At 41.1% G+C, this 72,089-nt stretch overlaps 2 protein-coding genes across 2 annotated transcripts; one reads left to right on the top strand and one right to left on the bottom strand.

Moving 5' to 3' along the window:
• Window positions 1-32,097: 32,097 nt before the first annotated feature.
• Window positions 32,098-51,420, top strand: gpr173 (G protein-coupled receptor 173). The gene is made up of 2 exons (XM_023298557.3): window positions 32,098-33,049; window positions 42,922-51,420. Exon 2 carries the CDS (start codon window positions 43,120-43,122, stop codon window positions 44,302-44,304), a length of 1,185 nt encoding a protein of 394 aa, XP_023154325.1. The 5' UTR covers window positions 32,098-33,049; window positions 42,922-43,119; the 3' UTR covers window positions 44,305-51,420.
• A 7,547-nt stretch (window positions 51,421-58,967) lies between these two features.
• On the bottom strand, window positions 58,968-71,145 carry LOC111588288 (histone-lysine N-methyltransferase SUV39H1). Its single transcript, XM_023298575.3, has 6 exons — window positions 71,002-71,145; window positions 69,966-70,111; window positions 67,722-68,381; window positions 63,286-63,432; window positions 62,773-62,902; window positions 58,968-60,862 (listed from the first exon to the last, which is right to left on the bottom strand). Exons 1-6 carry the CDS (start codon window positions 71,018-71,020, stop codon window positions 60,729-60,731), a joined length of 1,236 nt encoding a protein of 411 aa, XP_023154343.1. The 5' UTR covers window positions 71,021-71,145; the 3' UTR covers window positions 58,968-60,728.
• Between the last annotated feature and the right edge of the window lie 944 nt (window positions 71,146-72,089).

The following is a 72,089-nucleotide window of genomic DNA, read 5'->3' as shown; positions in this document are numbered from 1 at the left end:
GCTTAGTCCAAAAATTCTACGAACCAAATAACACATTTATCTACAAACTACGGGTCTGTACCCTCCGTGAATCACCACTACAACGACTACGACTATGTGCTAGAATTAACAAAAAACCTACTGCAAAGTACTCATTAACAGAACCAACTACAAAGAACTCAAAACGGAGCCTGCTCGGACCGGTGCTACAGCTGGCAAGTGAGAAGCAGGGGGCTGAGGCTCGAAGGCGGCCCGGATGTGCCTCTGCTGCGGAGACGACTGGTGAGGGCCAAGCCGGAGCTGGGCGAAGGATGGCTGAGGTGAAGGTAGAAGATGAACCAGGTGAGTCCACATCCAGGGGGGTCGGGTGATCTCCACCGGAAGGCAGTCCTGACTAGGAGCAGAGCAGAGCAAATTACTTGGCGTACTAAGGTAACGGTAAAATGAAGAACTGAGTCAGTACTGACGAGCAGCTTTTACGATCCGGCGTCGACAGAAGAGTGGAGCCCGGTTAAGTAGTGAGGGGGGAAGTGGCTGATCGGCTCCGCACATCTGCTCCCACTTCCGCTGATTACCCAGAAGGAGCTCTTCCACACCTGTCGCCGCCTCCTCCACAACAAGCATTCCTAAAAAGGAAACACACACACAAGGGGAGGAGGGGCACTAGCCAGGGCCTGCAGAGACAGGCCTGACAGAGAGGCATTGTTGTTGCATTAGGAGTGTTGTAATTTCATTTTGTTTTCTCATTATGTCCATCACACTATCATTTTGTGATTCAACATTTTTATCAAAGGCATTTTCATGTTGTATCAGATTGGTCACAGGGTCTTCAGGAGCCATTAAGTAACGCTGGAGCATGTAAGGGGGACCTGGAGGCAGTTACATGCCAGGTAAAATGGTGGTTTTAGACTTCACAGCAGGCTGTACATTTTCAGTGGCATTGTATTCTTGTTCAACGGGCTGTGATGGAATAAACTCTGTGGCATTAATGTTTAGTTTTTGTTTTAAATGAGCCTTGTCATAGTATGAGTTCATCCCGTCTAAAACCCTTGACTTTGATTTACTACCAACACTGCTTCGTGATTTTATAACACTTAGTTTTGCCATTTCTTCAGCAATCTCATTCTCCAGTAAAAGGTTTTCTTTCCTTTTGCACAACTTTAACGCTTCTTCTTCCCATGCAATTTGTTCTTTCCTTTTTCTTAAGTTTAATTCATCTTCTTCCAATGCATGCCTTTCCTTTAATGCCTTTTGTTTTGCTGTTAAAATTGCAATATTTGTTTCAGTTTTTAAGCAAGCAGATGAGCGTGAGGCTGAAGAAGACGAATGACGTGAGCGTGATTTCTTGCTTGCATTTGAGATGCTGTCACAAGGCTGAAGTTCTTCTTGGGGGTCATGTACAGTGGGTACGGGTGCTGCAGTATCACCAGCAGACACATCATTGTCCTTTTCAACAGGAGCTTGCTCTTCATGGTTGCTTTTATCCGCTAATTGTTCAGAAATATTTGTTTTCAGTTGTGCTTCATTTGAATTTTGTTGTAGATTTTCAGGTATCCATTTTTTCACTTGTTCCTTGAATGCATCACTGTAACCCATAATGCTGGAAAACCACTCTTTTTGTTTCTCCTTTTCTTCATCAGGAAGTAGTGGCATTAATTCTTTGTGCAGTTCAGTAACCCTTTTACACAGTGTAATCAATTCATCCAGTTGTGAGGGGATATCAGGTGCATTTTCTTTTGATTTCATGTGCGCCTTCATTTGCGGGATAAGCGCCTTTATTTTATTCACAGCACTTTTGCGCTCATGTTGGAGCCGCTCAATCCTATTTTCCAAAGCTTTGGCCGTCAGTTTTATTTCTCTTTTTTCAGCTTCCATGTTTGAACATTCAACAGCAATGTTTATTTGACTCATTTCGTTCAGATTTTGTTTTGTGCAGAGCAACACAATCAGATTTCATCAAATGCGCATTCAGAATCCATTCATTGACATTGCGTTTGTAATTCATCCAAAATATTCATTAAAATTCATCCATAGACATTGCATTTAAATTCATTGATGGAGAAGGTTCAATCCAAACAGTTCAACAACTAGTAGGCCTTGAGACAACACCAGCCGCCACGTATTCATGCCTAAAAGTCCCGACGTCACAATCAAAGAATGCGCGTATCAACTGCGCCACCATCAATGCGCTATTACAACCAGCGTAGCCATCCATTCAATACATCGCCCTCTTTCAACTCAATGGATCGCAATCGGAGCGAATTCCTTCATCCACATACATAGAGAGGTTTAGGCCTACCTGTTCCCAGGTGAATGGACAGCGTGGTGTATGTTGCACTTAGCTGGAGCTCCTTTGTTCTCAGGCTAGTTGCCGCGTGGTGACTCGTCGCTTTTGGTGCTTGTGAACAGCGTGGTGATTTTCATTCAGTGCCTTTTTTGTTGACAAAAATGTAGCGGCTTCCCCTTACCAAACCTTGTAGCCGCTGAGAGTGTGAGGTCGGGTCCTGGGTTCGTACATTGGAGACGCGCAAGGAGTTTTATAGGTACAAATACGCTCAGATCCGAAGATACATTTTGGTGCATTTATTGCAGGACAAAACGACAGGGCTATCAGAGCGCAGCAGTATGAGCAACATGACAAGAAAAAACATATAACTGAACTGTAAAAATGGAATATGGAAGAATGAAATGCTGTCAACAAAAAATACGGCTATGCCCGACCCTGACTCTCCATCTGTGCCATAGGTGAGCGCGTGCCTTTACGCACAGCCTTTCTCACGTGTACACGCCCACTCCAGGTGAAACACCGCCTCTGCAGCACACACACACTTAGACAGTGCACCTATACCTCAATCCGTCTCTTACACTGCGTTTGGACGAACTCTGTAGTGGATCTGGAAACTCCGTATAAAGTCTCTTTCAGTCCAAAAAGTGTCCTTCATCAGCAGGGGGAGCAGAAAAGTCCCAAAATCCAATCTTGGTTGTGCTGTTGTCCTCAGTGGCAGAAACTGAAGTGGCAGAAATCATGTGGTTAACTTATATAGTTTCTCTTGTAGATCTTTATTAGTCTGCTTTTATTAATCTGCTTATGACCTTTTGTTAGCGACCTCTGGTAATGGTAGTGGTTGCTTCCGGGATCTCAAAACTAGGCACAACTTGACAGGTCTTTTCCAGCCATGAAGAAGATACACAGGATGTATTGAGTAATGACAGCGCACAAGAAAGTTTGGTGAACAGTGAAGGAAGAGGAGACGACATTAAGCTTGTTGGGCGGAACATTTTCTTATAACAATCTTCCCGATGGCAGCTTGGATAAAAGTGTAGTTGTGTGCAAATTGTGCAACAAAGAATTTACTGATCACCTTAATGCAAAACATGTTGCTGCTAGCACCAGAGTTAACGTTAGCTATGACAGCCCTGTTACCGTCAAACAATGTACCCATCCCATAATAGACCACTTTACAAGACACTGAAAGTGCTTGAGTTTACAAAAAGTCTTAAAATGTTGAATGTAATCGCTATAATTGCACTTTGAGTTTGCAATAATCTGTGAATGTAGTAGACAGATGAAAAAAGCACAGATAAATATGAATGAAACAAACATTTTTGTTATTTAAGATGTCTATTCATCGATAGCCACCACTACATTATTTGCATTCATAATCAAGAATATCATCACGTGTGATATGTCAAATTTGAGGCAAGAAATGGACATGTATACAACAAACAGTGACAATAAAATCAACAACAACAACTACAATAAATAGAAATGTGGAAAAATACAACTGGTTTCCCCATTCTATAATCAATCAACATTCCAGAATCCATCAACATTCTAGAATCCATCAACATTCTAGTATCCATCAACATTCTGGAATCCTTGGCTGATGACAACGTTCTGAAATCGATCAACATTCTAGAATCCATCAACTTTCAAGAATACATTAAAATTCTAGAATCCTCAACATTCTAGAATCCATCAACATTCTAGAACCATTCAACATTCTAGAATCCATCAACATTCTAGAATCCATGAACATTCTACAATCAAACAACATTTCAGAATCCACAACATTCTAGAATCCATCAACATTCCGGAATCCATCAACATTCTAGAATGCATCAACATTCTAGAATGCAACAACATTCCAGACCCCATCAAAATTCCAGAATCCATCAACATTCTAGACTCCATCAACATTCCAGAATCCGTCAACATTCTAGAATCCATCAAAATTTCAGAACCCATCAACATTCTAGAATCCATCGACATTCCAGAATCCATCAACATTCCAGAATCCATCAACATTCCAGAATCCCTCAACATTCTAGAATCGATCAACATCCTAGAATTCATCAACATTCGAGAATCGACGAACATTCTACAATCAAACAACATTCCAGAATCCATTCATATTCTAGAATCCATCAACATTCCGGAATCCATCAACATTCTAGAATACATCAACATTGTAGAATGCATCAACATTCTGGGATTCTAGGCTGCAGGCAAGGTTGCACAAGCCATCAACATTCCAGAATCCATCAACATTCCAGACCCCATCAAAATTGTAGAATGGATCAACATCCTAGAATCCATCAACATTCCAGAATCCATCAACATTCTGCAATCAAACAACATTCCAGAATCCATCAACATTCTAGACTCCATCAACATTTCAGAATCCGTCAACATTCTAGAATCCATAAAAATTTCAAAATCCTTCAACATTCTAGAATCCATCAACATTCTGGTATCCTTGGCTGATGACACCGTTCCGGAATCGATCAACATTCTAGAATCCATCAAGATTCCAGAATCCATTAACAGTCTAGAATCCATCAACATTCCAGAATCCATTAACAGTCTAGAATCCATCAACATTCCAGAATACATCAACATTCTGGGATTCTACATTATGGAAGAAAACAGCAGAACAGGAGTGAGTGAGTTGGGATTGCCGGCTTTGCTTCTGCTCTCTGCATGGCTGGTGTGGGGGTCCGGGGGGGGGCTTCATTGTGGGTGAGCAGGCTGCAAGGGAGAGCCCGGTAAAGTTGGGCCTGGCCTGGCCCATGATGTTGTTCAGCCAGCTTTAGAATGCAGCCTTTTGGACTGCTGAGCGGGTTCCGTCCCTTTGTTGTACGGGTTCTGTCCCATTGTTGTGCGGGTTCCGTCCCATTGTTTAAATAAAAACACCGGCCTAGAGAAAGTGGCTGCTCCACACAGGTGCACTTTTGCCGTACAAAAGCTGCGCTGTTGTATGGCAAAAGTGCAGCTGTTGCACTGTTGCCATGAATAAACAAACAAACAAACAAGCAAACAAACAAATAAACAAACAAACAAACACATGAATAAATGAATGAATTAATAAATGAATGACATGCAAACTTTTTCTAGCTATTTCCAATTGTTTCTAACAGGATAAAATCAAACAGAGGAAGGGGTCCTCTGGCCTCCAGCCTGGCTCCATAGGAAAACGTTGGGGTACCAGGGGCACGAAGGGGCTTTGCAGAGGTATAGCAGGGACACGAGGAGTGAGTGAGTTGGGATTGCCGGCTCTGCTTCTGCTCTCTGCATGGCTGGTGTGGGGGGTCCGGGGGGGGGCTTAATTGTGGGTGAGCAGGCTGCAAGGGAGAGCCCGGTATAGCTGGGCCTGGCCTGGCCCATGATGTTGTTCAGCCAGCTTTAGAATGCAGCCTTTTGGACTGCTGAGCGGGTTCCGTCCCATTGTTGAGCGGGTTCCGACCCATTGTTGAGCGGGTTCCGTCACATTGTTGAGCGGGTTCCGTCCCATTGTTGTGCGGGTTCCGTCCCATTGTTGTGCAGGTTCCGTCCCATTGTTTAAATAAAAACACCGGTCTAGAGAAAGCGGCTGCTCCACACAGGTGCACTTTTGCCGTACAAAAGCTGCGCTGTTGTACGGCAAAAGTGCAGCTGTTGTACTGTTGCCATGAATAAACAAACAAACAAACTAACTAACAAACAAACAAACAAACACATGAATAAATGAATGAATTAATAAATCAATGACATGCAAACTTTTTCTAGCTATTTCCAATTGTTTCTAACAGGATAAAATCAAACAGAGGAAGGGGTCCTCTGGCCTCCAGCCTGGCTCCATAGGAAAACGTTGGGGTACCAGGGGCACGAAGGGCTTTGCAGAGGTAAAGCAGGGACACGAGGGGTGAGTGAGTTGGGATTGCCGGCTCTGCTTCTGCATGGCTGGTGTGGGGGGTCTGGGGGGGCTTAATTGTGGGTGAGCAGGCTGCAAGGGAGAGCCCGGTAAAGCTGGGCCTGGCCTGGCCCATGATGTTGTTCAGCCAGCTTTAGAATGCAGCCTTTTGGACTGCTGAGCGGGTTCCGTCCCATTGTTGTGCGGGTTCCGTCCCATTGTTGAGCGGGTTCCGTCCCATTGTTGAGCGGGTTCCGTCCCATTGTTGAGCGGGTTCCGTCCCATTGTTGTACGGGTTCCGTCCCATTGTTGTGCAGGTTCCGTCCCATTGTTGTACGGGTTCCGTCCCATTGTTGTACGGGTTCCGTCCCATTGTTGTGCAGGTTCCGTCCCATTGTTTAAATAAAAACACCGGCCTAGAGAAAGTGGCTGCTCCACACAGGTGCACTTTTGCCGTACAAAAGCTGTGCTGTTGTACGGCAAAAGTGCAGCTGTTGCACTGTTGCCATGAATAAACAAACAAACAAACACATGAATACATGAATGAATTAATAAATGAATGACACGCAAACTATTTCTAGCTATTTCCAATTGTTTCTAACAGGATAAAATCAAACAGAGGAAGGGGTCCTCTGGCCTCTAGCCAGGCAGCTGTGCAGCTGTTGTACGACAACATCCAACAACATCCTGGGCCAGGCCAGGCCCGGCTTTACCGGGCTCTCCCTTGCAGCCTGCTCAACCACAATAAAGCCCCCCCGCCCCCACCCCCCGCCCCAGGGCCCCCAGCCCACTCACCCTCTACCCCACTCCCCGGACCCCCCACACCAGCCATGCAGAGAGCAGAAGCGGAGCCGGCAATCCCAACATTCTGGGGTTCTTGGCTGAAGACAACATTCCGAAATCCATCACCATTTTAGAATCCATCAACATTCCAGAATCCATCAACATTGGAGAATCAAACAACATTCCAATTCAATTCAATTCAATTTTATTTATATAGCGCCAATTACAGTCAAATTGTCTCGAGATGCTTTACAGAACCCACATGCCTGACCCCCAGAGAAAGCCAAAAGGCAACAGTGGCAAGGAAAACACCCTTTTAACAGGGAAAAAAACCTCGAGCAGAACCCGGCTCTAATGTGGGGGGACCCATCTGCCTTCTGGCCGGGCGGGTTGAGAGGGACAGAAGAGGTAGAAAGGTAGAGATAGAGGGATAGAGGTAGAGGGGAAGAGGTAGAGGGGTAGAGATAGAGGTGTAGAGGTAGAGATAGAGAGGTGGGGGGTGGGACACAAGGACCATAAAACACAGCCACACATCTGAAGCATCCAGCATCCAGCTCTGGGACCAGGGACACTCGGAGAAAGGACACAGAAAGAAACAGAGTGAATGTAATGCAATAGTGGTATATATAGTAAACACATAGGTAGTTAGAGAAGGGCTCAGTGAATCAAGAGAGGTTCCCCAGCAGCCTAGGCCTATAGCAGCATAACTAGGGGCAGACTAAAGGGACGTCAAGAGGGGAAGTCAGTTTTGCAAATGAAAACACCAGCTCACCCCGTCAGGGTCCCCCAGTCAGCCCTAACTATAAGCTTTGTCAAAAAGGAAGGTTTTAAGCCTGGTCTTAAAAATAGAGAGGGTGTCCGCCTCCCGAACCCAAACTGGGAGCTGGTTCCACAGGAGAGGCGCCTGATAACTGAAGGCTCTGCCTCCCATTCTACTTTTAGAGATTCTAGGAACAACAAGTAAGCCTGCAGTCTGAGAGCGAAGAGTTCTGCTAGGATAATATGGTACTATCAGGTCTTTAAGATATGATGGAGATTGGTTGTTAAGAGCTTTATATGTCAGAAGAAGGATTTTGAATTCTATTCTAGATTTAACAGGAAGCCAATGAAGAGAAACCAATATAGGAGAAATATGATCTCTCTTGCTAACTCCCGTCAGTGCTCTGGCTGCAGCATTTTGGATCAGCTGTAGATGTTTCAGAGAGCTATTGGGACAACCTGATAATAAGGAATTACAGTAGTCAAGCCTAGAAGTAACAAATGCATGGACTAGTTTTTCTGCATCACTCTGAGACAGGATGTTCCTGATTTTCACAATATTTCTCAGGTGGAAAATGGAAGTCCTACAGATTTGTTTTATGTGCGAGTTAAAGGACATGTTCTGGTCAAAGATAACACCGAGGTTCCTCACAGTAGTACTGGAGGCCAATGTAATGCCATGCAGAGTAACTATATGCTTTGAAAGCAATTCTCTAAGATGTTTGGGGCCAAATACAATGACTTCAGTCTTGTCTGAATTTAGTAGTAAGAAATTATAGGTCATCCAGGTCTTTATGTCCTTAAGACAATCTTGCAGTCTAGCTAGCTGATTAGTTTCATTTGGCTTCATAGATATATACAATTGAGTGTCATCAGCATAACAATGGAAATTAATACAGTGCTTCCTAATAATATTGCCTAAGGGAAGCATGTATAATGTGAACAGTATTGGTCCTAAGACAGAACCCTGAGGAACTCCATGATTAACCCTAGTATGCTCAGAAGAGTCATTGCTGACATGCACAAACTGGAACCTGTCTGATAAGTAGGATTTAAACCAGTCCAGTGCTGTCCCTTTAATGCCAATAGAATGTTCTAGTCGCTGTAATAAAAGTTTGTGGTCGATTGTATCGAATGCTGCACTAAGGTCCAATAAAATAAGTATAGAGACCAGTCCATTATCTGACGCTATGAGAAGGTCATTAGTAACTTTCACCAGAGCTGTTTCTGTGCTATGATGCACTCTGAAGCCCGACTGAAACTCTTCAAACAAGCTATTCCTTTGTAAATGTTCACATAATTGATTTGCAACTGTTCTTTCCAGAATTTTGGAGAGAAATGGGAGGTTGGAAATTGGTCTATAGTTGGCTAAAACATCTGGATCCAGAGTTGGCTTTTTAAGTAAAGGTTTGATTACAGCAACCTTAAAAGCCTGTGGTACACAGCCTGTTACTAGAGAGAGATTAATCAGATCTAACATTGAGGAATTAATTAAAGGTAAAGCCTCCTTGAACAGTCTAGTTGGGATAGGATCTAAAAGACATGTCGATGGTTTGGATGTAGAAACTATTGAAATTAGTTCAGAGAGATGTATGGGAGTGAAAAATTCTAAATATCCACTGGTCTTACAGCCAATTCTAAAGTATCTGTACTCGATGATACATCTGTGACATTTGCAGGAAGGGCCAGATTAATTTTTTCTCTAATCGTAATAATTTTATTTTTAAAGAAGCTCATGAAGTTGTTACTGCTCAAAGCTAAAGGAATACAAGGTTGAACAGAGCTCTGACTCTTTGTCAGCCTGGCTACAGTGCTGAAGAGAAACCTGGGGTTGTTACTGTTTTCCTCTATTAAAGATGAATAATATGTTGTCCTGGCATTACGAAGAGCTTTTTTATAAATTACTAGACTATTTTTCCAAGCTACATAAACTTCCTCTAAATTAGTGGAGTACCACTTCCTTTCCAGCTTTCGGGACGCCTGCTTTAAAGTCCGCAGCTGGGAATTATACCAAGGAGCAGGTCCTCTCTGAGATAGAACTTTCTTTTTTACAGGTGCAACACTATCAAGTGTTGTACGCAGTGAGGCTGCAGCATGATTAACAATACAATCCACTTCTGTGGGGGTAAAATTATAAAATTTCCCTTCCATTATATCAGTAAGTGGTGCTGGACTAAATAGAGAGGGTATTATTTCCTTAAATTTAGTCACCGAATTGTGAGACAGACATCTACTGTAATGATATTTATTCTTAACTCCTATACAATCTATTGCTGTAAATTGAAATGTTATCATAAAATGGTCAGAAAGAAGAGGGTTCCGGGGAAATACTGTTAACTGTTTGATTTCTATGCCATAAGTCAGAACGAGGTCAAGGGTATGATTAAAACTATGAGTTGGTTTATTTACATGTTGAGAAAACCCAATTGAGTCTAATATTGAATTAAAAGCAGTCGTAAGGCTGTCACTGTCCACGTCAACATGAATGTTGAAGTCACCCACAATAATCACTTTATCTAAGCACCAAATCAGATAAAAAGTCTGAGAAGTGAGATAAAAACTCAGAGTAAGGAGCAGGAGGATGATATACAACAACAAATAAAACTGGTTTCTGAGCTTTTAAATCTGGATGAGAGAGACTGAGAGTAAGATTTTCAAATGAACTGTAACTAGGTTTCGGTCTCTGGTTCATTTTTAAGCTAGAGAGGTAAATTGCTGCCACTCCTCCTCCTCGGCCTGTGATTCGAGGAACATGACAGTTAGTATGACTAGTAGGAGTGGATTCATTTATAGGGGCTTTCGACCAAAGAGCACCAGGTGCTAGGTTGGTTCAAAGTTGAGAGCCAGTGCTTTTTTGGTTCAAATCTCGTGCCGCCCCAGAACGGGTTTGTGTTTCCATTCAGAAGGAGCAAAGTTGGAGCTGCGTCATTGCGCCACCACAAAACGTGCGTACATACTGCATACGTAGCCGTTCAACAGCGTTCACGCTGTACGGAAACCCACACAACAACAATGGAGGACTTCATTGGAGTGGTGTACAAGGCTTTGCTAGTGTGTCTCGCCATCGCTGAACAGCAAAACCTTCGGTTAGGGGTTACCCATCGGCGTCGCCGTTCCAATGCCCGGCGATCACGTTTGAGAAGAAAGGTAATTATCAAAGACGTTTGGATACTTAACAGTAAACATGCTAGCGTTAGCTTAGCTACTTAGCTTCGACTACGCTTGCATTGATTACTTAGCGGTTAAACACGCGCAATAAGTTGATGATCATATCTATGTTTATTTTTTTAGATGTTTTTAGATGTCACCCCGCCCTCTGCCCGTGACGTGCTCGGCTCTCAACTCTGGCCACCTCTGGCCCAGCAACGAGTTGGTGCCCGAAACGGCCCCAGTTTTTGGAGCCCGGAACCGCAGCTCCGGTGGTCGAAACACAAAAAACCGGCGCCAAGTCGGGCGCCGGCTCCAACTCCGAACGGGCTCCACCCCGGTCGAAAAGAGGGTTTAGACTAACATATTCTTCCTGCTGCAACCAGGTTTCAGTCAAACAGAACAAATCAATCTGGTTATCAGTTATCAAATCATTTACGAACAGAGATTTAGACAAGAGAGATCTAATATTTAACAGACCACATTTAATTGTGTGCCGGGACAGCGGGCTTGAGCTTAGGACTACATTTCCTATGAACTGTCACCCAGCTACCCTGACTTCCTGGCTGCTCGGGAGCTGCTAGGGTACGGCTAGCAGAAGCTACACTAGCAGAAGCTACACTAGCAGCTATGCTATTGCGGTCCGCACCGGCTAAGGGGGCCTGGCTAACAGCTAGCGGGGTGTTTTCCATGGTGCGGAGCCGCGCTTCCAATTCAGAGAGCCTCGCCTCCAAAGCTACAAAGAGACTGCCTTTATTACAGGTATCGTTATCACTAAAGGAGGCAGAGGAGTAACTAAACGTGACACACTGAGCAGGAAAGAGAAGGAGAGGAAGAGGGAGAAGCCATGCTAACTGCTAAGTGCTAGGCTAGCGGACAGAGATTACAGATTAACTTAGAATTAAGTACTGAGAGGGTGCGTGAAGAAAACGAGTGTATGTTACGATTCAAATATTACCGCTACACAGATTTAATGAATATCAAATTAGATGGAGTGGATAAGAAAACAACACAGCGCTACAACAGGAAGTGACGCATTACGCTCACCGTAACGTCAGACGTCAGCAGGGAAATCCAGCAGCTGAATCTAGAATCCATCAACATTATAGAATCAAAAAACAGTCTGGAATCCATCGACATTCTGGGATTCTTGGTTGAAGACAACGTTCCAGAATCCATCGACATTCCAGAATCAATCAACATTCCAGAATTCATCAACATTCTAGAATCCATCAACATTCTAGAATCAATCAACATTCCAGAATTCAACATTCTAGACTACATCAACATTCCAGAATCCATCAATATTCTAGAATCCATCAACATTCTAGATTCTGCAAATATTCTAAAATCCATCAATATTCTTGAATCTGTCAATATTCTAAAATCCACCAATATTGTAGAATCTTCCACAATTTTAGAATCTTGGCCTCAGACAACATTCAAGAATCAATCAGCATTCTAGAATGTTCCAAAATTCTTGAATTCGTGAACATTTTAGAACATAACAACATTCTGGAATCCATCAACATTCTGGGATTCTTGGCTGAAGATGACATTCCAGAATCCATCAACTTTTGAGAATGCATCAATTATCTAGAATCCATCAACAACATTCTAGAATCAAACAGCAATCTAGAATCAAGGAACATTCTTGAATCCATCAACTTTCTGGGGTTCTTGGCTGAAGACAACATTCCAGAATACGTCACTGTTTTACAATCCATCAACATTCTAGAATCCATAAACATTCTAGAATTTTCCATTTTTCTAGAATCCATCAGCTTTCCAGAAGCCATCAACATTCTAGAATCCATCAACATTCCAGAATCCATCAAGATGATACAATCCATTAACATTCCAGAATCCGTCAGTATTCTAGAGTCAAACATTCCAGAATCCATCAACATTCTAGAATCAAACAACATTCTCGAATCAAGGAACATTCTTGAATCCATCAACATTCTGGGGTTCTTGGCTGAAGAGAACATTCCAGAATCCATCACCATTTTACAATCCATCAACATTCTAGAATCCGTCAACATTCTAGAATCCAACATTCTAGAATCCACCAATATTCCAGAATCAAACAACATTCTAGAATCCATCAACGGTTTAGAATCCATCAACATTCTTGAATTCATCAACATTTTTGAATCAAACAACATTCTTGAATCCTTCAACATTCTGGGATTCTGGGCTGAAGACAAGGTTCCAGAATCCATCAACATTCTAGAATCAAACAACATCCCAGAATCCATCAACATTCTAGAATCAAACATCATTCTCGAATTAAGGAACATTCTTGAATCCATCAACAATCTGGGATTCTTGGCTGATGGCAATGTTCCAGAATCCTGCAACATTCTAGAATCAAGCAACATTCTAGAATCCAACAACATTCTACAACCCATCAACATTCTGGGGTTCTTGGCTGAAGACAACATTCCAGAACCCATCAACATTCCAGAATCCATCAGCATTGGAGAATCAAACAACATTCCAGAATCTATCAACATTATCGAATCAAACAACAGTCTGGAATCCATCAACATTCTGGGATTCTTGGTTGAAGACAACATTCGAGAATACATTGACATTTCAGAATCCATCAACATTCCAGAATTCATCAACATTCTAGAATCCATCACCATTCTAGAATCAATCAACATTCCAGAATTCATCAACATTCTAGAATCCATCAACATTCTAGAATCAATCAACATTCCAGAATTCATCAACATTCTAGAATCCATCAACATTCTAGACTCAATCAACATTCCAGAATTCATAAACATTGTAGAATCCATCAACATTCTAGAAGCTTCCAATACTTTAGAATCCATCAATAATGTAGAATCTTCTTTAAATTTAGATACTTTGCCCTTCGACAACATTCTAGAATCAAACAACACTCTACAATCAAGGAACATTCTTGAATCCATCAACATTCTGGGGTTCTTGGCTGAAGACAACATTCCAGAATCCATCCACCGTTTTACAATCCATCAACATTCTAGAATCCGTCAACATTCTAGAATCCAACATTGCAGAATCCATCAACATTCCAGAATCAAACAACATTCTAGAATCCATCAACGGTCTAGAATCCATCAACATTCCAGAATTCATCAACATTCTAGAATCCATCAACAATCTAGAATCCATCAACCTTCTAGAATCTATCAACATTCCAGAATTGATCAACATTCTAGAATCCATCAACATTCCAGAATCCATCAACATTCAAGAATCCATCAACATTCTAGAATCCATCAACATTCTAGATTCTGCCATATTCTAAAATCCATCAATATTCCTTGAATCTGTCAATAATCTAACATCCATCAATATTGTAGAATCTTTCACAATTTTAGAATCTATCAACGTTCTAGAATCCATCAACATTCTAGAATCAAACAACATTCTAGAATCCATCAACATTCTAGAATCCATCAACATTCCAGAATCCAACAACATCCTACAATCCATTAACATTCTGGGATCATTGGCTAAAGACAACACTCCAGAAACCATCAACATTCTAGAATGAAACAATATTCCAGAATCCATCAATATTCCAGAATCCATCAACATCTCAGAATCCATCAACATTCTAGAATCAAACAACATTCTAGAATCCATCAACATTCCAGAATCCATCAACTTTCCAGAATCCATCAATATCCTACAGTACATTAACATTCTGGGATTCTTGACTGAAGACAACGTTCCAGAATCCATCAACATTCTACAATCTAATAATTTTCTAGAATCCATCAACCCTTTGACAACATATCAGTCCACTGATCTATGACAGCATTGTAGAATATTGATCACTGACAATATTCCAGGAATTTGAGCTATGACGTCATTCTCGAATCTTGACCTCTGACATCATTCTAGAATCTTGATCGATGACATCATTCTAGAATTTTGAGCTTTTCCTTCTTCTTCTTTCTTCTCACCACCAAAGAAAGAAGTGGTGGTGCTGTCATCAGCAGCACATTTATAGCCTCTGAACACATTCCCCATTAGTAATCAATGCTTTCAAGAAATGTTTCATTTGTCTGAAACTGTTAAAACTCAAGATGTGTTGTGGATGATGTGGCATCTGCACAAGAAAGTTTTAGTTTTTTTGAGATCGATCAGTAGCACACACAATCTCAGTTTCTGTATGTGTGTGTGTCCTATGAAAACATTCCAGGATACTGGCCTATGGCATCATTATAGAATCTTGTCTTATGACAACATTCCAATATAATTACCTATGACATCATTCTAGAATCTTGACCGGTGTCAATAATCAGGAACTTTGAGCTATGACATCATAGCATCATTCTAGAATCTTGACAGTGGAACATTCTCCTGCTCAGGAGGATGCCTGAAAGAAGATGCCAGTCTTTCTGAGGGAGAATCTTTATGGCGGTGCAAACCCTGGTGCAACATTATTGTCCCATCTGTAACCAACATGACAGCTAGTGACTGCAGAGATCTAAAATGAATTCAAAATTTCAGTCTTTTCCACCAATGACGTCATTCAATATTCTAGAATGACATCATTCTAGAATATTGAGCTATGACATCATTGTAGAATCATCACCTATGACAATAATCCGGGACTTTGAGCTATAGCATCATTCTAGAATCTTGACAGTGGAACATTCTCCTGCTCAGGAGGATGCCTGAAAGAAGATGCCAGTCTTTCTGAGGGAGAATCTGTACGGCGGCGCAAACCCTGGTGCAACATTATTGTCCCATCTGTAACCAACATGACAGCTAGTGACTGCAGAGATCTAAAATGAATTCAAAATTTCAGTCTTTTCCATCAATGACGTCATTCAATATTCTAGAATGACATCATTCTAGAATATTGAGCTATGACATCATTGTAGAATCGTCACCTATGACAATAATCCGGGACTTTGAGCTATAGCATTATTCTAGAATCTTGACGAATCACATCATTCTAGAATACTGAGCTATGACATTGATGAAGAAATAACCCACATATTGCTACTACTGTCATGTTACCCCTTCATTCCATTTCCCATGGTTATCTACAATTCTTACATCCTGTGTTACCGTCTGCAACACCCCTGTCTTACCTTTGGTTATCACATCTTTGCCATTTGCAAGTGTTTTCCAGACTCTTTGATCCAATTAGCTTTTTGTTCTGTTGTCTTCCCTTCGGTTATTGATTAGCAACTATGCGTAAATTAACCACTGTCTACATTGGTATTTACTTATAACCCCCTCCCAACCCTTTTGATCTATCCTCTGAGATGTTCCCTTTGTCTTACCCTTTGTATTTGCATACAGCCCCTCCCTACCCTTTGATCCAACCTCTGACATTCCTATAAAACGTGTGCCCTGAAAATGCTCTGGGACAACTTACCTTTGCAGACCCATACCCTGTGTCGGTAAATCCATCGTATTCCCGGAAATACTAATAAAACACACCATTACAGCAAACTTTGAAGGACCAAGAGTGAAATTTCTTCAACAATATGGTGCCGTGACCCAGATGGCAATATACTTCGGAAGAGACTTTTCCCAGACCAAGGACACACCAGTGGCTCATCATTCCAAATTGTATTGAGGTAAGGGATCCTTTTGAAAACCCAATTATTGTCACTGTGTTGTTGGAGGTTTGTGGAACTGTAGTCCCAAAGAAGTTGATGCCATCCATATTTTGAAGTAAGTTTGCTGTAAGTGGTTGTGAACATGGGGAGGTTAAACATTTGTTAGATTCTTTGTTTGTTTGTATTTTTGTTTTTGTGTTTTTAAGGAAAAGAGAAGAATAGACCTTAAATAGAAGAATAAGAGTAGGCCAGTGCAAGACCAGGTAGAAGTAGGGATATGATTCGCTCTCCCGGGGATGACTCGCTCTCCCAGTACTTAGAATTACTGTCATTCTTGTGAGGATCTGACTCGCTCTCCTTACATCAAAGGGAATAGCTTGTATATTCTAAGTAGTATGTTGATTGAAGGAAGTAGGAAAGTGACTGAAGGGCAAAAGTAAGTGTGCATTGAAGGTTTCTTTGGAAGGATTCTGTGTTTAGAGGGAACGTGGTAGTGAGTTTAGCAGAGGGGTAGAAAAAGTGTTTACTGGTCCTGTGATAAATATGGACAAGAATTATGGTTTTGTTGACTTATGTTGAATTGATAAATAGGATTGTGGCCCAAAGAGTTAAAGGAATAGAGAGTGGCCAAAGATAAAATACGAGGGCCTGTGAATTAAAAGAGTAAGCTAGTGTAGGACCCGGTGAGAAGTAGGGATTTGATTTGCTCTCCCAGGGATGACTCGCTCTCCCAATACTAGAAGCTACATGTTTGTTCTTTGACTAGCTCTCCTCACACCAAGGAATGACTTATACCTTCTGAGTTGAATGGTGACTGAAGGAACTGTGTAAGTGAATTAAGATTTTAGGAAGGTTTTCTTTTATAGAGTAAATATGGGAAGTTATTTTAGCAGAGAGGCAGCAAATGGATTTACTGATCCTATGAAATACATGCATGATAAGCATGGTGCTGAGAGCACAAAATTTGTTGAAGAGTGGGTCAGACTGACTATAGGAGATGGTCCACTAAAATTTCCCCGGAATGGGACTTTTGATCGAACCAGATTAGAAAATTTGAGAGAGAGATTGTGTTGCCAAAGAGGTAGCAACAAACATTTCAACAGCCTCAGGTTGTGGAGAGATGAAAGTAGACGCCGTAATGCAGAGTCCCAAATAGCTTCACTTTTGGACCAAAATAAAAAGCTATTGAATCAACTGAAACAACAAGAAAAAACAACGCAGACTAAAAATCAAACAGATGATGAGTTAAGCAAATCCTCCAATAACATTAAAGAAAACAAAAAGTCAAATCACAAATCTCTATCCTGTACAAGAAATTAAGGAATCCAGTGATGACAGTACCGATGATGATTGGGCTGAATACCCCAGGTCTAGCTGTTAAACAAATGGGGAAGGGTGGACTGTTGCAAAACGAAAGAAAAAATCTAACAAAATTAGCCCCATTGATTACAATAGGAGGTGATCTTGTTTACAAGCCTTGGAGCCGAAGAGAACTCAAGGCAATAGTGGGAGACTTTCCAAAAGATGTTAGAAAGAACAAACAAAAGTGGCTGGAAGAATGGGATTCAGTGTGTACAATATATAGACCCCACATGCCTGATATAATGCAATTGCTAAAACTTACTCTGCCTTCTGACATAAAAGAGAAAGTAATGGCTTTGTATGAAATTCCATGTAACCCAGCAAAATTTGCAAATATCCCACCTGAGAGAGCACTGACAGTTTACAACATCATAGCCCTAGCAATTCAAAAAGAAGCAGTACAACAAGCTGATTTCATTCCACTCACAAAACTTAAACCAGACATGAAAATCCTTGTGAGTTTTATGGGAAATGATGACAACAGCTAAAGAGAGCTGTGGCCTGTCACAAAGTCAGATTGATGGGTTACTCCCAGGGTACTTGCAACACATGTTTGTGAATGGTCTTCTACCAAAGATAAAAGGACAAGTGCAATTAACTGTTGGGTGGTCAGGAAAACAAATGGCTGAATTGGTTGAAATAGCTCGACACCATTGGGATAACACTGAACAAAAGGAACATAGAATGCAGGAATCGCTAATGTTTGCCCAAGTGTCTTACTACACAGGTGGAGCATCAAAGGAAGGAAACTTTGGCAGAGGAGGCTTCAAGAGAGGGAAGTGGGGCCAAAGCCGTGGACCAGGAGGTCACTCACCACGGACAAAGCTGCATTCCACCCTCCTCTTCACACAGAAAACTGGGAAACTGCTTTTATTGTGGTGAGCCAAATCATTGGGTAAGAGATTACCCATATGCATCATCACAACAAAAATTAACCCTGCCTACCACACCTCCATTAAGCAGGCATGTGGGAGGCCAACAACCCCCACAGCCCAACCCATAGAGCTGTCAGGACAGTGACCAAATTGAAATAAGTATGATTCAAGCTCCACTAGTTAGATTGGCAAAAACAAATGAAGAACCTCACTTAATCGTGGATGTAAATGGTAAACCAGCTAAATTTCTGGTAGACACTGGTGCTTCGCTTTCAACTTTAAATGCAAATTCTATCAATTTGAAAACATCAAAGAAAAAAGTCAGGGCTGTTGGGGTTGGAGGCATTCCCATGCATTCACCTGTTTCTGAACCTGCTTTAGTATGCATAGGTCCTTTCACTGAGAGCGTGTCAAATTTCATAACCTCACACTCTTTTCTACTATCAGACACCACACCTGCAAATCTATTAGGAAGAGACTTGTTGTGTAAGCTAAATTGTACCATTTATTATACCCCAGGAGGCATTTTCTTAGAGACCAACCAGGATAACACACCAGCTGTACTTAATGCTCTGATAGATTTAAATCAAGTCACAGATATAGAGCAAGGGGAATTGCATGACAGAATAGTAGCCAGTGTTCCTTCCTCAGTGTGGGCCTCCTCCTCTAACGATGTTGGCCTGATCAGAGCGGCCGAGCCAGTACAAATACTGTTAAAACCTGATGCTCACTTGCCAATGATTGCACAATATCCTCTCTCACATGAAAAGAGAGAAGGCATTCGACCTGTAATCAAGTCATTGCTAGACCAGGGAATAATAGTGCCATGTAACAGTTCATGCAACACTCCTATGCTTCCTGTTAAAAAGCCAGGAAAGCTGGAGTATAGATTTGTGCAAGATTTAAGAGCTATCAATAAAATAGTACTCCCCCGATTCCCTTTAGTTCCTAATCCTACCACCATCCTGTCTACAATACCAGTCAATTCAAGCAACTATACTGTAATTGACCTTTGCAGTGCATTCTTCTCTATTCCAATACATAAAGACAGTCAATATCTATTCGCATTCACTTATGAGGGTCAACAACATACATTTACAAGACTACCCCAGGGGTACATGAATCTCCTACAATTTTCTCAAGGACCCTTAGTCATGATCTGAAAGATGTCTCATTTCCAGGAGGATCCATTTTGATACAATATGTAGATGATCAACTTTTGGCCTCTCCCTCTGCCTCTGCTTGTGAGACTGACACTGTGGTCCTACTTAAGGCCTTAGCCAACAAGGGTCACAAGGCCTCACTAAAGAAAGCTCAGTTATGTAAAACTACTGTCCAATAGTTGGGGCACATGCTAAAAGTTTCTTCAAGAGTCCTTACTCCTTCTAGAGTAAAAGCTATTTCAGAAATGCCTGAGCCTACAAGTGTGTCACAAATGAAGACATTCTTAGGAATGACAGGTTATTGTAGACAGTGGATTATGGATTATGCATCTCTCATAGCACCACTCCAGGACATATCAAAACCCTCATGTACTCATCCCCTCACCTGGTCACAACAGGCCAACGAATCCTTTGAAAAGCTAAAACAAGCATTGTTATCAGCACCAGCATTAGGGCTCCCAGATTATAACCAACCTTTCACCCTTTTTGTTCATGAAAAGTGTGGATTTGCACAAACTGTTCTCACCCAACGTCATAACTCTTCTTACAGACCAGTTGCTTACTTTTCTTCCAGATTAGATCCAGTAGAAAAAGAATATCCACCATGCCTGAAGGCCGTTGCTGCAGCTGCGCTTGCAGTCAACAAATCTGCTGATATAGTTTTAGGGTCTCCGCTCACAGTTAGGATGCCACATGATGCACTCACTTTGATAACTTAAGAGGCACACCGACATGTAACAGGGAACAGAGGCAAAGTTTGTACTAACACTCACTGCCCCACATAACACTCAAAAGATGCTCTATCTGCAATCCTCCTACACTACTATCTACTGAAGATGATGGTGATCCTCATAACTGTATGGATGTTATTGCATGCACATCCAAACCACGTCCAGACCTTTCAGAAAGTCCTCTTGCTAACTCAGATCTTGTTCTCTACACTGATGGATCAGCTTACAGGGAAAATGGAATGCCGGGTATTCAATTTGTGATAACTTTTCAATTATTGAAAGCGCAGCCCTGCCTTCCTCCAGCTCCACCCAAGTAGCTGAGCTATACGCTGATGAGAGCCTGTAAGTTGTCAGAAGGTAAAATTGTCACTATTTACACTGACTCCAGATATGCTTTTGGGTGTGTGCATGGTTTTGGAATCTTATCGGCAAACAGAGGATTCATTACATCTTCTGGGTCACCTGTTAAACATGGTAAATTAATTGGTGAACTGTTAAATGCATGTCAGTGTCCTACATCCATTGCTGTGGTTAAATATGAAGCACACACAAAATCAGATGATCCTGTCTCAAGAGGCAATGCTTTGGCTGACCATGCAGCCAAAGCGGCTGCAAAATTTGGTAATCCTGTCTGAGTAAAGCTCTGTCCCTCCATATCTGTTAATGACCTTGTCTCTCTTAATGACATTGCTCTCCTACAAGAGAGTGCTGATGCAGAGGAGCACAGGTTGTGGCATTCTCATGGATGTAAAAATGTAAATAATCTGTGGGTCCACATTGACAGCCGTGTTGTGGCTCCCACCTCCTTGTATACCCATGGCTAACACGCATATCACATGGATTTTCACATGTAAGCAAAGAAGGGATGTGTGAGATAGTACTGAAAGACTGGTATGCTCCAGGATTTACTTCATATGCACAGAAGTACTGCACACAATGTCTGATTTGTCAACAGCACAATCCTGGAAAAACAGTACAAACAACATTGTCAACACATCCCCCTGCACAGGGACCTTTTGAAGCTCTGCAAATAGACTTCATTCATATGCCAAAATGTGATGGGTATGAAAATATTCTTGTATGTATGGACATGTTTTCAAACTGGCCAGAAGCCTGGCCATGCAGAAATGCTGACGCTACCTCTGTTGTAAAATGCCTACTGAAAGACATCATCCCAAGATTTGGCATTCCACAGACCATTAATTCAGACAGAGGTACCCACTTCACTGGTCAAATAACAACTCAACTTTGTAAATCCCTAGGAATTAAACAAAGACGACACTGCCCATACCACCCTCAATCTGCAAGACTTGTAGAAAGACAAAATCGTATTCTGAAAAACAAACTGGCTAAGCTATGTGCAGAAACAGGCCTAAGATGGACAGCAGTCCTACCTTTAGCTTTAATATCAATGAGATCGACTCTAATCAGAAAACACAAACTCACACCTCATGAGATTATTACGGGTAGACCAACGAAAATACCTAGTAATTCCGTACCGTGTATGAAAAAGATGGACGTCCATGCCATGGATGAATCAACATCATTATAGAATCTTGTCCTATGACAACATTCTCAAATCTTGACCTATGACAATAGTCCAGAACTTTGAGCTATGACAGCATTCTACAATATGGAGCTATGACATCATTATAGAATCTTCACCTATGACAATAATCCGGAACTTTGAGCTATGACATCATTCTAGAATCTTGACGAATGATATCATTTTTGAATATTGAGCTATGACATCATTATAGAATCTTGTCCTATGACAACATTCTCGAATCTTGACCTATGACAATAGTCCAGAACTTTGAGCTATGACACCATTCTACAATATTGAGATATGACTGCATTGTAGAATCTTGACCTCTGACAACATATTAGAGCACGGACCTATGACAGCATTGTAGAATCTTGATCACTGACAACATTTTAGAATCTTGACCTATGACAACATTCCAGAAGTTTGAGGTATGACATCATTCCAGAATATTGAGCTAGGGCATCATACAATCTTGTCCTATGACAACATTCCAGGACAATGACCTATGACATCATTCTAGAATCTTGACCAATTACATCATTCTAGAATATTGAGCTATCTAGCATCTAGGCTTATAACAACATTCCAGGATAATGCCATATTTTATATAATACACTATATTGCCATTAGTATTTGCTCGCCCATCCATATAATCAGAATCACGTGTTCCAATCGCTTCTATGGCCACAGGTATATAAAATCAAGCACCTAGGCTGCAGACTGCTTTTACAAACATTTGTGAAAGAATGGGTCGCTGTCTGGAGCTCAGTGAATTCCAGCGTGGAACTGTGATAGGATGCCACCTGTGCAACAAATCCAGTCGTGACATTTCCTCACTCCTAAATATTCCACAGTCAACTGTCAGCTGTATTATAAGAAAGTGGAAGTGTGTGGGAATGACAGCAACTCAGCCACCAAGTGGTAGGCCACGTAAACTGACGGAGCGGGGTCAGCGGATGCTGAGGCGCATAGTGCCAAGAGGTCACCAACTTTGTGCAGAGTCAATCCCTACAGACCTTCAAACTTCATGTGGCTTTCAGATTAGCTCAAGAACAATGCTTCAGCAGAGAGCTTCATGGAATGGGTTTCCATGGCCGAGCAGCTGCATTCAAGCCATACATCACCAAGTGCAATGCAAAACGTTGGATGCAATGGTGTAAAGCAGCCACCACTGGACTCTACAGCATTGGAGACGCGTTCTCTGGAGTGACAAATCGCGCTTCTTCATCTGGCAATCTGATGGATGAGTCTGGGTTTGGTGGTTGCCAGGAGAACCATACTTGTCGGACTGCATTGTGCCAAGTGTAAAGATTGGTGGAGGGGGAATTATGGTGTGGGGTTGTTTTTCTGTAGCTGGGCTTGGCCCCTTAGTTCCAGTGAAAGGAATTCTGAATGCTTTAGCATACCAAGACATTTTGGACAATTCCATGCTCCCAACTTTGTGGGAACAGTTTGGAGCTGGTCCCTTCCTCTTCCAACATGACTGTGCACCAGTGCACAAAGCAAGGTCCATAAAGACATGGATGACAGAGTCTGGTGTGGATGAACTTGACTGGCCTACACAGAGTCCTGACCTCAACCCGACAGAACACCTTTGGGATGAATTAGAGTGGAGACTGAGAGCCAGGCCTTCTGGTCCAAAATCAGTGTGTGACCTCACAAATGTGCTTCTGGAAGAATGGTCAAAAATTCCCATAAACACACTCCTAAACCTTGTGGACAGCCTTCCCAGAAGAGTTGAAGCTATTAGAGCTGCAAAGGGTGGATCGACGTCATATTGAACCCTATGGATTAGGAATGGGATGTCACTTACGTTCATCTGCGAGTCAAGGCAGGTGAGCGAATACTTTTGGCAATATAGTGTATATATATATTACTCCGGGTAAACACACCGGACTGCAGCTCAAAATGCACCACATGTTGCACGCTGGTCCGGTTGCGGTGCATTTTGAGCAATCCAGTGTGTTTACCCAGAGCAGGCCACAGCTCATTTGCATAAAATAGACATGACTTCTACTTTAGGCAAATATGAGGTGGCGTGCGGAGAGCTGATGCATCACAAAATTTTTGTCAAACGTCTAAACTAGCCATCAGTGAACTAAAACGAGGACAGATTCAGCTACTGCACAGCTTATTTCTCACCTCAAATGCTTTCAGAAGCACTTTTGCTGAATTGTTTTCGAAATAAAAGAGAAAGTTTGCGGCCAAGCCGCTATGTTCGACGCATCTGCCGAACTGTTAAGCTGAAAGTGCTGTTACGTGACCACGTAGTGGCCTGCTGAAGCTCAACCAATGTCATGTGACAATATTGTGGCCTGCTGGTGACAGTCTACCATGCATGCGATTTTCAGATGCGGCCCGTTTACAGACAAGAAAAATGCATCCAGTGGACATGTACCTTTACTCTCTGCTGAGTTGTCACTGTTGTCTTTATCTACACACAAAGCCATTACAGGTGAGGTTATTCTGTATTGTAGTAAATTTAGATGAGTGACTTTGTTACAGTTTCTGTGAGGCTCAGGCATAGGAAAGAGATGAGCAAATGAAAAAGTTTTATTTACAAAGTAAATAGGCACAAGAACTGCAAAATTGAACCGGAAGACTACAATTGGAAGCAGGACCAGGATACAGGTGTCAACAGGTATAGATAACTTAATAGTGCCTCTAGAGACTGGCGGACTATACAAAGAGATTTCTACAGAGCAAGATAACTAACCCACTGCAGGTAAAACCTTGGCAGGTAAGTGAAACTGTTAGGGGGGAGGTCAAAAAACCCAAATGCAGACACAGAAATGGCAAGACAGGAGGAACATTAGGAAGGGCTTTATTTAAACAGAACAAAAGTCAACACAAAAATGGAAACTGGGAAGTGGGAAAACCAATTCCAAACTCATTACAAAAATTCTCAAATAACAAATGAGAGGAAAAACCTACAAACTAACCTAGAATTAACTAAACTACCAGAAGGGGTACTCACGGCGATTGGGAACTAATATGAAGAGGGGAAGACAGGCTTAGGGAATCCAAGGGCAGATAGAGATGAGACAGGAATAAACACACTCTAATAAATAAAACACTGGGTCAACAAAAAAAAAAAAAAGTATGTTAACATTTTCCACTAGAATTTTTAAGTTGAGCCAATTGCTGGCAGAATTATATTAATTCAAAGCAATGTTTTGAGTATGTTGAATTACCTTTTAGTCCAAACAAAAATGCATTTCTGAGTAACACGAACTTAATAATTGTCAACGTGAATGAAAGTATTTAAGTTGATCCAACATAATTTTTAAGTAAGGTGAAGAAGCTTTTTGGCCACAATAAAACATTTCTAAGTAACATGAACTTCATAATGGTCAACATGAATGCAAGTTTTTAAGTTGATCCAACATAATTTTTAAGTAAGGTGAAGAAGCTTATTTTAGTTTCAAATGCGGGACAATTCGGTATTTTAAGGGACGGCTGGTAACCCAGAATTAGACTGTGATTCAGATAAGAAGAAATAATAAATACAACTCCCCAACACACAACCTATTTGTGTGCCGGTTTGTTAGTCACATGCCGAAATTAACCTATTACTCCCGCATTGAAGCCTACAGAAATCAGTACAGGCATCACCTATAGCTAACTTTACCTCGGCACACAGACTGCCCTACCAACACTGCACGCATTTAAAAGTAAGGACTTACAGATTTCGATATTCAGTTACAGTAGGCTATCATCAACAGAATCCTGAGCGAATGCAAATATGCATAATTAAGCATAAAATTACTTACCGTTCACCAAAATGCTTCAATGAGCTTCGGCTGTGCTTCGGCTGCTCACCATGTGCTCACTCTGGCCTTAAACATGGCCGCATGCGGGAAAGAGAAACTGTGGGCCGTTTGCATGTCATCAAATTGTATTTTACATTAGCAGAACTTAAAATCAAATTGTTTCATGATAAACTGAAATTTTTAAACTCTGATAAGGTGATGGTAGTGTATTGAATCAAAAGGCATTATTTCTATGTCATCCAAGCTCAATAAAATAACATTTACAAGTAAAAAGTCTAACTGTATTACAGAACTTGATTTTTTATTTCACAACAATATATTTATTTAAGTTATGACCAAAGATCCACAGAATTACTTTTTAGAGTGCAGGCTGGAGACAGAAGCAGGGCTGGCAAGAATCTGAGAGAAGATCACAGTCCATGTGGAGGAAAAACAGAGTCCAAAAGTGGGGAAGCAGAGTCTCAGTGAGGATGTGAGTCTATGATCCAGCAGGGAGTTAGTGAAGGAACGAGGTTTATATAGCTGGAGGTGAGGTAGTGAGCAGGTGAGTTGAGTTAGCCCATTACTGCAGCTGACACTCATTGCAATAATCAGCAGGTAGAGTGTAGGCAGGTGAAGCAGGGAGAGCAAGGGGGCGAGTGAACAGGGAGACAGAGACAGGAGGGAAAGATGACAGACAGAGGGAGCCAAAGAGAGACAGGTCAAAACAGAAACAGATGAGGAACTAAAGGAGAAAAAAGGAAAAAGAGGGAAAGGAGGAAGAAGGGCAGAGGCTGAAGCAGGGATCATAACAGAAACTATACACACCAAGAAATTCGGAATACTAAATACAGATGATTAACCCACTGCAGGTAACACCTAGGCAGGAAAGTGAAACAAAACACACTAGTAAAATCAGAGTACAAAATATGGATAACTGCAACTGGAACAACTAGATCTATACTGTGCCATGCACAACAAAAGAGTGGCTACACTCACTGGGATACTCAGATATACTACCTGCACAATACAAGGACAATAATACTAACCTGAAACTAGAAGGCAGAGTTTTACAGACTAAGCTGGCATGCCAAACAACAGACAAAAGAGTGATAACACTCACAGGAGACACTCGAGCTATACTAACTTACAGAATACTATGGAACAAGAACTGATGCTAGTCTGGAATGCACGGACTGAGACTTAACTGACAGAACAGGATTAGGGGAGACAGGAGAGCTGGGGGGAAACGTCGAGGGTAGCGTGGCTGGAGAAGGCTTGGTGTGTGGCTGGTGGTCGGAGGCTGTGACGGCAAGCGTGAGGAAGAGGGGAGTCGTCAGAGGTGGTGGAGGAGAGAGGTAGATGAACCAGGTGAGTGTCCGGAGGGGGTAACTGGGCTGTGGGATGATGATGGCAGCTGGCGAGTTGTGAAGACCAGGAAGCCAGGTGGGTCTGGAAAATAAGACTGGATTGTGCACAAGTGGGTGGCAGTCCAGACTAGGGAGAAACAGAAATACAGGTTACAGGGATTCTTCAAGAAACGGTGGCTGGATAGAATGAGTCGAAGACTGACTAGTATCATTCACGGTCCGGCGTAGGGTGATGAGTGGCGTCTGATTATATTGTAGCAAGGGAGAATCCTGGTTGGCTCCGATCCACCTTCTTGTGCTTCTGCCGATGATGATTGCTGATAGTCATCACCTGCCACCGCAGCCTCTGTGTAAAGATAAGTCCTTTATTTCTCCCCACGCCAGGGGAAATTCACATTGTTACAGCAGCTTATGTAGCAATAGACGTAGTAATAGAAATAAAATAATAATAGAACAGTAGTAATAATATTTATAATATGTACAGGGATGAGAAATGAGGATGAAATAGTACAGTATTGACACACTGTAAGACAATGCAGTATAAAGTGGCTTAAAAAATAAGTTTAAAAAGTGCAAAGATGTAGCAGTGCAATAATGTCTGTGCAAATTTTATGGTTTGGGGTGGTAATGATATGAGCCGTTTATGTTAACATCAGCCAGTGATGCTGATGTTGTAAAGTCTTATAGCAGATGGGATGAAGGACCTGTGATAGCGCTCTTTCTTGCAGGGTGGATGTCTCAGTCTGCTGCTGAAGGAGCTGCTTAAAGACCCCACAGTGTCATGCAGTGGGTGAGAGGGATTGTCCATGATGGATGTGAGCTTTGACAACATCCTCCTCTCACCCACCTCCTCTGTGGAGTCCAGGGAACAGTCCAGGACAGAACCGGCCCTCCTGACCAGTCTGTTTAGTCTCTTTCTGTCCCTTTCAGTGCTCCCTGCTCCCCAGCAGACCACTGCATAGAAAATAGCAGACGCTACCACAGAGTCATAAAATGTCCTGAGCAGAGTCCTGCACACTCCAAAGGACCTCAGTCTCCTCAGCAGGTGGAGACGACTTTGGTCCTTCTCGTACAGGATCTCTGTGTTGTGTGACCAGTCCAGTTTATTGTTGAGGTGAACACCCAGGTATTTGTATGTGTTCACCATCTCAATGTCCAAATCCTGGATGTTCACCGGTGCAGTCTGAGGTGTCATCCTCCTGCTGAAGTCGACGATCATCTCCTTCGTCTTACCGGCGTTGAGCTGCAGATGGTTTCGCTCACACCAGTCCACAAAGTCAGAGATGACCGTCCTGTACTCCCGCTCGTCCCCTTCAGATACGCACCCAACAATGGCTGTATCATCGGAGAACTTCTGGAGGTGACAGCTCCCAGAGTTGTAGTGGAAGTCTGATGTGTACAGGGTGAAGAGAAAGGGGGAGAGCACTGTCCCCTGTGGACCTCCATGCTGACTACCACATCAGACACACAGTCCTGAAGCCTCACATACTGTGGTCTGTTGGTGAGGTAGTCGATGGTCCAAGCAGCCAGGTGACAGTCTACTCCTGCTCCTTCAAGCTTCACCCTAAGCAGAGAAGGCTGGATTGTGTTGAAAGCACTGGAAAAGTCAAAGAACATGACCCTCACAGTGCTGCCGGGGTTCTCCAGGTGAGTCAGCGATCTGTGCAGCAGGGAGACCACTGCATCGTCCACTCCCATGTTCGGCTGGTAGGCGAACTGCAGTGGATCCAGATGCTGGCTCACCTGAGGACGGAGGTTCCTGAGGACGATCCTCTCCATGGTCTTCATCAGGTGAGAAGTGAGGGCCACAGGTCTGAAGCACACCTAAAAAGGAAAACAGAAAGGTGGGGAGAAGGAGGCGGCAATTAAGAATAATATTGAAAACTTTACACTGATGCCCTAAGATAGGGATTTTTATGTTTTTCTTTTGTTTCTAAAATGTATTTAATTGCTATAGTTTGTAATACATTGTTACATTTGAATAAATGTTCTGTTTCCATTAAAAAAATTAACTTAGTCCTTTGTTTTAGAAATTTTAGTTCTAGGTGTATTTTTAAATGTTGAGCAGAGTTGTATCATATTTAGATGTCAGTATTCAGTTGTTTAAATTAATTACGCCGCCTGCTACATATTTTGGTCATGCAATTCAGTATCCGTACATAACGTATGCATGCATAATACATGCCTGTGCTCACTACAAGATAATTTTATATTTAATTTGTTGGAAGATCTCTATTAAATGGCCAGATTCTATGTTGCCATTATTTCCAAATACACAAATTGAGGAATGAACAGCCTTGGTGGAGTATTGCGCTCTCTGACTGTTTTTCTTATAACTCCTTTGAAGGTGTGTGTTTTTGAATTTGTATGTGGATCTGTGACGAAAATGAGTAAGTTTGCTGTAGTTTTACCTGTTTTGTAAATAAAACACTTGACATTACACTGTCATATTAGCAAGGTCCCAATTGAAAAGTAGTGGAGACTGAATTTTCATTGAGGAGAGATGCTGATGACTACCAGATTAAAACATCACACTATGAGGTTAGAGCAGGTTTTGCTTTATTGTTTTTTTTTTTACTAAATAATACAGACCAGGGGTAAATCAGTGAGCCTGTATGTGACTGCACACAGAGTACAGCCCTAGCAGACAGGAACATTTCCTGAAGATTCATGTTTCCTGGGTATGCTCCATAGCAGCTATAGGGTCAATATATAATTGAGGGGCTTTTAAAGTCCATGGGATATATCTTGCATATATTTTTATTAAAAGTAAAAAAAAAAAAAAAAGTTTTTTATGTTCATTGCTATCATGTCTTTACAAATTCCATAATTATGTATTATGGAAACAATCACTTAATAATAAAAAATGACTGGATATCACTAAAATGTGAATTAAATAACCGTCCAAATTTAATAACAGCCACCTTCTAATTAGCTAAACAATAATAAAATGAACTTATTCAAAAAATGTTTTGTGTTCTTTTTATTAAGTTGAGATAATCATGACAGATATTTCTGTTTTGTATATATCAAATTTTATATCTAACATAACAAATTGTATCTGTGGCCAAGAAATCACTTTCAACTAAGTTACCCATTACAAAAACACCTCTCAAGGAAATGTGCTAATTTCAGATCACCATGACCTGCTCCACATGATGTAATTTCCTCCTGACGAAAAGACTGGCATGACTCCGAGGCTTTCTTAGTCATTTAATATAAAATATATTATTTAATATAAAATTGAGTCAAATGTGGATTTATCACACGTCAACCGGTTTATTACAATATCTTTATGAATAACTTTAATTTCAATTTTACTCAATTGTATCTCTAATATTTTAGAAGAATCTTTCTCTAAAAATACCATGTGGTGTTTGGTTATAGGCAGCCATGTGGATTTTAGGCCTGTAAACAGCAAAAATGCCAACTACACTATATTGCCAAAAGTATTTGCTCACCCATCCAAATAATCAGAATCAGGTGTTCCAATCACTTCCATGGCCACAGGTGTATAAAATCAAGCACCTAGGCGTGCAGACTGCTTTTACAAACATTTGTGAAAGAATGGGTCGCTCTCTGGAGCTCAGTGAATTCCAGCGTGGAACTGTGATAGGATGCCACCTGTGCAACAAATCCAGTCGTGACATTTCCTCGCTCCTAAATATTCCACAGTCAACTGTCAGCTGTATTATAAGAAAGTGGAAGTGTGTGGGAACGACAGCAACTCAGCCACCAAGTGGTAGGCCACATAAACTGATGGAGTGGGGTCAGTGGATGCTGAGGCGCATAGTGCGAAGAGGTGGCCAACTTTCTGCAGAGTCAATCGCTACAGACCTTTAAACTTCATGTGGCCTTCAGATTAGCTCAAGAACAGTGCTTCAGCAGAGAGCTTCATGGAATGGGTTTCCATGGTCGAGCAGCTGCATCCAAGCCATACATCACCAAGTGCAATGCAAAGCGTTGGATGCAGTGGTGTAAAGCACGCTGCCACTGAACTCTAGAGCAGTGGAGACGTGTTCTCTGGAGTGACGAATGGCGCTTCTCCATCTGGCAATCTGATGGACCAGTCTGGGTTTGGCAGTTGCCAGGAGAACCATACTTGTCCGACTGCATTGTGCCAAGTGTAAAGGTTGGTGGAGGGGGGATTATGGTGTGGGCTTGTTTTTCAGGAGCTGGGCTTGGCCCCTTAGTTCCAGTGAAAGGAACTCTGAATGCTTCAGCATACCAAGACATTTTGGACAATTCCATGCTCCCAGCTTTGTGGGAACAGTTTGGAGCTGGCCCCTTCCTCTTCCAACATGACTGTGCACCAGTGCACAAAGCAAGGTCCATAAAGACATGGATGACAGAGTCTGGTGTGGATGAACTTCACTGGCCTACACAGAGTCCTGACCTCAACCCGATAGAACACCTTTGGGATGAATTAGAGTGGAGACTGAGAGCCAGGCCTTCTGGTCCAACATCAGTGTGTGACCTCACAAATGTGCTTGTGGAAGAATGGTCAAAAATTCCCATAAACAGACTCCTAAACCTTGAGGACAGCCTTCCTAAAAGAGTTGAAGCTGTTATAGCTGCAAAGGGTGGACTGACATCATATTGAACCCTATGGATTAGGAATGGGATGTCACTTAGGCTCATATGCAAGTCAAGGCAGATGAGTGAATACTTTTGGCAATATACTGTATGTTACTAAAAAATCCTGTAGCTAATTATATATTGACCCTATATATTTATAAAATGGAGCAAATCACGGACAAGTTCAAATAAAACAATGCAGAAGGTGTGATTCTCATTGTCTTTGCAGACCTGGGGGTGGAAGGGGGGTTCTGTTCTGCCCATGTAACTCAGAAAAGCTTCGGCCGCCCCTGGCCATGCTACGGAATGGGATTAAAAATCAGTGCCGACACCAGCTGGAGTTAGCTGTTCCAGCGACTGGATTTTGCGCTTCTTCCCAGCCTCTCTGCTCTGAATACTGCGCTGCCATCTGAGCGTCGGAGCAGACATCTCGTTAAGGATATTTCCATCCGCTCGGTTCCGCCACAGATCCCCGGTTGGTGATACCTGCTGGCTGCGGGACAGAATGAGAACCGGCCTCAGTGTCCTCCCGCAGCCCCAACCTGCCTCCCTCAGGCTTTCTGGCCTCTGCACGTTAACAGGCTAACCCTTTTCTGAGCACAAGCCTTTGGATTCTGTCGACATGACACAGTATTTGATGAAGAACACACACGAGGTTTCCTTCAGCTTAACTGGAACAATGCGAAAGGAAGTGCGGCGGCGGATCGAGCAGGTTTCCGACAACAACGAGCAGGAGCCGCTTCATAGGGCGTCTGCTGGTGTCTGTCAGCTCCGTCCACAGAGGGCTTTACTGATGCTTTTATAGGATTCTGTTGCCTCCGATTTAGAAGACGAGACGAGAGTCACGAGTTGACACCAGATGCACCAGTAAAGCCTGCGTGAATGTTGATGAAGCCACATCCTGTGGTGACAGTGGGACTGGGGATTTACTGGCGACCGGCGCCGCTCCTGTGGAAAGCACGGAGACATGACGTGCACAAGAAAAAAGAGGAAACGCAGCTTTGACTTCTTTAAAGCCCCTGTCTTTTAACGGAAAGCTGCAGCAGCCTTCGCCTAACGGTTGTTCCAAAGATTTCAGTCTTTGTTGTCTGTGCACCGTGAGCTGCTGCTGTTCTTATTTACTAATTGTTTCCAGCATTCGTTGTGAGGGAACAGTCGGGTTGATCGCTGGAGCCCGTATTTCATGTAGACTGCAACAGACGTCCAGTCTGCCACAGTCTGGAGGACAAGCAGCTCACAGCAGGTAAGAAGCACAACATGACTACCATTTTGTATTGACTACAGGTCACTGGTCTGCAAAATGTGATTGTGATTGCTTCTGCATACCATTTATCAGAGACCCTGCTGGCGTCTCTCGAGCAGACTCCTGTAGGCCCAGACTATTGCAGCCCACTGAGACCGGTGCCTTTTGTGTGCCTCAGCCTCTATCTACACAGTGATCATCTAATGAGGGTCGCATAATGCTGAGCAACCTCTAATGTTTGATGCATGCCTCACAGCAGCATACACTGGAGAGTGTGATGCTGTGTTGTGTAGATGATAAATAATACAGGACTCAGACCATCTGTAAGGCCTAGCTCAGCACTGGGGCAGCTAGGTGATTTAATATCACTTGGTGTATGTGCCCCCAAGAGAACATAGTGCCTCCTACTGAAGGGATATAAGCTATGTGGTGTAAGGGCTTAAGCCGTCTACACTCCTTAAAGCTGGACTGCAGCAGCTGGTGGCTCCCCTGTCCTTAGCAGACCTGTAGGCTCCATATGAGGAGGCCTGATGCTGGACCTGCTGTCAGAATCCAACTCTGTCTACATCTCATCCAGTGAGCTTTGTCGCCTCCTCCCATCGACATCAAGCCAGAGGTATTGGGCTGCTGTTGCTACCCAGTTCTTGACAGTGACTCTGCCCTCCGCCGCCAACCAACTTCCAGCTTCACAAAGCCCCTCCTTCCAAGACACACAGCCTCCCTTATTTTCCCAAAGCTCTCAGGCTGTGGAGCGATGAGGGATGCAACTCCAAAAATGACAGGGGAAAAAAAAAGTTGATGAAAGCATTTAATTTAATCCGTTTTATCGTTTAAAGCTAAATATATCACCTGTTCAATACACTTTGTATTCCATTCATCATTCAGTGTTCACGCTTGTACTTTAAAGGAGCAACAAATGGTCTCTTCGAAGGAAATTTCCAAAGGCTGTCCTTCTGTTAAAGAACAGCAGATATGACAGGTTACTGATCTTGGACTGTACCAGCATGTGCCAGCCTAAAGATTCATTCAGTTATTCATTCTGGCGTTCTTTAACACATGTTTCTATCTTCAAAACGCAGCACCACCATACCCGTCATTTGCTTTCATCTGTGTCTACCTGTAAGCAGGAGCATTTCAGCCCCTCCTGTCACATTAAAGGGTTGTTTCACCTAATGATATAGCTTCTGTGTGAGGCCGTATTTCTTCAAAGTCGTGCTTTGAGCTAAAAGCCTACCATCCGTATGCTAGCATGCTCACAACAGCAATGCCAGCATGTTGATGGTTTGTAGGTAATGTTCACTGCGTTTGACATCTTAGTTTAATGTGTTAGCTATATTTGTTAATAACCCCCAAACGCAATCTGCATACAGTGTGTTCTGTGACAGAAAACACATGTTTTTGAGAGACCCTGATGCTCATTTTGTATATGTCATGTTTATTGATTATCAAATTGTTGTTTCAAGTATACTCTCATCTTTGCCTCTTCTTAGTGCGTAGAGCTCCCAGTACTGTCATCACAGGTACGGTGACCAGGAACAGCAATTCTTGTCACACCTAAATATTAAGTTGGTCCATAAAAAGGTGATATATTTTCTTTATCCATTGTGATTCCAAACAGGTTACAGAACATAACACAAGAGAAAGGACTGTAGACTTGAGGACTAAAGCTGTGTTCACCTAAAGGGTGACTGGCAGTCCTCACATACCTTGATTGTAGGTTTTTGTTGGGGTTCAGCATCTGATTACCCACAGTTGAAATCAGTACCACAACAGATAGTAGTATTCCATCGCTTATATTCATATCAGTAAATGTTCTTTTGCACAAACTAATACAAATTTGATGTCCAGTAACCTTTATTTCCACTTGTCTCATTACTTAAAATATGTAAGCATGTAATTTCTAGATTTGTTTCCAAACACATTATACATGTCCGAAAATAATTGCAAAACACGTGAACAGACTCGACTATGTAGTACTGAATTGTGCATTCATGCCAAGAAGGTATTTTTTAAAATCATATTTGGGTTTATGGCTTAAAGATACACTGGAGCCACACTTGGCAAGAAGGTGAATGTTGTGGAGGGGCCGAGTCAGAACCCAGACCTCAACCCAATTGAGAATTTGTGGCTGGGCTTAAAATGGGCTGTTCACTCATGATTCCCATGCAGCCTTGATGGTGCTTGAGTAGTTTTTAAAGGAAAAATGTGGAAAAACTGCAGTGTCCAGATGTGCAAGGTTTTCTGAGGCTTATCCACACAGGATTGATGCTGTACAGTAACTGTGGCTAAAGGTGTTCCTACTAAATACTGACTTAAACGGGGTGAGTACTTAAGTAATCACCCATGTTACATTGTATATTTTCAATTTTTGACATTGCTCTGTACAAATGTGTTCTCAGTTTGATTTAAAAAAGAGCCTTTTTTCATTAATTCGTGTCAAAAAGTCAAATTATATTTAACATGATTCAACATATAAAAGTAATAAAAGGGGAAAACTTCTAAAGGAAGTGAATACTTATTATGGACACTGCCAGCCAGCTATACTAATACATCTCTGCTGAATGCTAGAATTGTCAAAACAGCTCTGTCTCCTTATTTAAATGTTCTAAAAATGATGAGGTGAAGAACTACACTGATGGCAGCATCTGCCTCTGCAGTGACCATTTCACAACGAGGAGTTGAACAAACTTGTGTCCAAGACAACTGGGATTCTCAGATACTCTGTTAGCGGTAAATGAGCCCAGAAAGATGATTCCCCCCTCCGACCTTCATCGTTCATTCCCCCGATGTCTGGTTCCATCATCCTCAGTGCATGCCCACTATTGAGCCTTGTGTGCTTCATTTGTTGTAGTAGATAACTTAGTCCAGCACCACGTTTTGGATTTTCATCTAACCTGTTTGGTCCAATGAAAACAAACTTAGGTCTTAACAATTAGTGAATGCTGACAGTAATTGTCTTCACTGTTTCTCAGTAGAAAACATTTCTAATTTTTTTCAGCATTTTGAAACATAATTTTATATACTTTGCCTTTTTTTTCGTGAATTCAAATTTGTCTGGATGGTTAATATGTTTTCTCATGGTGTGACAAACTAAGTACTTAGCAAACAATAGGAGACAACTGCTATGCAGTCATTGTGTTTACACAGTTTCATTTACTGCCAAAAAGAGTGAGTTTTACAAGGATAAGCCCATTCTGACTAATGGAACTGCCACAGGAGGTGTGTAAGAACCTGTGGGCTTTTTATTTACTTGTTCACAAGTTGTAGACAGCTCTGTAACCACCTGACATACAGAGAAGCTGCATTCGTTACCTTAAACAGCATTAAGCACATCTAGCAAACTTATGTACAAGTTAGTAACACGACATTGCTCTCCAGAATTATGCACAGCGTTTAAGCTGTATACACACCCAACGGCAGTATTTATGACAATCTCAATTAATCTCATCACTTAAAGCCAAAGAGCAGCAACGCTTAAAAAGTTTATGACAACTATATCACCTTGATTCTGACAACATGATGTATAATCCTGTCATATTGTGTTTAAATGAGATGGGACCACCGCAGGTGAGTCAAGTGATAGCCATTTTTCTTTCTTTCTGAACAGCCAACACAACAGTAAGATCTGTGTAATCCACCTTAAATTTCCTGAAGCACAAATCTAGGCAAATACTTCATTTCTCTCAGCTTTGATGCTACAGTCACCAAGACAGTAAGGCCAGTGTTATACTTTGCACGAGTACGAATATGCAAAAGTGTATCAGTCCAAAAAGAAAGCCAAACATTTCAGACATGCACTCCTTTCTGTTCATCTGACAGCATCTGAGCAGGCTGACTTCATGTCTTAATGAACACTTTGGTCACTTTTCCATAAAAAATGCAATGACAGTTGCACTAGGTTGAATTCAGTAGCATTTATATATGATATTGAACACAATTTGACAAAAGTCTGAGTTTCTTGCACTCACATTATGGATATATTCAAGATTACATATTAACATTGGATGTTGTAACCCACAGTAGGTAAAAAGTAAGTGACACTGAAAACTCACCTGGAACACACCATGTCATGTTGTAGAGGAAAAACTCTGACCTCATGCTTTATAGGTCTTTGATGTACTGTCCAATCTGACATGTATGTTAAGGGGGAAGTGAAGCATTCAATTAAGTCAGCATAATTCACTACATGTATTTCTACTCTGATCAGAAGGTACATAATAAACATGAAAAATGTTGGCATATAAAAGGAAAAAGCAGTTTCTTTTCTGTCTACTCTCCAAAGAGCGCTGCCATTTGGTGTATGACGGTCAGTGATGTCACGGTGTTTGTTAGCGCCGCCGGTTTAGAGACATGATAGTAAAAGACAGACAGTGAAAGACAGATCGTGGACAATAGAGACAGTGACAGATAGAAACAGATGAGCCACAGATTATCACAAGACAAAACGGAGGCCACTAATGCATTGCTCGTGAAAGTAAAAATACATTTTAAAGGGCAAAAGCCATGAAACAGTCCACTTTCATATACTGCTACTCAAATGTAGATCAGTACTGATGCACTACAAGTTAACTGAAGAGAAAGAAAAATTCCTTCAATGGGACCTGACTCCAGGGTTTGTAGTGAACACTTTCTGAGGGAGATTACATTGAGGAGAAGGTAATGGAGTCCAGCAAGCTAATTCTTCACCAGACCAACAGACTAAAGCTGCCATTAAAAAAACAAACAAAAAACCCCATGAAAAATCGTAACGTCAGACAGCAAATTAAAGTTACCGTTGCACAGTTTCCACGTCGTAGTGGGTCAAATGTGCCCACCAGTGGGGTTTACAGTGGTCTCACCTGATCTGTCAACTTCATCTTACTTCTTTTTAACAGGAATATGTTCAACGCAGTTCAGAAATGCTTCACTGTGCTGACTTGAGTTTAGTATACAATGTGGAAACCGTGCAATGGTAACTTTAATTTACTGCTTGGTGTTCTGGTTTTTTTTTTGTTGTTTTTTTTTTTTTAAATGGGAAAAGCGAGCTGAAAGGCTTTTTGCACACATTGCAAAGGGAATAAACATGAGCAAAATAATGGAATTGGAAACACCTGAGCATTATCTAAAGTTGGACTCTTGATTCATTGCTTTGGAAAGCGTAAAGTCTTGGTATGAAATATTTTTTAGAGGTTTACATCAGCTCTGAGCTCTGACGGAGGAATCATGTGTAGTTTGTGGTATGAAATTAATTTAGAATACTTTGATGGTGAGTGTTTAGAATGATGGGCTTGCAGCTAGAACATCCCCGGCTCACGTTCCAACCTGCCCAGGATCTTTCTGCATGGAGTTTGCACGTTCTCCCTGTGCATGTGTGGGTTTTCTCTGCAGCTTCCTCCCACAGTCCAAAACATGCTCAGGTTAACTGTTAACTCTAAATTGTCTGTAGGTGTGAACACGAGTGTGATTATTTATCTGTGTATGTCGCCCTGCGATAGACTAGTGACCTGTCCAGGGGGTTCCCTGCCTTCACCTTAAAGCTTGTTTCATGCTTGCTGCATCCGTGAGGCTCGTGTGGCTCCGTGTGGACAAATTACATAATTTTAGTAGCCATGCCCCCTCGAGCGGCCCTTCTCACGCGGAAAATTTCCGCGTCGTGCACCTCCACATTTTTCTAATCATGTGGACGAGACACGCGGAAAAACATGGCAGAGGACCAGGACCTACTTGTAGCTGAGATCCAGAAATATAGGCACTTATATGATTCATCACACAGAGATCACCGTGACAACCAGGTTATGAACAATTCATGGTGTGAAATTAAAACTAACTGCTGAAATACTGTCACCTTAGGGCTTCCTCTGGGGGTCAGGCATATGGGTTCTGTAAAGCGTCTTGAGACAATTTGACTGTAATTGCTGCTGTATAAATAAAATTGAATTGAATTGAAAATGCAACTATTCAGTAAAATGCCATGTTGTAAGTGGTGTAAACAATGGCAAACTTCTTCTACTCTAGTTTAGTACTAGAGTAGACTAGGTAGACGTGTGTTTGCAATACACTGCCCCCTGCAGTTTGGGAGCAGACGCTGCACAGAGTATAAAGCTACACACGTTCGCGGCTCATTCGTGCGGAAAGCATAACCCAGCCTTAAGTCAGCTGGGATAGGCTCCAGCCAAACGTGACATTAATGAGAATTAAGTGGTGTATAGATAGTGAATGGATGGATGTCTAGAATAATTGTAGTTCTTTTTTTTTTTTTTTTATGACAATCGTGCCCAACTGCAGGACTGCTTTGAGATAACAAATTGGTCTGTGTTTGAACATACAACAGCAGTTTTGGATTACATAAAGTTCTGCACAGACATCACTACTGTGGACAGATGCATCTGGGTTTATCCTAACAGAAAGCCCTGGATGACAAAAGAGGTGCAGTGCCTGCTGAGGAAGAGGAACACCGTCTTCAGATCTGGTGACAGGGAGCTGTACAGCACTGCCAGAACCAACTTGAGGAGAGGAATTAGAGATGAAAAAGCTGCTTTTAAGAGGAAGGTAGAGGATTGTTTCAAGATCAACAACTCCAGACAAGTGTCATGAGGGGTCCAGCCTATAACAAACTACAGATCCAGCAGCCTGTTAGCTGAAGATGGTGGCGTCTAGCTGGCGGAGCAACTGAACCACCTCTTTGCTTGCATTGAGGTGCCATCACTAGAGATGGCCTCAACAAATCCACTAGCCTTTGGCAGCAACACTCCCACAGTGGAGGAGTACCAGCTGAGGTGCACGATTGGCGCTGTGAACCCAAGGAAAGCTGTGGGTCCTGATGGTGTCTCTGGACAGGTGCTGAAGACCTGTGCAGCTCAGCTGGCTGGAGTGTTCACCCAGATTTTTAACAAGTCCCCGAGTCACACCCCTGTTGCCTGAAGTCCTCCGTTATTCTCCCACTCCCCAAGAAAAAACTCCATTAGCAGCTTAACGATTACCTTCCAGCGGCACTGACACCCATCATCATGAAGTGCTTTGAGAAATTTGTCCGGAACAAGTTCACCTCCAGCCTTCACCCTGGTTTTGACCCTCACCAGTTCACCTACAGGGCTATCAGGTCCACGGAGAACGCCATAGCCACAGCTCTGCACACTGCTCTGTCCCACTTGGGACAACAGGGGAGCTATGCATGGCTTGTCTTTGTGCACTTTGGTTCAGCATTTAATACAATCCTCCCCAACACACTGGTGTTAAAACTGTGTGACCTGGGATCATCTGACTCTGTCTGCCACTGGATCAGGGACTTCTTGAGTGATCGGTCCCAGAGGGTGAGAGCAGGATCCCATGTCTCCCCAGCCATCAGCCTCAGCACCGGCTCCCCTGAGCTCTGTGTGCTGAGCCCCCTACTCTATACCCTCTACACGCATGACTGCACCTCCACCACACCTCAGCAACAGCATCAGAAAGTTTTCTGATGATGGGGCTCATCATAGGTGGGGACGAGTCTGTATGCTAGGATGAGGTGGAGCAGCTGTCAGTGTGGTGCACAGACAATAACTTCATCCCAAACACCACTATGCCGATGAAGATCGTCCTAGATTTCAGGAGGAGGACTACAGATATTCAGTCCATGTACAGTGGTGGGGACTGTGTGTAGAGAGTCTCCAACTTCCAGTTCCTGGGCATGCACATTGAGGAAGACAACACCAACACTAGAGCCATCATCAAAAAGGCACAGCAGAGACTCTTGTTTTCTGAGAACTCTCAGGAACAACAACCTCTCTCAGAATCTGCTTGTGTCCTTTTTTCGATGCTCAATCGAGAGCATTCTAATGTACTGTATCCGTGCGTGGTTTTCCAGCTCCACTGCTACAGATAGGAAGAGTTGTCACCACGGCCCAGAGGGTCACCGGCTGCCTCCTCCCATACCTTGAGGAACTCTACAGCTCCCACTGCCTCAGGAAGGCACAGTCGATTCTCAGGGATCCAACCCATCCTGGTCATTCACACTTTGAACTGTTACCCTTTGGCAGACGTTTCAGGACATTAAAGGCCAGAACAAACAGACTAAAAAATATTTTTTATGCAAGAGCCATAATTGCTCTAAACAATATCAAATATTAACACAAAATATGTGCAATAACAATTATACATGTGCAATAATTTGATGATGTGAAATGACTGATGGTTGTTTATGTGTGGATGAAATGTATTTTTTTGGGCTATTTTTCTCAGTTGCACTCCAGGGCACTTTAGGCACTTTGTTCTTTTAATTATATTTCTTTTGTATTTTATTCTAGTGTTTAAATTCTTTACCCCAGGCTTTTAACTGTTTTACAACACCTACAATAGGACTTTTAGCTTTGTTGTACATGTACAATGACAATAAAGACATTCTATTCTATTTTGGCTGCTATATTGTATAGCCAAGCTCCCATTGGGTAACCCCAATCCTGTAAAGATGCAATGGAAATCTGTAGGTGAGAGGAAATCAGGTGTTCAGAGTGAAACATGTTCAGTAAGAGACATTCACAGAGGTGTTGTGTTGAACTTTATTGCTGCCGGTGATGATGTTCTTATCAAACAGCTCTGTGTCTGTGACAGATGTCAGTGAATATAGGTCTTAACTACTTAACAGGTGTTAACTACAAACCCTGGATTCTGATCCCATTGGAGGGCTTTTTCTGTTCAGTTAGCTTGCAGTGCATCAGTATTGATCTACGTTTGAGTAGCAGTTTATGAAAGTGGACTGTTTCATGGCTTTAGCCCTATAAAATTCTTTTTTGTGTTACTGTCTCTATTGTCCACAATCTGTCTTTCACTGTATGTCTTTTACTATCTTGTCTCTAAACCGGCAGAGCTAACGAACACCGTGACATCACCGACTGTCCTGCTCCAAGATGGCAGCGCCCTTTGGAGAGGAGACAGAAAAGAAACTTCTTTTTCTATTTTTACACTGAAATGTTTTGTGTTTGTCATGTACCTTCTGAGTGGAAATACATGTAGTGAATTATCCTAACTTGGCTGAGTGCTTCACTTCCCCTTTAAGCATGACGCACATACTGTGGTCTCACAGTCATGGGCATGTTGAATGAAGAATGACAGAATGTCCTCACTTTAACAGACTGAAGATACAGCAATATTAGGCATCCCATGTCCAAAAAAGGGCTATATTGTCAAACTCCTGCATTATTGTAAAACGAGTATGGAGAGCACAGGAATGCTTCATCAACTGGAATAGTAAAATAGTCTTGCAGGCTTGCTCTGGATTTGGGACACCATTATCGGGGACCTGAGACCATATGCCAGGACTGAATTGCGATTTATGTTTTATGGGATCTTCTCACTGCACCGACCAGATATTTGCTTTTAAATATGTTGGCTTAAAAAGAAACCTGCATTGCAAGATCCAGTGCAGTCACACCACTCAAAAATTCTTTGGCATAGCTATGCTGACCAATCACAGTGATTGTTGCCTACACATTATCTCTAGTGGCTTTGATGCAGGGGGTTAGGACATACCTTCACTAGCACCAGAGTTAGAGGTTCAGTCCTGAACTGTGTAAATTTTAAAGTGTATCTCAGACACTGAACTTTAAATTGCTCCCAGTTGCCTTGTAGCTCACTACCACTTTCAATAAAAAAAAAAAAAAAAATGTACATACATTTTCAGTGATTACTATCAGCCTGGAATTTGACATTCTCTGGAGCCAGATTTCCTTTTCCCTTAAGGTTTCCTTATTCGAGAAAAAGAAGCCAAATCAATAAACGGCAAGAATACTTCAGTGTGACTGTCTGTTTCCGTGTTTGCTAGTGTGTTTGAGCTGATGTAGTAGTACGTCACTGACTGAAATGATTCTTCAAAGACATAATCAGACACCTAATTCCTTATCTTTTCTGAATGCTTTCAGGCTCCCAGCGAGGATTACTAGGCGAAACGAAAAAGTGCACCTACAAAAGAGCCTTGCTCGAAATGGGGCAATGTGGATTGGAGTGTCCCTGTTCCTTGTGAACTGCAGAAAAGAAGCAACCACGAGGACGAAGGAACAGCTAGCAGACGGGGGAGGCGGTGGAGGAGTGGTGGCTTTGGTGTTTGAAGAAAAGGTAGTATGGGTGGGGGGGCATTCGGAATGGCGAATGGAAATGAGACTAGTGAAGGGCCTTCAGGGCCCATGGCAGCACTGGTGGCTACTGCAGGAGGTATGGTTGCAGAGAGTTCTTCCTCAGCTGTCTCTACCTATATTAAACTGGTGCTTCTGGGGCTGATCATCTGTATCAGCCTAGTTGGCAACCTGGTGGTGTCTCTGCTTGTGCTGCGGGACCGGACTCTACACAAGGCACCTTACTACTTCTTACTGGACCTGTGCCTGGCAGACACCATTCGCTCAGCAATCTGCTTCCCCTTTGTCCTGGTGTCTATAAAGAATGGTTCAGCATGGACCTACAGTGTGCTGAGCTGCAAAGTGGTAGCTTTTATGGCAGTGCTCTTCTGCTTTCATGCAGCTTTCATGCTTTTCTGTATCAGCGTAACACGCTACATGGCCATTGCACACCACCGCTTTTACTCAAAGCGCATGACATTCTGGACATGTGTGGCAGTGGTGTGCATGGTGTGGACACTGTCTGTGGCGATGGCTTTCCCTCCTGTTTTTGATGTGGGAACCTACAAATTCATTCGTGAGGAGGACCAGTGCATTTTTGAACATCGCTACTTCAAGGCTAATGATACACTTGGCTTCATGCTAATGCTGGCTGTGCTAATTCTAGCCACACATGTTGTCTACATGAAGTTACTCCTCTTTGAGTATAAGCATCGCAAGATGAAGCCAGTCCAGATGGTGCCAGCTATCAGTCAGAACTGGACCTTCCATGGGCCAGGGGCTACAGGCCAAGCAGCAGCCAACTGGATTGCAGGCTTTGGTAGGGGCCCAATGCCGCCCACTCTGCTGGGAATCCGGCAGAACTTGCACAACCAGAACCGACGCCTGTTGGCTATGGAGGAGTTCAAAGCGGAGAAGCAGCTTGGCAGGATGTTCTACGTGATCACACTGCTGTTCCTGGTGCTCTGGTCTCCCTACATAGTGGCTTGCTATTGGAGGGTGTTCGTCAAGGCTTGCACAATACCACACCGGTACCTCTCCACCACTGTGTGGATGAGTTTTGCCCAAGCTGGAGTCAACCCTATTGTCTGTTTCTTCCTTAACAAAGACTTGAAGAAAGGGCTCCTTTCCCACCTACCAGCCTGCTGTAGGACTAAACCTCATCTGCCGCGAGAGCCTTATTGTGTCATGTAACCAGAGATGATGACCTGAAGATGAAGAAAAACGAGCGAGCAACCAACAGATGTATATTGTGTTTGCTTGAGTTATTGTGGCATTTGATGCAATGCAAGCTACTTTTAAGCAGTGGGTGTAAACTAGCAAGTTTAGTGGTAAAAACACTGGAATGGTAAGCATGTACTTTCATCTGCCAACCCATTTATAGCAAAACATGCAAGTAATAATGCAGTCACTGTGGAAACCAAGCCAGAAAAATAGCCACCAACAAACTACATAAGCTGCTTCTCGAAGAATCTGGAAATGGCCCGTTAGAAAAGTACTGAAAATAAAGGATGTTCCAGTTGTTTAGGAGACAAAAAAATCCTTAAGGATAAATAGGCAACTTTTAGTCTAAATTTAAATTTCATTAACCTCAACATGCTGGATTAGTTTGCAAAGCCAGATAATGTTATTTGTACAGCAACAGTGGAACGACTATAGGAAGAGAGCAAGCAAGGGAGAGATGCAAGAATCACCCTCAAGCAGATTCAAACCAGCAACTTTTCTGTTCATGGTCTCTCACCTGTTTAATGTCCAAATTTGAATACTTGACAACATAATCTAAAAACGTATAGTTCTTGGAGTCCATGAGCTTCTGACATTACACTCCATCCAAAGGTATTCCTGTTCATTCACTGTTGTTGTTTTTTAAATCCATCATCTCAAAATCAGAGGTGTGTCCAGTTTTCAAGTCAAGAGTCAGTTTTAACTGAAACGCATTCTGTCACATTCTGGCATGAAAAGAAGCATGAAATAATTCATGTGTGAATGTTGTAAATGCCTGTTTTTTGTTTATTTGTTCTTATTTACAATTGTTTACACTGTAGTTGAGTTGTATGAATCAGGTACTTACGATGTACTGACTGGTTCCTGCTGGAAGGTATAGTTGACATCATGAACACTATACTTTTTCTGTGGTGAGTTGATAAATTTACTAAAGGCCCTGTAACCGCAGCATTTAACAGTACTGACAGTTTGTAATACAGTTGATGCTCAAATGTAGGTGGAATAAAGGAACATTAAAAAATAACAACTTATCTTTTCAGAGGAAAGTAGAAGTACTCGTGCATATTTGTAAGTTGATGGTATTGACAGGATACAGTACTTGAGAACAACACTGAACTTGGGGGATAATGATATGTTTTTATTGTATAATTAAAGATGGATAGGGAGAAAATGGCTAACATTACATGTATCTTGTTAATTGTTATTGTGTAATTATCAGAGTAATTAACATACCATAGAAAGGCATGTTCTTAAGTACACAGCTTAATTGTTCTCTATGCTGACATACCTTCAGTGTAATGCTGCAGTGTTAATCCAACATGCCTACGTGAATAAATGTTCTGTGGTAAGTAGTAGGTTTGGATCCACTGGAAAAATGTTTCTGTCACCAAATTCCATGACTGTGGGAGTTAAATTTCTGGAGATACTGAACCCTTGAAATGGCTTCACAATGGCTAACACAGAAAAAATCTACTCCTGAAAACAAATAAAACTGTCAGAATTCTGCAAGATAGTTAGAGAAATTAGCTTTGGGTGCCAAATAACAAATAAGTAGACTTTTTAAAGAGATATGTGATGGCACAGCAACATTTTTTCCTGAATTCTGTCTTAATTGACAAGTACTGACACCTGATAGTAAATCCCAGTCGTGTTGCTGTGAGAGTTCCCATCATTTTTAGATTATTCTTACACACCAAAATAATGTCTTAATGAGTAAACTAAAAGAAAGTTGTCCAAACATTTTCCCGTACGGTACACTGTAGGCTGTCATATTTAACACTAAAATGTCCAGTCCTTTTGTGCCCCATAGTCTTCTATCTTCCACTTTGCTTACAATTAAGCACCAACAAGAGTCACGTAAAAAATTGACTCATAGGCTGTATTATAAAGTGCCACTGCTGTTTTAAATGCTGTTACTGGCCCCCTAATCATTGTCATTCCCTTAAATTTCCGTTATGTGAGCTCTCTTGTCTGTGAATGGACAAAATATGGTGATTTCTGCATGAAGTGAGCTTGCCAACTTGCCAACTTGCCACAGAGTGTTCATGGTGTATAAGTGAGCAAATAAGGGAGTGATTTTGCACACATCTGAGTAATTTCAGTCCAACAGAAACTGAAAACTGTTAAAAATCAGAGAAACAGGAGCTGCACTAGGCTGAAGGAGCGAACCATGTTGATGGAATAATAAACCAAAGTAAAACAGGTGCTGCAAAGTAAATGTCAGCATGTGAAGAAAGGATGTGGTATCACAACAGACAGGGGAAAGTCTCTGCAGGATCTTTTGGTCTCCAAACACTCTTCTTGGCACATTTTCATTCTGTTTGTCAATGAGGGAAAGTAAACTTCCATCTGTGGCAGTGATGTTACCCTAAAGCATCAGCTTGTTGTTTGTCACTCATGCAACAGAAAACATACAGTAATTAATTCTTTTCAAGTTTACTGACAAAGCTTTGTTTGCTTAGGGTTTTTCTTAAGGAGAAATTATAAGTTATATCTATAAGACATTTTAATAGAAGAGAGCTGCTGAGGCAAATCTTTTCTAGAGGGACTATGTAACTGTATCTAGTGCTGAGGTATCTTGTCAAAAGATGTTTTCTTTCAAAGCCACAACTGCTCCATGTGAAAAACAGTAAATATCAAAGAAAATGTGAAGATATACAACCAAAGCACAGGCCAGGCTCTCTCCTCTGCACCAGAAAGGAGCTTTAGGCCACAACAAGAAGGGGCTGGCCACTAAACACTGTATAACTCCCCTCATCCACATCCATGTTCCATCAGGATTCTTTTGTTACTTCAGCAGCCGTAAAGGTGCTCAATACCTTGGCAATACTGCAGGAAAATGAGCTCTGCCCAGATCTGGCAGCTATCTGCTCATTTCTGACCATTTGTTTACAGTATGTTTAAATTATCACATTTAAGGTCAAAATTATGAGATGAATTCAACAGTTTGACTTACTACATCACACCCATAAAACCTAAATCAACATTATAACACAGGAGTCAGAGGACTGACTTAACTAACACCCAGACAGCCTGCAATTTTTCCTGCATCACAAGATGTCAATTTTGCAATTCCTTTCAGGAAAGATGAAATAAGAAAACTGTGAGTTGATGTTGTTTTATCATACAGTAGAGCCGAGGTAAATTTCAACTTAAATCATCATTGTGACATTGTCATTACACAAAGTACTAAAGGGACGAGGGTGCAGTGGAAGACACATCTACTGCTTTGTTTTTGCACAAATCTAGGTAAATTGATTAAACTGTGCTTCTTTTTAGTTTCTCTCTTAAAATGAACTGTAATGTGGAGTTCAGGTGGAAGGAGAAGGCAGGGCACAGAGATTGTAATTTGCCAGTGAATGTCTGAAAACATGACTCAGTTCCCAAGACTGAGGGCAAATAGTGTGTGTGGGGTTTGAGCTGCCCCTTTGTCTCTGCCATGGCATATGTGGCATACCAAACAACAGCATGCCACAGAGAATGGCTAATCTTGATTTTGTTTTCAGAATTATGGCCTTACTCCATACAAACGTAAAACCAATGCAACAAAGAGAAGACACGTGTTTCTTCTTTATGCGCTTTCATTCAAAAGGAAACAGAACACTGTGGAACTAGTGATGTTTGGAAGACCGTTAGCTTTTTCCATCAAAAGCTAGTGAAACCGTGTGAGCAAATGAAGGGGAGAAGGGAGCGCATTCAAAACAGAAGTGACTTTTCTGTTGTGACTGATTATGTGAATGAACACCGCTCTGGACTTTTGTGGAACTGTTTCTCAGTTGATTTTCTCTGAGATATCAACCTGAGGGATGAAGGTAAATGACTGCACTTTCCATTTCCATCCTTGAGACGAAGCTAGAGAAAAATGTGGATTATGGCTAATGCTGGAGAGGCCTGAACGTGCTTTTTTAGTTGCCTCAGGCAAATTATCTTTTGTAAATTTACTGTGACCTCTGTACTATTTAGTGTGTATTATATTGACAGCAATCTATCTTTGAAATGCAATGGAAAAGCTCCTGATCATATTTTTATTGTGTATGCGTGCGCGTGCGCGTGTGTGTGTGTGTGTGTGTGTGTGTGTGTGTGTGTGTGTGTGTGTGTGTGTATGCATACGTGTGCAAGTGTGTTTGTATTAGCAGGTGTGAACAGGTGTGTGTGTAAACTGATGGTCACATTGAGAAAACAGACAAGTGGGAGGTAAAATACTGATCCAAGATATAATTCGTGAAAATGTTTTCCTCGGTATTTCTCATGTTGATCATTTTCCTGAGGTGAATGTGATTTCAAACCAATGAAGTTTACGCTACGCCCCTTTTTTAAACATTTAATAGATTATTATTAATTGGAATGGATTTGTTTTGTACATACTGAAGGAAAATGGAGGCAAAACTATTTCAGATAAAGCATCACAGGCCAAATGTGGTTACTTACAGTCACCTCTTACTGAATGTTTATTATTAACACATAAAAAATAAAGGATGCCAAACTATAATTTTCATGATGATAGATAATCAAGAATTGCATATGCAAACACCTGCCAGTTTCACATTAAAATCAAATGGTTCTTCTCTTTAATAGTAGAGTAAGTGATTCTAATGTATACAGTTTTTCTATTCTGTTCAGCAAATTTCTCCTCATAGTCTGCTGGTGTATGTTCGGGGGCGGCTGTGGCTCAGAGCGGGTCATCCAATGGTTGAAGGGTCAGCGGTTCGATTCCCGCTCTGTCCTAGTCATGTGCTGTTGTGATCCTTGGGCAAGACACTTTACCCACCTTGCCTCCAGTGCAGCTAATCACACTGGAGTATGAATGTTGGTGGTGGTCGGAGGCCGGAGGCGTGGATTGTCAGCCACGCTTCTGTCAGTCTGCCCCAAGGCAGCTGTGGCTACAAATGTAGTTTGCCACCACCAGAGTGAGAATGTGTGAGTGAATGAATAATGGACTCATTGTGAAGCGCTTTGAGTGCCTTGAAAAGGGCTATATAAATCTAATCCATTATTATTATTCTTATGTTCTATAAAAATATCCAGGCTCTGTAAAAGGAAAACAAAGTGGTTGAAGCCGATCGATGTGACGCTATTCTAGTGTGTCCTGTGCATACACAAAGGGGGGGAATGCAGTGTTACCAAGAGTGATCCTAAACCTGACCCATGCTAGCTATCTAAATATGCTCACTATCTAAATATCAACACTCTTTTTCCAGAATCACAGGCCTTAAAAATGTAAATCCTTCTGCTTGGGCCAGTAATAATAACAATGCGCTGTCCCATGTAATTACATAGATCTTGGAAAGCCTAGAGTATCAGGATACATGAATCGTCAGATGATCAGACAGGTTTTGCAAAAATTGCGTGGAGGGAAAATGCAAAGTTGAACCACACAATGATGACCGTTTATAGACCCTCCTGTTTCAGCTTTGACCCAATTTACTTAAGTAATGTGCAAAAAGTTTTTTCCACATCAGCGAAGGATTATTGCTGATGTTTGTGGTAGACTCACATGTACATTTGATCTTCAAATAAGTGGTTGTGGTTAACCTGGATAAGGTGTATATTTCTAACCTGACTGATCTTCTCACTGTTTGTGTTTTGTTGTAATAATGTTGCCATTCTTAGAAACTAAGAAGTAGTCCATAGAAATTAAATTTCTATTTACTTAGTAAGTAGGGAGCAATAAATTGGAATTACCCTGAAAGGCTTGTCTCAAATACTGGCTCTATAATGGCCTGGGCACATCAGAAATTTGCAGAGCATGAATCTTTTCTGCTGTATTAAAGCAGCATTAGGAACTTAGTGTCAAGCTAGTTTAAGAAGAGAAAAAATCAGCACTATTACGAGTTGCAATCTGCAAGTTGAGTGTGGTCCTGTTATGCACAAACTGAGCACACCAAGGCCATGTGCCTGCTTTTAATACAAGATCTAGATTGGGACCTGTGTTGCATGCATTTTTGTGACTGCTTGTAGGTTTCTATTTGCGATTTCACCACGGACCTAAAGGAGGTCAAAGTCTTCAAAAATCTCCATCAACATGCCTGGGATGACTCAATCGCCAGGTCAAAGATTATCATCCATGATGAGAGGTGGATCCACTGCTACGACCCACAGAACAAACGGCAGTTTTTAGTAGAAGGGCTCACAGTCTGCATAACTGGTCAGGTCAGGAATACGCCAAAAGCATGCTTATCATTTTTCTTGACATTCAAGGGGTTATGCACTGTGTATTCGTCACTCAGGGTCAAGCAGTCAACACTGAGTTCTACTGTCACATCCTGAGGCATCAGAGTGAGAACATTTGGTGCCAAGGATCTGAAGTGTGATGTGATGGCACGGCAGGGGAGCACTGTCAACAACCACAACAAAACCAGCCTGTCACTTTGCTGACTCATACACTAAATTTTAATTGACACATATTTATTCATTAAGAAATCATCGACTTAAACGTAAAATGATTAAATTAACTTTCCAAGGTTTTTCTCCTGATGTTTGTGTGTACAGACAGCAAAATTTAGAAGTTTAATTACTGTAAGTATTGATAAATATATTATGATATACTGATAATCTGATGCCTAACTTGACTTAATAGCTGTTTTTATTATCAGAACTGTTTCAAATAATGCAACATACTTGCCATTCAATTTATATCTTGTAAGACAACAATAAATAACTTGGAACAAAGTCCAACCTGATCATATGAATGACGAATGTGTATTAATAGTGCACCTCTAATTAGGTCTGTGCTGGTTCACCCAGCTATTAATATTGCATGTCCTGTAGGCCAGTGGTTCCCAACCTGTTTGGCTTGGAGCCCCCCCTATAAGCTGCACCCCAGCCCCAGCGCATCACAGCCTCAGAGCAGACAAAGCTTCGTGCCCCTCCTCAGATCTCTGGCGCACCCCCTGGGGGGGTGCGGACCCCAGGTTGGGAACCACTGCTGGAGGCTATAATGCAAAAAAAGAGTTTGTAGCAAAAATTAACAAATGTTTATTTTCTGCATTAATGCATGCAATTTTTTTGTGTAAATTTCTCTGAACATTTGTGCACTGAGTCTAACAGTTAAACCTTGGAAATGAATACACCTGCAGCAGGACTTGGGCATTGACAGCGCAACATTTTGTTCATTTAGGTAGTACACAGCGCAGAGCAAATAGGTATGACAAAGCACCTGCTTCCTAATCTCTTTCTGCCTCTTTACCACTATCCTCATCATCATCTTCAGACTGCCTAATTTAATCTGTTATACCTTAGCAGACTTTGTGGCCTCAGCCAGGAAAGCCTTTTTCTTTGTTCGACACCTTTTCTGCACCACTGGTCACAGTTTTTTTCATACTATACATGTTTTGGTTACAAGTAATAGATACATTTAACAAGTGTTAGATGCTGACTGCCAGAGGTATTTTCTGTTGTGATAGGGACTGCTACCCGATACCTTCAATGTCTGTATGGAGGCATATAGGCTACTAATGCTTGGGTTAGGAAAAAATACTGAAAGAAATACTTTCATCATAGGTTCCGTTTACCATGAATAATGATATGCAGCTAGACAAGCTGATATGAAGCTCCAAAAATCTTGACTGTTTTTTGTTTTTTCAAAATTGTGGACAGGATAAGTGAAATGTGTGCATAATTTGTTTTTAAACTTTGATAACAGGATAGATTAGAATTATTTTTATTGTCATTGTATATTGTGAAATGAAATTATTCCATAATCATGTCAGCAGATTATAAATAAATACAAAGTAGTAATTAAGTTGCTAGTAGGCGCATAGGTCCAGACAGTGTGATAATGATGACTATCCAGCGTGTATTTAAACTCAACTCCAATATTTTGCAGTTATCAACAGCAAAACAATAAAACTGCTGTTTGATTGGAGGAATATCAGCCACATCAGTATCATGCTCAATAAGATTTGTACGCATTGGTGTATCTGAAAAACAGCTTCTCCTGGCCCTGAGTGCCTACTAGTAACTTAACTACTACCTTGTATTTATTTATAACCCAATGATAGGATCATTGATTCTATTCTATTCTTTTACACTATATATTTACAGAAGCTCCAACCTTTGGACATCTGTAGGCCACAATTTAGCCATAGTCACAGCGCTACCTATTGGTAACAAGAAGTCAACTTTATGTGACAAACATCATCTGATCTTCCCCAAAATGTATTTGTGATCTACACGTGATATAAAGCAACATGGCAAATAATTAGCTGGTGTCCTTAAATGTTATTTAGTGGACACAGGAAGTGACAACTGATTTCTTTGCACAATATCCACTAAGAGTCCAGACTTGAAGACACCCTTATGGCCACAGTAAAACCTATCAGCTACGGGGCACCCTGACATGTTGAAGGCATGAGGCTCCATCATGACTGCTTGCAGCTTTAACTTAACTTTGACATCAGATGTAACATTTGAATTTGTTGTAGGAACCTGTGTTTTATAGTAAGCATGTGACTGCATCAAGTGCAATGTATACAGAAGGAGACTGTGCCACTGTAACATTATTGTAAATTCTTCAAACTTCCCCATCTCTTTCACTTGAGTTGCAATGGGAAGGGATCTTGTTGTGGCTAGTGTAAAGAGAAGAAACATTTGATACCGTAAACTCCTCACATACTGGCTTGAATACTGTAATATAAAAGGATCTACCCTTAAGACTTAATTGTTGTAATCGTTAAATGTAATCATGCCACAGCACACGATTCATTTAGAAAACATGTGATATAAACCGTTCCTGAACACACTGTGGTTTCACTTGAACCAGACACTAGCCATCTGGCTAATATGGCTTGTTCACCTTTTTACTGACATCAGCCACCTGTGTCTCTTCCGTTGGAACTCAGGATGTCCTAATCCTCCACCAACCCAGCAAATCTAGAGCAATCCCTGCCTCGCGAGGTGAGGCCTACACTCTGTACACTCTGCTGGTTAGTCACATCACTTAGAGAATTCTCATTTTAAAACATTTAGATGGTTGGCTTTTACTGACACACTGAGCACCACTCTGGCCCAAATACTCCTCCAAGCAGCCTACAGAGTAGCACTGACAGGACATTTGTCAGCAGGCTGATTGACAGTATTAGGCTACATGTAATGACCCTCTCCTTCTTTCACACTAATCTACCTTATTTATAGTCTGCTCCAAACATCAAAAACCTCTCTGATATTTGCAGATAGTTCCTCTAAATGATTGTACAAGATTTCTTGCAACACTATACTAAACCTTATTGCTTTCACTAAAGAAAATTCTTTAGTGACCTTTTTAATTCTATAGCCCGTATATCCCTTCATCATTAACAGGCTGCACAAGCCAAACAAACATCATACACAGACACACAATGAATGAGCCTAAAGCAGAAACAAAGAACGATCCTTAGCCACAAAAAGTACAAGGAGTCCTACAGCAGATGGCCAGGCCCCCACTGAACTCACACCTCTTGGAGTCAGTGCAGGATTACACTGTAGGATTAAAAGACTTGTGTAAGTTCTCAAAGATACTAGAACAACCTACCTGCCAAGTACCTTTAATTGTGTTCAAGTGTATCACTAAGAACAGCGGTTGCTTTAGAGGATGGCCCGCAAAATATATTAAACAAGAAAAGCACTCAGAGAGTGCAGTACTCCGCCATGGCTGTTCATTCCCCCATATGGCATTGTCAGAAATGCAGCGTATTTTTTTTTTGTATAAATGCAGCATTTCTTTTGTTAGTTATTGATGATCAGAAATCACAGCAACATAGAATGTGGCCATTTAATATAGATGTACTCACAAACAAAATTACCTTGCGCTGTGTTATGCATGTATATGTTATGTATGGATACCGAATCACGTGACCTAAATATGTAGTGGACGGCAGGAACTGATGGGACTCAGAAACACCCCCACAATTTAATCAATTGTTCCTTGTATCGTTTCCGATAAGACTACAGCGGTGGATTCGTAATAGGATCGCAATCATGTGATCGTCAGCTGGTAGTGTTCACTTGTCATAGTTACAGTGATGGCACCCGCTATCTCGCAATGGGAAATCCTTAACAAATCCGTGGATGCAGACTATAAGCCGCATCACTGCCAAAATCTAAACAGTTGGTCCTTGTATAATTTCTGACCTTCCCTGAAAATTTCATCTGAATCCGCTTTTGAGTAATGTTATGCACCGGCAGACAGATTCACGTACGCCGATCGTCACATAACTCCACTGGGCTTCTTGGCGGAGTAATAAGATAATCCAATTTAAATGGCATAGATCTAAAAAAAACTGATGGTACCTGGCAACTTTGAGGGGTTTCACAGTCGAGTGGCTATATTGCAGGCATGCAGTGTGCTTCAGGCCTGGACCCTCATCAAATGGTACACAAAATGAGCAACATATCACTCCCTTCACTTCGTGACATTATAGAACAACCTCTAATTATACATCATGCTGCTGTGTATCATATGTAGAACACACCATATTAATTTCATTTGGCACTGGCACTATGACTTAATCATGTGGATGTGTTTATGCCTGGACTTATAGATTTTCTGATCCACTTGATGTGGATCTGATTAACTTGGTAGGCAAAGATTGTAAAGGTGCAAAAACGGTAATTGCTTTAGCCATTCAGTGGTGCTCTAACTCAGTCGGGAGCGGTAGATGTGTTTAGGCTGTAACTCTTATCACCAATTAAAAATTTGGGACAAATTGTACAATGAACATTTCAGTTGTAACAACTTCAGTTTTCACTGCTAAATATTGAAATTCCCTTTGCCAAAACGGCATGGCATTTTGTGTCACAAAGGTCTTTAAATGACAGCTACAGTAGGTCAAAAGCACCATCTAGTGGTGAACTGTGTTCAGTAGTGTGGAACTAAAAAAAAAAAAAGAGAGAAATATAAAAAGAAAACCTAAAAAACACACTCACCTTAACCAACACATGTAACAAATGTGTGCAGTTTTTAATACAAATCAGCCAGGGCAACGAGATGACATGATAGAGAGGGTGCAGGTGGAGTCAGCACCAGTCTACAGGGTCATGGACTATCTGACCTACAGGCCACAGTGTATGTGTCTACAGAGCTGTGTCACTGAAAGAGTTCTGAGCAGTACGAGCCCCTCAAGGAACTGCCTTATCTCCTTTACTGTTTACCATTAACACAACAGAATTCTAATATAACTTAGAAAACTGTGGAATTTAGAAATTCTCTGAAGATCTGACAGTTTTTGGTATTGAAGGAGGAAGTGAATTTTCTTCACAGGAGCATTACTGGGGATTTTGTGGTACTACAAGATTCTAGTCCAGTTTCAGTTGCCATTCAGGGTAAAGAGGTGGGACTTGTCTCCATTTACAGATATGCTAGAGTACAGCTAGACACTGAGCTGGACTGTACAAAAAGGGGAGAGCTGGCTGTATTTTGTAAGAAAATTGAGATCTACTGTACACCAGACCTTGCTGGGTGCAGTGGTCTGTTCTTGGTTTGCCCCCAGGAGGTCCCATGTCCATATCCTGAGAAATCAGCGCCATTTTGGCAGCCCGAAGGGGACCTACACAACCTTTGGCAGGTAGTTTTAATGTGGCTGCTCAGCGTATGTGAACAGAAGAATTTAAAATGTCATTCTTGAATATACAGGGTGCCAATGATGAGACGTTTGGAAGAAATAAAATCTCTCTGGCTGGTTCCTCTCAGTCTTCTCATTGCGGTATTCTGGATCAACAGGAGTTTTTTCAGAATTGTTATGATATCCTGACACTAAATTGCAACACAGTTACAATAGTCCAGCCTAAAATTACCAAAAGTGTTAACTAGTTTTATAGCATCGCTCATTTGTAATACTTTGTCTCCCTCATGTATGTTAATAGTGTGGACAAAATAATGGACCATTTTTAAATTTAATGTTATCCAGTACATATGACGTCTATAATCTCTGTAGGCACAACACCCAGCTCTTCACTAAACACCTTTGAACTTGACAGACTGCAAAAAATAAATAATAGTTTTAAAAAATAAATTCCATTATGTCTGCACTGCCTGTAGGCACCACAGTCCTATTATCACTCTTGAACTTGTTTTATGGCACTTATCCAGCTTATTTTCTCCTGACTAGATCTATGCTTGTGTTGTCTCAGATGTACATCACTTTGGATAAAAGCGTCTGCTAAATGAAATTGTACAATTGTAGAATAAACATGAAGTAGAATTATCACCTTTTTTGACAGTGTCAGCACAAAGTTGAAATGTTGAAGCTTTGGGAAGGTAGAGTTTGTGGGAGAACTGCACACATTTCACAGGTGTAGATAATAAAATGGCTGGTGAATGCATATTTACAAATATTCACTCATTCATTCATTTTCTTCCACTTCTAAGATAAGATAAAGTTTACTGATCCTTCACTGAGGAAATATACGTTACAGCAGCTGGATACAGATGACGCATAGAAGCATGACAATTACAAAAGTGCATTAAGGCTAAAAATAAAGATCTAATCAAGTTCCCATGAAGGCAATGTATAAGACATGATGAATATACACACGGAAATGTACGGGTATGGCACTAAGTATAGTGTACCCACATTTCTGCAGTCAAAAATGTTGAGAGACAAGACCAGTGTTAATATGATGTTACTGCACATGAAGAGCTATAAGGGAACAGTGTTATATTTTGGTGTTGATCTAGAAGAGCTGTAAAGAGACAACACAGTTTTACATATTGTTGTTGGGTGTATGGGAGCAAACTTTGATTGTTTACAAAAAGCTGTAGAAAGACAATGTTAAGAGATGGTGTGGCAGCAGAAGAGCTATAAGGAGGAGAGACACTGTTAGGTGATACTGTTGCAGCGTGGAAGAGCTGTGGAGAGAAAAAAAACAGCTCGTTCATCTTTTGACCAAGTGATGTTGTTGACCTGGGGCTGCACAGTGGTGTAGTGGTTAGCACTTTCGCCTTGCAGCGAGAAGATCCCTGGTTCGCGTCCCGGCTTTCCTGGGATCTTTCTGCATGGAGTTTGCATGTTCTCCCTGTGCATGCGTGGGTTCTCTCCGGGTACTCCAGCTTCCTCCCACAGTCCAAAAATATGCTGAGGTTAATTGATTATTCTAAATTGCCCGTAGGTGTGAATGTGTGAGTGCTTGTTTGTCTGTATATGTGGCCCTGCGACAGACTGGCGACCTGTCTAGGGTGTCCCCTGCCTTCGCCCGAGTCAGCTGGGATAGGCTCCAGCCCCCCCCCCCCCCCCCCCCCCCCCCCCCCCCCCCCCGCGACCCTAGTGAGGATTAAGCGGTGTATAGATAATGGATGGATGGATGTTGTTGACCCAAAAGAGCTACAGGATTATAAAAAAAAATAAAAAAATAAAAAAAAAAAAGTGAAAAAGGTCCTGTACTGGGATCCCAAGGCATTCCCAGTCCAGATGAGGTATATAATCCCTTCAATGAGTTCTAGGTCGACCCCGGGGTCTGTCTGGAAAACCTCCAATGAAAGTCGCTCAGGAGGCATCTTGATCAGATGCCTGGACCATCTCAACTGGCTCCTTTTGTCGCAAAGGAAGAGTGACTCTCCTCAAGCTTCCTTCAGATGTATGAACTCTCCAAATGCTCACTAGCAATCTCACTCCCAGCGCTCTTGTGGTATCTGTTGTTCCAGGTGGCCTTCCAAGTTAGGGGTTGGGAATGTTAAAAATTCCTAAGTTAAACACCAGATTTCTTAAAATGAGTTTAATGCTTTATTGCTATTGCTTGTCCAGACAAAGAGGCACCGGTAACCATACATCCCATCACCTGCTGGGTTTATGTGAAGAACCCACCTATTTAGCTAGGTGAAACAGTTGCTCTGCAGACTGATTCTATCTGGCCTTGAATGCTCTCACAAGCGTGCCATGGTGTCCGTGATGCTGTCTTTGTTTTAATAAACATCTTATATAGAAACAAGACGGTGTCGGCGGAGAATTTCTTCACCATCTTCACATCATCGCTACACAAGAAGATACAACACTCTCTCCAGGATTCGGCCCTGGTCTCCCTTTCGTGGGTGAAGTCTGTAAGCTATGTGTGGGCCAAGCCATGCTGAATCATTCTTTGCCTGGCCCCTCCTGTTGCACCAGTTGACCTTGGGAAACCCTACCAGGGGCTACTGCCCCGACAACATATCTCCTAGGATCCCAGGGACACACAAACCCCTCCACTGGGTATTTACAAATGTTATCTTTTCTATTCATATATTACAAGTTACACATTACATATAGCATTTATGTATCATATTTATATATTCACATTTTTCAATAGTTTTAATAGTATAATTAGTAGGTAGTATCTTTGGCATTTTGTGTTCAGATGTGTCCTGTAACTATTTTAACAGGATGATCTTGTAGAACAAAAATTGTGAACTTTAAAACCATTTATTTATATGGTATTTGTTCTCCAGCTACAACAAAGTCACACTGGTAAAAACAGTCGTCTCTGGTAGTGCATGGCAGTGCAGACAGTATTAGACCTACGGAATTCTGAGATCTTTAAGAGTCTTATATAAGTTTCATGGGAATCATTTCCTGGTTAGAGTGAAGAAATGTTTTTGTTCTCATAAAGATGAACTAACCCTTTGATCCATATAGAGATTATCTAATATAACACTAATAAAGTATGCAGCATAAAAAATAATCAGAAAGTTGACCTTTCGAATGGCCTAAATTTCCTCCCCCTTTATTGCCATTGAAAAAGATAAAAAAGGACAGAGCACATATGTAGTATGCATACACAAAACACACAAAATGACTGAGCAGCAGAGTTGGCTAAGGTGAGGATCATTCGCTCCCTGCAGTATGTCTGCAGGTTTAAGTTCATCTTATAAGTCACATCCTGGGAAGATGCACATTACATGCAACATGTTGAAAACTAGTCATAAGTCACACTGTGCTTTAGAGAAAGTCCTTTTCACATTATCTGAAGAACCTTTTCTGATGGCACACTGTGGTGGAGTTGGTAAGGATTACTGGAGATAATGTGGACATGTGAAAATAGAGAATACAACAATCACACCTTCTATTCAAACATCTATCATTTTACCTGATCGATTAGGGATAAACCAAGACACCTAACACCAGCAGAGACTATGATATTCCGCTCCATTACACATTTCATCTCATCAAGACTACAAATATGTACAAAAGAAACAGAGTTCATGAGAAAAGATAAGAAGGGCAGTGGGATGCAAGCAGAACAGAACAGTCAAAGACACTTTGACTTGCCACACTGCATAAAAAAAGATCTTTTGAAGCATACAGGTGATCGAAACCTCCATGCACTAAACAGAACACCTGGAACATAATGAAAACTGAACTGACACTGAAGGTAACAAGTAACAAAATGCACTATAATTTACATATTAAACTACAAAATGTTAAATCTCTCAGAAAAACAACAAAAAAATCCTTTTTAATGTTGGACAGTTAAGCCCTGCGCAGAGAGGATGAATGTGTCTGCCAAAAGGACAAATGAGTCCGGACAGCAGGAACATGACAGAGGATAACACCAAATGGGGCCTATAAACTGCAATACCAAAATAAAAGCTTGTCAGATTTGTTTGAGCAAAACTAAACTACTGCACTTTCACTATGGTTGCTTTTCAGCTTAGTAGATTGTGGTGACTATTGTTGAGAGCCTTTCATGACAAAATACAAAGGAGAACCATTTAAGAATGACAAACTTTCCTCTGAGCTCAGTGCAAAATTTCAAGACAACAATGTCACAGTAAAGTGTATAATCAAAACTGTGGCCATTTAAAATCTAATTCCAGTTCATGACAAGTTATTTAGAATTTTTGTTCTTTTGGCCATCCTTTTGACAGAATAGTACGAGATGCTACAAAATAAATGAATAAACTGTTGCAAACTATTAGGTCTACAAAGGGAGCTCAAAATATAGTTAGCAGACTGGCTAACTTAGGTTTGTTTCCTGACAATCTGACTGCTTGTGTTTCTTTATTTGCTCTTCAAAGTACTGTGACTGGTAGAATTGAAAATTAAGACCCAAGCTATAATAAACCAGAATGTCTGACATGTACTTGTACATTTTAGAGCGCTCTTGTACTTGATGAAATGCACCCTGTGAGGATGGCTAAATATACATGTTAAATCACTAATTTATTTTTGTATTGCCTGCAATTTTAAGTGGGACGGAGAAAATGTCTAAAGTCACTGCAATCAAGTATTCATATAATGAGATGCAGTTTTTAGTTCTCTCTCAAAAAAAATTTTAAATTACAAAAAAAAAAAACACATTGGTTTCAATCTAGGAAGAGTCATGTTCACATTAAAAATGTAGATGGTGAGTCTCCACTTTCATAAACACAAAAATATATATATATATAAAATCTGTACAATTCTCCCACATCTTTACAAAGACAAGTCTTGTGTTCTCAGAGACCCGTGTCAAAACAGATATTTTCGACACAAGTCTGATCCACAACGACACTCCACTCGAATCCTCTTCTTGGGAGAGCTGGGGAGCCCCGCAAGACTGAAACTAGAGTCCATTTTTGTACTTTCTGTGTCAACTGGATCAACTGGAAACAAACAGAAGTCAGGCTGGTAAGTTTTCAAGTAAAAAGCAAGCTCTTATCTATAACTTTGAATACACATTACCCCTTATTTAGATGACTAAATTAATAGATTTTCTCTGAAAAAAGCAAACATCCCCTGTTAAAATGAACCGCCATCAGCTGTAATAAAGCGACTGTACTTCATTAACACACTGAAGTACGTCAATTTAATATCAGTTTATTGTATAAAGCACACTCAAAATTCTGTAACTATCACGACTGCACATGAAAATAAAAGAAAAATATCATTTCACTGTCACGAAAAATTACAAAAAATGAAAAAGTCACAACACAATTGATTAAATGATGATCTTTGACACAGAACAGACACACAACAGGCACATAAACCAGAAAACAGTCAAGATGAATTTTGGCCCATCATGAAGTCAGCTGAATGAAGTTACATGTAAATACAGTCAAATTCCTAGCATGTCTGTTGTCTTTCATCACTGTGCTTGGTGGTGGTCAGACTACATTGTGGTTTTTAAATCATGTGAAGAGCAGTGGCTAGAAAGTGACCACTAGTTAACACATATTGTTAATGTGTTATGTTTCAGTCACAGGAAAAGGAAAGTATGCAAATAAGAACAACTTTATTGGGAATCCAGCTGTCTTAAAATAAAGCATATGTGAGCACAGGTATTGGGAGAGAAGCAAACATTATATAGGTGTAAAACACAGAAATTAATAGGGCCCGACTGATTTATCGGCCGGCCAATTAAATCGGTCGATTATAGCCCTTTTCATGAGTGATGCGCGCTCCGTTGTATCAGTGATGCTTTTCATTTACCTTGCATTGCTAAAGTTAGCATAGCGTAACTGCAGAAATAATGTAAGTGTACAAGATTTACATTATTAGAGAGTACATTGAGGCGCATTTAAGGAGGAGCGATGTGAACCGTCTGTCTTCAGCAACCGTCATGATGTCATGTCACTCTTAGTTTAACTTTGTTAGAAAGTACCACAACATGACACAGGCTGTAACAGCAACTCACTGTGTGTGTTGTTATGGAGCAACATTAATGTCGGACTATTTGTGACCATTATATATTGAAAATGCAACTCTGTCAAAGATGACATGTTTTGACATCTGAGAAAAAATCTCTGGTTTTTATTTTGGTTCATATGAGTCCTGACTTCACGGCAAAGAAAATAATGGAGTAGAGAAACTGATTTAATGTTAAAGTGCATCAGTGGGCTGCAGAAATAATGTTTTGCCAATAACTTCACTCATTATGCAGCTTATATTCAGCATATATAGATAACCTACCTCTAATTTATAGCAACAAGAAGTACACGACAAGATGTATTTCACAACTCAGTTATAGATTGACTCTTTTTTAAAGTTATATAATGCTTTGTTGCACGTTTTTGTACTTGAAAATTCCTCTCTGTTGTAAAGTTAAACAAATGCTAAAGGACAAAGTATTGTAAAACAGTAAAATGTTCAGCCTGTAATTCATATCTTTGTTGTTGTAAGCATTAAGGGACCAAAAATGAAGTTATTTTATTCATTATATATATTTAAATTAATCGATCGATTAATCAGTTGTCAGAATTTTTTTCTGCCAAATATTGGAATCGGCCTCAAAACGTCCATATCGGTCAGGCCCTAGAAATCAAATACTGAGCTGTTACTCAAAAACTCACTATTCCGTTAAAAAAGGCACTTACACAGTCAGAGCTACAAAAAAAGTTGGGCAGCACAAAAAAGACAACTAGCAGTGTATTATTTTTGCTTCATACTTAAGAAGCTCTGTTTGATCACACTGGCACAAATTTGTCTCAATATGATTACTCCTTAAAGCTATAAAGACCAGATTTTTTTTTTTTTTTTTTTTTAAAACTAAAGTCTGCTGAATCAATATACTTACTTTGCATCTTGTAGTCAAAAGTGAGCTCTTCTCCTGCTCGAATAGCCCGTGTTGAAAATAAAGCAATTCTTGGAAGCCTCTCATCAATGTTGTCGATGAAAACATTGAACACCTGGAGGTTGGGATTACACTGAAAAAAGGACAACAGGCGTATCAGGAGCTGTTTATCCACACTCAAAGAATACTCATGGATCATTTCAAAAAAACAATGTAATGCATGTGAAATAGCTTGAATATTTTCTCCAATTTGATTATTTCTCATATACATACTCAAATAAAGATGATGGTAAGTTCTGGTATGGACTTGCAACTGACATGTAAGTAAATATTGACTGCGTCTCATTGTAAACATCATTGTTATCACACGTAACACTGCAAAAGAAAAAAACCCCAGTTTGAAGCTTTGAGATGCACACCGCTAAATCGAGCCAAAGTATGTGTTTTGGCCAACAAAGTGGACCTTTCAACTGAGATGCTTGTGGTATATCCTGTGCACACGGTGAAGACACTCACACTGTGGTTGACAAAGTGAGAGATGTTTCCCTGGTGAGCTGCATCCACCGTATACACATCCTCCACATAGTCCAGGTCAAACAGGTATGTAGAGCCTTGGCGGTCGTACACATGACCCCTCCTCTCTGCCTCATCTGTTGTGATGATCTGAAGAAAACAAGGAAGAAATGCCTCAGTGTATTTTATCATTTATTAATAAAAACAAAATAATGATGATGAATTAGAAAAATAAATAAATTACCACTTATTTACTTGAAATATTTACATATTTACACAAAAGGTCAACCACTGACAATTGCATAAAAGCTCAAAGAATGTCACCAATTAATGACGTGAACAACAAACACATCACTAACACAGCACAAAGGATAGCGAGGACATAAAAACACTAAACCTCTACACAGTCAATAAGAAAATGCCCTGCAACAAATCCTGCAGTTCTTTAACTACATTGGTTCGGTGTTTTATGACACTGTCAGTGAGGTGTCATTTTTGTTAGTAGTGGCATTGTAATGCCAGGATTTTGCTTCCTTAAGTAAGTGAAAACTACAAGGTCTGAATGTGGAATATAAATGTATTAATATTATTATTTTATGAATATAAAGAGTATAGAGAATAGTTCAGTTCTGATGCTCCGGTTGGCCACGTGAACAAAACGTAAAGGCAGCAACTTCCTACATTTCAGCCGGCACAGATTGTTGCTGTTGTCAATTAAAATGTCACAAAGTAGTTCATATCAGCTGTCGCTAGCTAATGGGAATTCCATGACTTTAACTGATGAATGAAATTAAACCTGAGTGCTGCTGCAGGTTTTTGTCTCTCTGTAAATCAGTGGGGAAACAGGCTGTGGCAACTCTTGTGTAACTTTTCAGCCAGACTGTTTGAGGTAAAAGATGTCACTCTGTTACACAACTCAAAAAATGTACAAATGTTATTTTGTTTTTTTCTTCTAAACTGGAAATGTATAGTTCTGACTGCATAATTCATGTGTTTCTAAAGGTAGTACACAAATCCAAACAACAAAGTTTAATATGGGCTCGCCATCAACTTAACTACAGAATAGCTTAACTTTGCAAATTTTGCAAACCTGTATGAGGAAATAACAGCTAACAATCTTTCACATTCACAGTCTAAATCTGACAGCAACACAATGCTGGCACCATGATAAAAACTAATTTTTCTCTGGTGTTATATCAAGAAACTTTCCGTTCTAACGAGAAACTTTTTACTGTTTTTTTAACAAGCCATTTTCTAGGGCTGGGCGATAAATCGATTTTATCGATTAGTTCGAGTTTGTACTTAATGTCGATTTGTTTTAATGAAAATCGATTTTCTCATCAACATCCGCCACCAGCGCCTGCCTGCTGGGCTCCCGTAGTTCAGAGTGCGCGCTCCCCTCCCCCCCGCGCTTGATACACAAACAACATGGCGACGAGCGGTGCAGATCTAAAGGCGCGTGTCCACTAGATGCTATTTCCCCACACGGCAACGCACCACATCTGAAAATGGCACGGATGGCGGGCGGTCACGAGCGGACCACAACATGGTCACATGACAGCTCTGAGCAACAGCAGGCTGCTACGTGGTCACGTGACCGAGCTTTCAGCTGGACAGTGCTGCAGACAAGTCGGATAAACACAGCGGGTCGGCCGCAAACTTTACCTTTTATTTCAAAAAACACGTCCGCGAAAAGTATTTCTGAAAGCATCTGAGGCAGAAATAATCTGTGCAGCAGCTGAATCTGTCCTTGTTTTAGGTCACCGACGCCTAGTTTAGAAGTTTGAGGACAGTTTCACGATGCGTGGAATCTCGCACGCCTCACTCAATTTGCATAAAGTAGAACAGTGGTTCCCAACCTGGGGTCCGCTTTGTCTGCTCTGAGGCTGTGATGTTATAAAAAATTGATTTTTACATTCTGGATAAAGTCAGAGTAACAGACTCGCTGTGTCATCACAACTCTACTTATAAAACATTTTAAAAACACATTTATTTGGTCTTTCTCCAGGTTGGCTCTAGTACATCCAGATTCATTAGTTTGTGTGCAGTTAGAAAATTACTGACGGAAACGGTGTCTGAAAAACGCAAAACGGGTGAAGGTTCATCAATACCTAAAAACTCCGGCTATACTTCGAGAGTTACCTTGAATTTGGTTTTATTAAAGGACAAGACAGAATTATATTATTTGTAGTGAAATGCTCGCAAATGACAGCATGAAACCAGCGAATTACGGCGACGTCAGGAAGTAAAACACAGTTCGGTAAAGTCGGAAAGATATTCACAAATTCGGACTTCCGGCATCAATAACTCATTAATTATACGTTGTCTAAACATAAACGATGCCCCTTTTCCATCGTTGTAAGGTAGACAATATGCTACAAGCCCAGTTTAATCAAAAGTATCTGTCTTTCAGGCTGCAGGAATAACATTGGTGTCTATGAGCAGCTGGCTGTGCGACGAGTGAACAGGGACCGTCTGCAAATAGCAAAACCGCTGCAAACAGCGAAGAGACACAAATATTCAACAAATTTACTGCAGCCAGCAACTGACTCCTGCTGGTCATACTACAACTCTTGGTTTAATATTAATTTTTTTTTCCTCATAATTTTAAGTATTTTTTTAGTAAAAAAAAAAAATCAATAACTTAACTCTTATGCATTGTAGTGTCAACAAATTTACTGCAGCCATCAACTCTCTCCTCCTCGTCATAGTACAACTCTTGAACTCTTGGTTTGATATAAAATATTTTTTTGTAATTTTAGGGAATTTTCTATTAGTAATACAATTCAATAACTTCCCTCTTATGTTTTGTAGTGTACTTATGTGGTGGGTGGGGCGCTGGGGCTGGGGTGCAGCTTATAGGAGGGGCTCCAAGCCACACAGGTTGGGAACCACTGAAGTAGAAGTCAGTCTACTTTATGCAAATGAGCTGCAGCCCTCTCCAGGTAAACACACCGGATCGCAGCGGGAAATGCACCGCAACCGGACCAGCATGCCACATGCAGCGCATTTCCAGCTGCGATCTGGTGTGTTTACCTGGAGAGGGCTGCAGCTCATTTGCATAGAGTAGACTGGACTACGGGGTGCTGAGATTAGGTAGGGGGTAAAAAAAAAAATCGGATAAATCGTGAATCGGGATTTTTTTGTGAAAAAATCTGAGATTTTTTTTTTTTTTTTTTTTTAGGCCATATCGCCCAGCCCTACCATTTTCTAAGTCATTATAAACCAATTTTTTAGATGACTACGTACAAATTAATCAATCTTACTTATCTCGCAATAACATGTCATATTCTGCTACTACTGTAGGACCCTTTACAGTTATTTCAGATTGTTAGAAAAACATTAAAACAAGTTTTTCTCATTGTAACGCAATAAGTTGGCATGTTGTAAAACACTTATTCTTTAAAAAAAATTACAGATAGTTGTCTAGTTGGCTGTCTTTAGTATGGTTTAAGTTGTATTTGACGCTTGTAGTACGCCTAACTGAAGTACAATCCAATCATCACTGTACATATACCACTTACTACAAATGAGAAAAACAGGTATGATGACATCTACACTTGTGGCAAGGTGTGCTCATGTACTGTGGTTGTGATGCTGCTTTTATTTTATCTGTGCAAATGCTGAATCTTTCTGTGTGTGTCATGTTATGCCTGATCAGTGTGTGTACACACACACACACATAAATATACACATATACATATATGTCCTACCCTCCCACTGCCACCAGTACACTCAAGGCCAGACACAGTAAAAGACATAAGACATGACAGATGACTGCAAGTAAACATGAATTCAGTTCAGCACTTGCTGAACATCTGAAAAAAAAAAATCTACAAGAGAATGATGCAGAAAGCCTCTCCCCATAGTTAACAGGACTGGTTTCTTAGTTGTCTTTTTTTTTTTTTTTCAATGAATGAAACATTGGCTGTCTAAATCCATACATTGATACAGGTATCGGTACCCTGCAGTTTTGAGGTAGAAAGGCCAGGCCAAGGTGTTGTCTGCTTATTTCACTAAAGTGAAAAAATACACTATTTTTGTAGTCAAGTTCACATTTTAGCATGTGTTGTTATTGTTATCAGATAATCAACTCATATCAGATTGTTTACCACCGAGTATCGCACTGACAAAGAGACAATACTAATTTTATTACACTTTATATGTTATATTAATTCTGTCAGTCTCTTCACATCAGCATGAACAAAAACCTCAAGTCCAAATTCATTTTTTTCAATGTTTCTAAATTCAGTTTTCAAAGACACAGTTTTTAAGTCCAAGCTCTAACACTGTAATATCAATAAATAAAGTTGCAGGCCGCTATTTTTTTTGGTGTGTTCTGCATTTCAAGCTCTGATGTTAATGAAGCATGATGGGGCACTGCTAACATACAAGCAGTACATGAAAAAGATGAACTTTGCAAGAAGACAATGTCTCACCTCTCCAATATACTCCATGACAAATGTGTTCTTCTTGATATGCTGCAGAGTGCGGACACCCCATCCCCGGCCATCCTCTGTCTTAAAGATGCACAGGTTGAACTGGATGCCTTTTTGCACCACTCTGTTGGGACAGTCGGGCCCACAGCTGCATCGGGAGTTGCACTCATATATAGGCTTTCCTGGCCGGATACGGACCTGTCCCCTGTCATTATAGGCCATGCGGTGCAGGGAGGCCCCAGGGCAACAGCCATTCACTGGCTCTTCTAAACAGTTCTTACACTCACATCCCACAGCCATCTCATTTAACACAATGCCCTGGCCTACTTTGTAGTTGTTAATGTAGGTGAAGTTTTTTGGAGGGCCCTCTAGGTCCACGTCATTCATGACAAAAATGCGGCCTGGGTGATTGCGAGTTTGATTCAAATGAGCCTCCCAGCGCTGCAGACTCTGCCGGACTTTGGCTTTCTGGAGCAGAAAAGAGGCAACTTCCTTATCTAGCTTTTTAGGGATGCAGCGTCTCTTGTGGCGCCTCAACTCCCGGTCCAGGTCGAGGTGGAACTGTTTCATCAGTTTAGGGCATCTGAGGTTCCTCTTGGGTTCCCAGGAGTTATCCGATTCTGGAAAGCCCTTCCACTTTACTAGGTAGAACTCCTCTTCCTGAAATACACAACAACTTCAGTTTGAAGCAAAAGTCTGATTCCTTGCAAGTTCTAATGTATGCATCTGTCACCATGTCAACAAGGACAACAGATGTTTTAAATCTCCAACCTGCACTACAAGCGTAATACAAATTATCTTTCAACACAGCATGTGTAACTAGATGAACTGGATGCTGTCCTATTAAAGAACAGGCACGCACAAGCGTTGGTTGGTAGGTCTTTACTCTGAGTCTATTAAAAATCTGCAGTAGGGTCCATGTGAGTGTCCCCAAAGCAAGAAAGCTGTGAGCATTTACACAGTGAACACCAGCAGTAACTTCATTAATTACTTATACTTGTAAATCATCCTCCACAGAGACAAGATCGGTCAGGATCCTCAGACAGATGAGCTGTCACACACAGAGCCACAGTTCACCAGTGTATCATTAGTTACAAAGCGGTCGCCTTCAGGTTGAGTCTTGAGCTCCATCACAGCTGTTGATGTGTTTTTATTTTACTTTGAATGCAAGTCTGATCCATTGACTAAAGTATTTTTTGTCATCTTAAATTCATTATAAGGGAGATTTTTCCATTCCATAGTCTTACAGATGTATATCTGCAGTAGCAGCGTTATGATGTGCATGGATACTTTCCTTGACTACATATAGCTCACTCTGTAACCATGATGGGTAAGTCTGAATAAGGCTATGAGGAACAATAACAAAAATTTGATGTATGTATAAATGACAGAATTCTGTCACTTTAATAGACTGATGAAGTCGGTCTGATATATAGCAATGCTATAGATCCCATATGCAAAAAGGACTCATGTTGTCTAACTTAACTCTCTATGCTGTAGTGTCAAATCAGACCATTCCCGCATTGACCAAAGTGAAGGAAGACAGCAAACTCTCTACTGCACACACCACAGTATATTAGATCAACAATTCTGACTTACCATACTTGCATTTTTGCAATGCTTGTTCACATTCACAAGGCATGCTCATTTTCACTATCATATAGGTTGTTAGCTGTCATTTGCTGTTTGCCTGGATTTGGCACTACTTTACTTAAATTCAAACTTCTTTGAACCCTGCCTGGATGTTGCCCCTTTGCTGGATTATGTTGTAAACTTGTGCCCCTTCCAACAATTGAATTGGTGTAAAGATGCCAAGGTAAATATTAATTTAAAAACTAATTTCTTTTACTGTAACAAAAACATATACGATTACCATTGTCAAAGAAGTAATGTAAGATAAGAAAGAAAGTGGGAAGGCCTTAATAGGGAAATAGAAAGAACTTGTGCATTTAACCAGCACACAGCCTCAGTCTAACTTCTGAATTGTATTATTGATATTGCTATAAAATCACCAGGACAGCCAGACTATGTAGCTGCTGTGTTATTAACTTGGGATAATTCAGCTGTACAATAACGTTAAAGAAAGGAATAATAAAAGATCATTTTGCCCATAAAAAGTCAATAAAATGTCCTTTAAAATTTGCCACTGACCAAGGTGTCAAATTTCACTCTAGTAATGTACCAGAGAGGAGGACAGCTGTTAGTATCAGTAAACAGTCATGTGTTGTAATAGTGATAGCATACCTTAGTCTTCTTGTAGTCACAGAGAAACTCCACTTCATACTCATTCACGTTGGCTCTGTTTACTCCAAGCTGATCACTGCGCAGCCTCTCTATGCGACACAAGGCTTCTAGTTCACTCCAGGACATCTTGCAGGGCACCCTGCAATCTAAAACAGCAAATCCCTTTAATAAAGTCAGTGTCAGATACACTAAGGGTACAAGAAACTCCACCTAAAAGTCACCCGATTTAAACTAACCCTGCTCTTTGTTCAAGGTACAAAGTAATGAAACATGACTTCGACCCTGTTAAACTGAAAGCGCGGGTTAAATGGGCAAACAACACCCTGTGTAAAACTTTCAATCTGATAACTGCTTCTTATCCTAGCGCCAAACACGGCAGCAGATGATGTTATTGATCAAGTCTACAGTACGTTAAAAGCAGAACGTTAGCCGGTTATGCTTGGCTGACTTGTGTAAATAAACCGTAAAAATGCTCTTTTTCTTATTTTCAATGAAAAATAATGCATTTCACAGAGCAATAATACTGGCCTTCTCGTTTTAAACTAAAAAAGTCACCGACTACACAAGGAATTAATAGCAGAACCAGTTTCAAGCACTTACACTTGTCGTGGCAACAACAAATACGACCCAAAAAACACACTGTCATTTAAACACTCCCGAAGCGCTGTGTGGCGTAATGTTGCACAGTACTGAATCACTACGGTGTAAAGCAACTTATAATGTAATAAACTATTTGTACAGAGGGGTTACGGTATGATTCCTGTGATGTACAGCATAAGTGTAAGCTTCAAATTTATCCTGAGTTCAAAAGTGGAGAAAAGACACACAAAAGCGGCTCCATTAAACTGCCTAAGTACTCCGGACAACTGGCTTCCTGGAGTCACCGTGGAATACGAACACTGGGCAATGCTGTGTGAATTCGAGAACAGGAAAATGTGCATATTTCGCCTGTTTCACGAGTTTACACACTGACGGTTAAACGCAATAAATAAACGTATCATGAAAATACAGTCAAATAATAGTGTCCATGTGTTACCGTTCAAATTTTCCGCCATGTTTTCTTCTCAGCCGCCAAAATGAGAGCTACTGCATTGGACGGAAGGGTTCAGCAGCGGAATAGTCTCTCACGGCCGCTCATTGGTCCAGCGCCGCCTGTCAGGCCTCTCATTGGTCCAGAACTAGTCGGGCGGGTAGGCCGGAAGACAATAGACTCTGCTCAGCACTAGACTGATCTCATTCCTCCTCAACTCTTCGGTCCTCCGTCCTCCGGCCTGTGACCCGGAAATCGATCGTGTCTCAGTTTGAGTGAGGATGCTCAAGTGTGTCCACTGTGTCCGCACCAGACACATAAAAGAGGCGACACACAGATGGAATATGCAAACTATGTCAGCAGCAGGACTGACAGAAGTATCTATGATGTTCAGTATTGAGATCTGCCGCTCTTTGTTTGTATGGTACTCTTTGTGTGCCACAACTATTTTATACTTCACTGCATATGTGTGTTAAATAAAAAAGATAAATGTATGACATCTATATATTCTCATCTCATTCTGCCACGTTGTGACCTGAACTATAAGTAAGAATTTGAAATGGAACTTAGCATGAACACTGTTCTGTTCATCTGACAGAGATCATCAATACAGGTTATAATAAAACAATGGACAGGTGATGCAGCTGTACCACACGTCATATTTACCTCACATCTGCAATTTAAAGTGGTTCATTAAAACACATCACACCCAGACAGGACTGGACAAATAGAACATGTATTTATATATGTTTGCACACACACACACACACACACACACACACAGAGCAAGGGAGGGAGAGAGAGAGAGATTGTGTGTGTATCTTTTGTCTTTTGTCCTTTTACTATGCACTTAGTTACTGCAATTAAGTCAATAATTCAATCTCTAATAAATTCGTAAAAAAAAACAGCAAGTCAAGTTTATTTGTGTCCATTGATTCATTAGCTGCTGTTCTGCATGATGTTGCAGTAATGCTGAGAAAGCAGTATGAATGTACGGTTTTCCCACTGACACAATGTGGAGAGGCAAAAATAAACTTTTGGCTAAAGTCAGCAAGAGAAATCTTACAGTGGCTTAAGATTACAACAACAATAAA

Source organism: Amphiprion ocellaris, chromosome 8 (genome assembly GCF_022539595.1).
Source record: "Amphiprion ocellaris isolate individual 3 ecotype Okinawa chromosome 8, ASM2253959v1, whole genome shotgun sequence".
Taxonomy (NCBI): domain Eukaryota; kingdom Metazoa; phylum Chordata; class Actinopteri; family Pomacentridae; genus Amphiprion; species Amphiprion ocellaris.
The sequence above is the reverse complement of the archived record's forward strand: the minus strand, read 5'-3'. Positions and strand labels throughout refer to the sequence as shown.

Coding starts and splice junctions, on each gene's coding strand:
- LOC111588288 (XM_023298575.3), bottom strand. Junction 68,382..69,965: donor GTGACTACAAGAAGACTAAG/GTATGCTATCAC, acceptor TGTGTATTTCAG/GAAGAGGAGTTCTACCTAGT. Junction 63,433..67,721: donor TCATGGAGTATATTGGAGAG/GTGAGACATTGT, acceptor TGTTTTCTTCAG/ATCATCACAACAGATGAGGC.
- gpr173 (XM_023298557.3), top strand. CDS start 43,120: ATGGGTGGGGGGGCATTCGGAATGGCGAATGGAAATGAGACTAGTGAA.